General features: G+C 37.6%; 3 protein-coding genes across 4 annotated transcripts in view; 2 read left to right on the plus strand and 1 right to left on the minus strand.

Annotated features, from left to right (window-relative positions):
- Positions 1-6,599: 6,599 nt before the first annotated feature.
- Positions 6,600-37,263, minus strand: LOC103717330 (alpha-glucan water dikinase 2). 2 transcript variants are annotated; one of them, XR_005507712.1, is made up of 30 exons: positions 36,732-37,262; positions 36,526-36,635; positions 36,349-36,427; positions 36,152-36,243; positions 35,904-36,057; positions 35,398-35,730; positions 35,209-35,319; positions 34,976-35,074; positions 27,487-27,621; positions 26,851-26,939; positions 26,502-26,636; positions 23,612-23,774; positions 23,437-23,526; positions 23,173-23,358; positions 22,425-22,487; positions 22,258-22,320; positions 20,732-20,791; positions 20,503-20,655; positions 20,330-20,413; positions 18,839-19,015; positions 18,540-18,646; positions 18,217-18,430; positions 17,927-18,030; positions 17,719-17,845; positions 16,663-16,788; positions 14,353-14,463; positions 12,639-12,737; positions 8,245-8,417; positions 8,075-8,167; positions 6,600-6,654 (listed from the first exon to the last, which is right to left on the minus strand). XR_005507712.1 is itself a non-coding variant. In XM_039117694.1 (28 exons), exons 1-28 carry the CDS (start codon positions 36,810-36,812, stop codon positions 11,331-11,333), a joined length of 3,426 nt encoding a protein of 1,141 aa, XP_038973622.1. In that variant the 5' UTR covers positions 36,813-37,263; the 3' UTR covers positions 10,148-11,330. The 2 variants fall into 2 exon arrangements, 1 of the variants encoding a protein (XP_038973622.1); XM_039117694.1 differs by lacking the exons at positions 6,600-6,654; positions 8,075-8,167; positions 8,245-8,417 and adding an exon at positions 10,148-11,411 and having other exon boundaries at positions 36,732-37,263.
- Positions 29,420-33,138, plus strand: LOC113461902. Its single transcript, XM_039117695.1, has 4 exons — positions 29,420-31,424; positions 31,501-31,631; positions 31,710-31,785; positions 31,884-33,138. The coding sequence occupies exons 1-4, from the start codon at positions 29,693-29,695 to the stop codon at positions 33,125-33,127; spliced, it is 3,183 nt and encodes a 1,060-aa protein (XP_038973623.1). The 5' UTR covers positions 29,420-29,692; the 3' UTR covers positions 33,128-33,138.
- A 10,076-nt stretch (positions 37,264-47,339) lies between the features above and the next one.
- LOC103717331 (DNA repair protein RAD4) overlaps positions 47,340-56,611 on the plus strand; it is a 12,565-nt gene continuing 3,293 nt past the window's right edge. Inside the window, exons 1-9 of the mRNA XM_008805658.4 lie at positions 47,340-47,486; positions 47,586-47,642; positions 47,769-47,872; positions 48,382-48,684; positions 48,800-48,892; positions 52,717-52,809; positions 52,959-53,060; positions 54,062-54,111; positions 55,324-56,091. Coding sequence (XP_008803880.2) covers positions 47,444-47,486; positions 47,586-47,642; positions 47,769-47,872; positions 48,382-48,684; positions 48,800-48,892; positions 52,717-52,809; positions 52,959-53,060; positions 54,062-54,111; positions 55,324-56,091 — 1,613 coding nt within the window. The 5' untranslated portion in view covers positions 47,340-47,443. The remainder of the gene's footprint in view (positions 47,487-47,585; positions 47,643-47,768; positions 47,873-48,381; positions 48,685-48,799; positions 48,893-52,716; positions 52,810-52,958; positions 53,061-54,061; positions 54,112-55,323; positions 56,092-56,611) is intronic.

Consider the following 56,611-nt stretch of genomic DNA (forward strand, 5'->3'; position numbering starts at 1 on the left):
GCAACCCATGCCACTGGGTTACGTGGCCGTAGCCTATTATGTTGAGATTCTGGTATCAGAGTTTTTTTTAAAAAAATGATAATAAGTTTTGAAAATAGTAAAATGATGTTATTTATGATTTATTCCGGACATTATCCTGTATTTTGATCTGATATGCTCTGACCCCACTTTGGGGTATTTTGTTGCTTACTGGGCTAGTGTAGCTCATTATTTTATTTTCTTTGTTTTTCAGATCCAGAGGCTTGATCGCACGGGATTGGGGAGTGCGTTAGATTTTTCGATGATTTTTCAGTTGTTGGCATTTTAGTTAGTTTAGTTTGGTCATTTGACTTACGTAAGCATTTGTTATTTGAAATTTTGTAAAACCGCTTTTGAACAATTTAAATAATTATGTCAGTTTTGAATATTTGTATCTGCTTTGATATGATCTGCTGCCTTGCGCGCCCGTGCGGCCCGCCGTGCGGCGTGCGGCGTCTGCCGCGCCTCGGGCTCGGGGCATGACAGCCCGGCCCCCTTCTGGCGCCATCAGCCTCACGGAATGAGAAAATAGAAGAAAAGAAAGAAAAAAGAAGAAAAGGAAAGAAAAAAGAAGAAGAAAAGAAAAGAAAAAGAAGAAAATTAAAAAATAAAAAGAAAAAAAGAAAGAAAAGAAAAATAAATACATATATATGTGATGAACGAATAAATAAATAAATAAATAATATATTGTAATAAAATAATAAATAAATAAATAAATTGGCTGCGGCCGGGCCCCCTCCCGCTGCCGCCATGGCACAGCCCCCTTTTGGCGTCGTCGGCCTCACGAGAGGAGAAAGTAAAAAAAAGAAAAAAGAAAGAAAAAACGAAAAAAGAAAAAAACAAAAGAAAAAAAAAGAAGAAAAAAGAAGATTTAAATGTGTGTAGAAAAGACTTAATTGTGTACAGAGAACACTTAACTGTATGATGCACACAATTAAATATTCTCTATATACAATTATGTCTTTTCTGTACATACTTAACTGTGTGATGCAGAAAATACTTAACTCTGTGCAGAGAAGGAAAGAAAAAGAAAAAGAAAGAAAAAGAAGAGAAGGAAAGAAAAAGAAAAAAAAAATAAAAAAGAAGAAAAGGAAAAAAAAGAAAAAAGAAAAAAAAGAAGAATAAAAAGGAAAGAAAAAGAAAAAGAAAGAAAAAGAAGAGAAGGAAAGAAAAGAAAAAAAGAAAGAAAAAGAAGAAAAGGAAAAAAAGAAAAAAGAAAAGAAAAAAGAAGAAGAAAAGGAAAGGAAAAAAATACTTAACTGTGTGATGCATAGAACAGTTAAGTGTGTGTAGAGAAGATTTAAGTGTGTGTGCAGAGAATACTTAATTGTGTACAGAGAATATTTAACTTAACTGTGATGTATATAACACTTAAGTGTGTGCAGAGAAAATTTAAATATGTGCAGAAGATTTAATTGTGTATAGAGAACACCTAACCGTGTGATGCACACAATTAAATGTTCTCTGTACAAAATTAAGTCTTCTCTGCACACACTTAATTGTGTGATGCAGAGAACACTTAACTGTGTATAAAGAAGATTTAAGTGTGTGTAGAGAAGATTTAATTGTGTACAGAGAACATTTAATTGTGTGCATCACACAGTTAGATGTTCTCTATACACAATTAAATCTTCTCTGCACATATTTAAATTTTCTCTGCACACACTTAAGTGTTATATACATCACATAGTTAAGTTAAATATTCTCTGTACACAATTAAGTATTCTCTGCACACACTTAAATCTTCTCTACACACAATTAACTTTTCTATGCATCACACAATTAAGTATTTTTTCCTTTCCTTTTCTTCTTCTTTTTTTCTTTTTTTTTTCTTTTTTTCTTTTCTTTTTTTCTTTTTTTCCTTTTCTTCTTTTTCTTTCATTTTTTTTCTTTTTCTTTCCTTCTCTTCTTTTTCTTTCTTTTTCTTTTTCTTTCCTTTTTATTCTTCTTTTTTTTTTCTTTTTTCTTTTTTTCCTTTTCTTCTTTTTTGTTCCTTTTTTTCTTTTTCTTTCCTTCTCTTCTTTTTCTTTCTTTTTCTTTTTCTTTCCTTCTCTGCACAGAGTTAAGTATTTTCTGCATCACACATTTAAGTATGTACAGAAAAAACTTAATTGTATATAGAGAATACTTAATTGTGTGCATCATACAGTGAAGTGTTCTCTGTATACAATTAAATCTTCTCTGCACACACTTAATTGTGTGATGCAGAGAACACTTAACTGTGTATAAAGAAGATTTAAGTGTGTGCAGAGAAAATTTAATTGTGTATAGAGAAAACCTAATTGTGTGATGCACACAGTTAAATATTCTCTGTACACACTTAACTGTGTGATGTAGAGAATACTTAACTGTGTGCAGAGAAGATTTAATTCTGTACAGAGAATACTTAATTGTGTGATGCACACGGTTAAGTGCTATCTGTACGCAGTTAAGTATTCTTTATATACAATTAAGTCTGTATTCAGGAAAGACTTAATTGTGCACATAGAATACTTAATGGTCTTCTTTTTTCTTTCCTTTTACTTTTTTTTTTCTTTTTCTTTTTCTTTCCTTCTCTTCTTTTTTCTTTCCTTTTCTTCATTTTTCTTTTCTTCTCTTCTTTTACTTTCCTTTTCCTTTTTCTTCTTTTTTTTCTTTTCTTTTTTTTCTTTTCTTTTTCTTCTTTTTTTTTGTCTTTTCTTCCACTATATCTACCAATATCAAAAAAAGAAAAGAAAAATGGAAGAAAAGGAAAGAAAAAGAATAAAAAGAAAATAAAAAGAAGAGAAGGAAAGAAAAAGAAGAGAAAAAAGAAAAGAAAGAAAAGAAGAAAAAAGAAAATATTAGGTGAGTGGCAATTAGGTTAGTAAGCTTGGTATACAAGTAATATAGCATGGTTAACTTAACTGTATGCAGAGAAACTATACCTATGTGCATGAAATAGTAACCTGTGTGCACAGAACAGAAAACTATATTTCGAGGTTAATTAAGTACGTACCATAGTTAGTTAAGTGTGTTTCAAGTTTAATCGACTATGCGCCATGCTAAGGTAAGACTTGGCTCACAAGAAAACCTATATTAAGTATCTACCACATCATTATAATTGATTCGAAATATTTTACCAAAATCAGATAGCTTAACTAAACTGTGTGTACAAAAACTATATCTATGTGCAGGAAACGGTAAACTGTGTGCATAAAACAGAAAACTGTGTCAGGCTATATTAAGTGAAAACATTGATTAATTGTGTGCCAAGCTTACTTAAACGTGTGCTATACTATTGATGTGGGGTCGGAACTCCGACACCAGCCCGCACACCGGCCGAGCAGGGAAAGCATCCGCGTCCCTTCCAGAGGTATTGTCCGCTTTGGGGATCGGGTGAACCGGCCCAGCGGCTGCCGCCACCCTCACGGTTTTGTCCTTTTTTGGGGATCGGGTGAACCGGCCCAGCGGCTGCCGCCACCCCAAAAGGGCCCTCTGGAGGAAAGGTTTGCACCTCCTCATTATAAGGCACAGACCTTTCCGCTGATTAGCCGATGTGGGACTATCTGGGAACCCATCCCACAACACAGCCCCCCAGTGGAAAGGTCTGTGCGTGGCCGGGGCCCTTCCTCTAGCGCCATCTGATGTGGGGTCGGAACCCGACACCAGCCCGCACACCGGCCGAGCAGGGAAAGCATCCGCGTCCCTTCCAGAGGTATTGTCCGCTTTGGGGATCGGGTGAACCGGCCCAGCGGCTGCCGCCACCCCTCACGGTTTTGTCCTTTTTTGGGATCGGGTGAACCGGCCCAGCGGCTGCCGCCACCCCAAAAGGGCCCTCTGGAGGAAAGGTTTGCACCTCCTCATTATAAGGCACAGACCTTTCCGCTGATTAGCCGATGTGGGACTATCTGGGAACCCATCCCACAACAACTATATTACCTGTGTATCAAGCTTACTAACCTAACTGCCACTCACTCATTATTTTTCTTTTTTTTTTTTTTCGTTTCTTCTTTTTCTTTCCTTTCTTTCTTTTTTTTCTTTTTCTTTCCTTTTTCTTCTCCTTTTTTTTTCTTTTCTTTTTTTCTTCTTCTTTTTCTTTCCTTCTCTTCCTTTTCTTTCCTTTTCTTTTCTTCTTTTTCTTTCCTTCTATTCTTTTTCTTTCCTTTTTCTTCTCCTTTTTTTTTTTTTTTTTTTTTTTTTTTTTTTTTTTTTTTTTTTTTTTTTTTTTTTTTTTTTTTTTTTTTTTTTTTTTTTTTTTTTTTTTTTTTTTTTTTTTTTTTTTTTTTTTTTTTTTCTTTTTTTTTTTTTTTTTCTTTCTTTTTCTTTCTTTTCTTCTTTTCTTCTTATATATATATATATATATATATTATATATATATTATTTATTTTTTTTTATCTTTCTTTTTCTTTCTTTTCTTTTCTTTTCTTTTTTCTTTCTTCTCTTTTTTTTTCTTTTCTTTTTTTCTTCATCTTCGTTCATTCATATATATATAATATATATATATATATATTATATATATATATATAATATTATATATATATTAATATATGCATGCATTTATTTATTTATTTCCCTTTCTTTCTTTTTTTCTTTTCTTTTTTTTTCTTTTTTCCTTTTCTTCTTTTTTTCTTTTCTTTTCTTTTTTTTCTTCTCTTCCTCTTCCTTCTTTCTTCTTTCTTCTCTTCTCCCACAACGTCGCCAGCGTCGGAAGAGGGCCGGGCCATGGCGGATACAGGACGGGGCCACGGAAGGGGCCGGGCCGCTGCCGCCGCGGCGCCGTAGATGGCCCGCGGAGAATTCTCTCCTCTCGTGAGGCCGTCGGCATCGAAAAGGGGCTGGGCCGCCGTGAGGGGTCGGGCCGTGGCCGGCGCCGGCCGTGGCGGGCCCGACCCCTTTTTTTTCTCTTCTCCGGTGGATGGAAGAAAAGCAATAGGAATTAAATATTCTTTGAGGTATTTTCGTCTCATAATAAAGTATTGAAATATGGCTGGATGATTGTTAAACAACCAGTCAACAGGAATTAAACGTTAGAGACCGGTCAATAAATGTACTGGTGATTAATTACCCCTTTTTTTTTCATAAAAATTTGGCATGTACAATGCAAGTGTCTAATAATAAAGGGATATTATTAAATTTAAGAAAATAAAAAAATAGTTTTTAAATTTAAGAAGTATGAAAAATAAAAAATAATTTTTAAATTTAAGAAGTACGAAAAATAAAAAAAATATTTTTTAAATTTAAGAAGAGAAAAGGAAGGATATTATGGTGGGAGGAGGCTATATGTTATAATCCCTACCAATTAGGTTTCTTCTCATCTTTCTTTGTAATTAAATGTAGTTGCTTAACTAGCCACCTTCCTTTCAGAAGAAAATGCAATTAAGAAAGAAAGAACCTTGGAAGTCAAAATGGCAGGTCCTATTTTCGGTCCATTGCTGGGCAGTTATCACCAGATGGTTTGATAGTAGCACATTAAGATAGAGAGAGATCAAGTAAACACTTGTTCAAACTAGAATTTATCTCAGTAGATGCATTTTTTAACCAATAAGATAATTGATTGGAGAGGTGCCATTGATAAATATTTAAATTTGCAGACCAGTTGGAATCCAGTTTTGACAGCTCCAATCAAAGAGTCAGATCTGATGAAATGAGGAGCTTCCTTACAAATGGAAACTATTCTTCCTTGTATCCTTACAAATGGAAACTATTATTCCCAATGAACTTTAGGAGGTTCCCAAGACTACGCAGGTGATGATCTCCAGGCAGCTACTTTGTGATCATAATCTTATACAAACTGCAAAATGATTTCCATGATTTCAATAGAATGTAATATTCATTGAGGATCCACCCCAGATTCGATTTCTCATGTCCCATTTCTGAACTCACTAACCTAGAATTTTTCCCCATCCATCCATCACAAGAAGGTTGAATTTTAAGAGACAAACATGTTAATCATAATACTTTCTCAAATCGGAGATCCATAAATCGGTTTTTCAGATGCACATAAATATAATAAATTAATTCACAAGTTCAAAAATTTCCTGTAATATTATGGAAATTTTGTTCCCCTGGGAGATCTTTTAATTTATTCAGCAAATGGCATGATATATCAAACTACATTGTTAAGGTGGCACAGGTAGCTGGATACAAAATCCAAGGGTCTATATAGCTCTACTACAAATCTTATATTTGAGGCCTTGTCTGAACTGTATATAAATCTCCCATCCTTCACCACACCTTCTATGTCCTGGGCAGAACCAAAATGTGGTTCAACTATCTTTTCCAGCCTCTGCAATTCTCTGAATATTGACCGTTGGTAGGATTTATCCCAGATAAGTGGATCAAATGAGTATCCGAACAACCTTCTCCATTTTATTGATGGTTACGCTGCACGAGTGAAAATATAAAACATGAAGAACATGGCATTCTAACTCAAGGACTAAAAGTAAGATATTTTGTAAATGAAATTTCTATTTCTATTTGCTTATAGTTTATCCTTTGCGCAAACTCATGGAAGAAGTTAACAGAAAACAAGAAGAAAATGGCTGTAAAAGATTTGATGAACCTGTCGTAAAGTCCTGCACCAGCATATCCTTCCAAGTCTTCCCCTTGGAGTCTGATCTGATATTAGTGATTTTTTGATAACATGCCTACAGTTTTGCTAGGATAACTGATGATCTGGAAGGAAGATGCTTGTTAAAACAGATATTAATTTGCATCATAGCAAGTCGTAGATACATAACCTCTCAAACATTCAAAATTCTAGAATAGTTTAATCTGATTTTTTTTTCAATTCCAGCAATAATAGGTGGCCAACATGCATGCACTATGGAGAACTATCTGATTCAAGAATGATTTTCATGGCTGCGATGTCTATAAATTTAATAACATCTATCCAAAATGCGATAGAACATAAATTGGGTTGCCGTGAGCTGCCACCATATGTGTATCTTATTATTCATGCAGGCCAATTTAATAGAAACTCCAATACAGTAGTAAAGAAAGTAAGAGAGACAAAGTCAGTACACAGATTGTAAAGGTTGTGATCCTGCAATTCAAGGTTTTGAAGTCACCATAATCCTTCCATGAAGGTCAATTTTGGCACTGCTAACCCATTGATGAGATGTCTCCCTTGATTCTTAGAAGTTGCTAAGGAAAGAATGAAAGAAAGCAAGAAGCAAGATAGGTGGAGACCCCTGCTTCCCCATCTCCAAGTTCTGGGATACCTTCATCCACAAAATGATCTCTGAATCCTGAAAATTTTGGGATTGTGGGATGTATGGACCGCCACAGCCCTTGGATCTTGTTGTCCATTCATGTCATCTCTTCATGCCTTATTTGTCAAATGGGGAATACGAGGTATCACATGGATGAAGACTGCAAGGAATGCAGAATCTCATATATGAATGAGTCTAACTACAACTCAACTATCTTCACCACTTCAGCATATCAATTCAATTGTTTCTCCTGTTCATTATGTAAATCCAATACCTAAATGGGAATCAAAAACACCCTCCTGTTCCAATTTTGCGATAAAAAATAACTTTAGATAATTTATGCATCAGTTATACTAGTCATGGTATAAATGGAAATTCACCATGGATCTATAACTTGACCACACCAAAAGCAGTATTCTGTCTACACTCCACTTCAGAATTTTAGTTGGAAATTTAAGTTAAATGGACATTCCTCCGCAAAACATGATGCATTCACTTTTCATTTATCTAGCTAAAGTGGCCTACTTGTCTACTCAGAGCCTTGATTATTGTATTGAACTGTAGGATGATATATAACAATCTTGCTTTGATACTTTCCCCACAAATGCTTGATGTGCATTAGTATCATCATGTCAGGTTTTCTGAGAAGATTCTTTTGAAGGCTTGACACCAGATAGACCATAAGTTATGGGATGACAAATTCCATATTTGATAATTTTGAGAATCTTCTTTTTCATTAGGATATTTGAAAGTTGAGAATACCACTTCATCAAACAAGTCAAAAGAAAATCTACAATGTCATAATAAGGTCTGGTTTTGTTTGCCTATCCATAAAGTATGAGAGCATTAGCTGATAGAGCATGTAAATGTTGTTATCTTACATTCGGAGATTGTAGTGCAGACTTCTTGGTAATAAAGCTCATAGCCCGTCCTGGATATGCACCCACCAATGTTTCTCCCAAGCCCTTTACAATCTTTTTTTTCAACAAAAGAGTAAATAATTAAACGTCCATTTGCAAAGAATATTTTGACGAGTTCTTTACATGCTTACCTCCGTATAGATCTCTGAGGGGTTTCCAGAAATGGGATTTCTTGTATGGCTTACGAAAGCATAATCAGCATTCACTACTTCTTGAACCAATACAGCCATACAGAGGTCATCATGTTTCAATTTAGCTTTCTGCAACTAACATATGCTCTTTCATTCCACTTTGAGGCCCAAACCTGAAAAGTGCCATGAAAGTAATTAATCATATCTATTGCATTTTGATAATGCCTGTAAAGCTTATTTGCTAAATTCACTTTCAATCCAACTTTGGGAAGTAAAGTACATTCACAAAGTGGAAACTAATGATTTTTTGAAAATTAAAAAGGAACATCTATTTTCGTATCATGAGTGACTTCAAATTCTTGTAGAAGACTGCTATAATATATATGAGACAGACCACAACAGAAATTTTCATTGATATGTATTCCAATGAAAACCCTTGCTTAAGACCAAAACCTTAACAGTTTGGAACAATCACATAAGCAATTTTATGGATAATATGATATCTTGTGTGCACACAAGTGGTTTTGAAATCCATGAAATTCTACAATGCATACATAAGTAGGAGAATGTTTAATTCATGACTTGTAATCAGTTATCGATCATTCTTCTCCTTTTTGATGACAACGGAGACATAACATCCATTACATACCCTATGGTTGCAACTTTAATGACTCACTGGGTGGAAATTGAGTAAACTAGAGATGGCATAGAAGTTGGATAAATTAAGAACAAAGTGACGAAGGATCATTAGAGATAGTAGTAACATCACAGTTAGCCCTTAATAGAAACTACTGATGAATAAGTCCTCAAATCCAAACAGCTGGGACAAGAGTTGCTGAATATTGTTATTATGATTATGGTACCTTTGAGTGGATCATGTCTGAGGTCACGTGCAGTAGTAGAATTAAACACTGAATCTGATGCTCACATACAGAAAGTACATGAACCATTAAAATTGTGTGACAGAGCAAGATTAAGTTAAGAATTAGAGAAGGCACAATATGAACTCAATTATTCAGACACCAGAGAAAGCATACTAGAGAGGGTTGAGAAAGGCACGGGCTAATAAAAATGGAAGAGAATGTATTATTTTGTGTCTCTGATGTGCAATGGATATCCATTATGAGTCAGCTTGCATAAAAAATGTAGATTCACTTAGTTTTTCCTCATTAATTTGTATTTCTAAATTTGTGAGCTCTGCTAAAAGTCTTTGCAGTTTCTTTCTTTAGGTCTTTTGTAGGTTTTACAATAAATTGAAAGATAAATTGTAAAGATCTTTGAACACATTCCTACATTTTGTCCCTTTCTTTTCTTTCTTTTTCAGTACATGCTTTTTTCCCTTCTCTATTTCTTTTGTTATGTTGCTGTTATCATCATTATCAACATATAATTGCATCCAAGAAAAAAGTGTCCTTTGACATGTCATTTACTAAAATGGAATATATCCTCTCCTTCAAAAGTCAGAAAATATTGTCCCCCATGAAATAACAAAACAACCATTTGATTAGAAGGGCCAGCAAATAGAAAAAGAGGAAGAAGTCTTCTACAAAAAAAATTATGCAAAAGTTATTCAAAGGCTGGAAAAAGTTATTACCTATGGAGCTATCATTTTATCTACCATTGTTGGATTTGACTATTGGACCTGCAAATCCTTCTTTGTCAAGCCCAAAGAACTACTTTGACAAGAGAAAGAATGGTGCATATAGAATTTAGCTAGGTAAAGGTTTTTGACTGTAGATTCATGATTGAGGCCAGAGAACCTGATCCTGCAGGATTCTCGTTATTTTCTTTTTTTGACTTGAAAACATATAGGAAAGATAGATCTGAAATATTCAAGGAACTAGATAGATTGATTTGTTACTATTTCATGATTCTCAGGGTGCAATATCTCTAACCTACAATAGGTATTTTGCATCAATCTGTCATTAAATTCCTGTTGAATAAATGTATACAAGAGATTAATGCTCTGATACAGCTAAAGCTAATGGCCATATTAATGATGCTTCAAGAAGTGCAAACATAGAGGCTAGACAGCATTGGTAGCTCTTATGGATGCTCACGAAATGGTTGGTATCATCAAGCATGGAAAGGACCGAACATTGGTTCCATACAAGTGTCATCCCATTGGATCCTATTCTTCCATGTATCTAATGATGTGGAGGTTCAGTAAGTGAAAATAACTTATAGTCAAACCACTGGCTGGTTGGTGAAAGAGAGTAGAACTACAGGTTTATACACATTTTTAAAAAATAAACTTTATTAAAAATAAACACATAGAAATGATTTAAAGTTCTCATTTGTACATATCTTACCTAACTACTATGCCAAGAGGTCACCAGCATGGTACAGGCATGTGTACCCATGTACCACCTGTTCCAGTCTGTATTCTTATGCATCAGCTTTGATTGATCTGTATCAAAGAGATATGCACCGGAATGGACGAGTGCTCATAACATATACAGCCTACTTTCACATTTGAAACCCATGCCTAACCATCTTATATATGTTATGCACTACTTTCTTAGTAACTCTATAAAATTCCTTCAGCATAGTCTCCACTCTCCACCCTTTATTTTCATGAAAATTGCTGAAATCTATTGATGGTAGAAGAAACCTGCAAATGCAAGACAGATTTCCGAATGCAGATCCCCTAGAAAACATTTCATAAGCCTTTGCCCTATTCATAAAACCCAAGAACCTATTTTCGGTCACCTGTTAATAAACCAAGACCCAATAACTCCCTCTTTTCTCTCATCTACCAAGGAACTTCAATCTATCAAGATTTCTATTATTTAGCAGCAAATTCTAAAATCCTTCTTAAAACACTAAACCGTTCGACTTAAGGTCCAATATTGCACATATGCATCCCTAGACCCTAGGGTCTTCCATCAAATCTAAATAACAATTTAACTTTCAATGATATTACTACAAGATGTGCTTCCCATAGTACAAGAAGTACATGTACAAGAACTATATGTAAGGCACCTAGAAGGAATTGAAAATGCTTAAATATAGTAACATGTCACCTATAATTTTTAATATAATTTTGAGCTCCTTCATGTGAAATATAAATGCGTATTGTTAGCTTATTGAGGACCAGTACTAAGTGGTACTGACTGGCACCTGCCGATACCACTCCAGGACAGTGTTGATGTAGGACAAGCTTCCTGCAAGTTTGAGCATTGACGAAATAAGAGGGAATCAAGTCAGGCTCAAACATGGAACAAGCATGAATGACATAGTAGGCATGTATGTACAACATTTCCAAACATTACTAGTGTAAATGTCACAGTCCTAATTTGTCTTTGTTGGTGTGAGTCGATGTGGCTATTTGAAGCCTTGTAGGAGGCCCAAGCTAAGAGCAGGGATGGAACTTTCTCTATCATCGGACAAGGCTGGAATCTAGAAATCATAAATGGAGTAGAATTGGTCGCTGTAGCTTGCGCAAGCCCTTTTAAAGAAGTCAAAGCTTTAGTTATGTAGGAAGCTAGGCTCTCTATTATTTTGGAAAGGTTGGAGTTCTCTTTGTAATCTAGTAGGAGTAGGAATTCAAAAGTTATAAAAGGAGAGCAAGGCTATCACCATGTAACTGAATTTTTCTATAATCAACATATTATTCCTTCTCTTGTGAATCCAAGAGACTGCAAGCTTGGTTTGTGAGCTACTTTGCAACTTGAGAGGATGGTGCTTTTCTTGAGTTCATCTCATTTGTGCTGTGTCAGGTTTGGACCAGCATTGATGGGTACCAAGGGAAAAAGGGTGGAAGACCCATTTTTCATTTTCTTCTATTCCTGATCCTACCCCCTCTGTATAGTACTATACTTGACCGGACCAAATCAATACAGATCCCTGTATTGAGATTTTCAACCTTGGTGCAGATCCTAGGAAAAGATATATGTTGCTTATATACAAGGTAAGGCTCATAGTCATGCACCATAGACATAGCTTGCGACCCACCACAATCATCATCATCATCAGAATGGTTTTTAACCAGATGAACCTTTTTCTTATTTTGGGTGCTATTAGCTTTTGTTTAAAAAGCAAGGCAAGCAATTGCAAATATTGTGGAGATGGTCTTAGAACATTCAATTTTTAATTGTACTTAAAGAAATGCTATACTTAGAACACTCAATATTGAATGGTTTTTAAAGATATACTATATTTATATATCACACATAACTTCCTTTATTAGCCAAATAACCAAGGGACAACAAAAGAGTAGAAACTTTATTGGAGATTTCTTGTTTCACTATGGAATGAAAGACCTATTTGATAAATCAAGGAAAGGATGCAAAGAGAACATACTAGTATCAACTAAATGTAAAATGGATCAAACTATGATAAACTTAAACATTATCATAAATAAAAGCTACTGATGCATTGTCAAAGGAGACCTTCTTTATGGCTTGCCATGCTTGGTTCCACCTTTCTTCACCCTCATCACCAGGCCAACACAATTTTGAACTTCTCATTTTGTATTTAAGTTCACTCATCTGCCATGAATGTCAGATAAATCATTTAGAAAAGCAAGATATATGTCCTCCATATGAAACTCATTTGGTAAATCATATATGATGTTAACACATAACAGTCCGCCAAAATTTAATCACTTTACCAACTTATGAAAACCAACTGTAACACAGCTTTCTATTCCAAAGTTACTGAAATAAATGGTGACATCAAGCACATTACATCCATCAAGAATTAAAATTTGAGAAGTTTGCAGCTTATATGTAGAACTGATTAATAGCCATCCTCATGGAGATAATTTTGCACTCATCATATTTAATAAAGATATTGCAATTAGATGATTATTTGATGAATTAGACAGGAATTTATCATCAAAATAGAGGCTGCATGACGTTTTTTGGAGATAATATAAAAGCACTTGTTACAAAATCATGGTTCAAGAGATGTCATATGGTAATTCAAGAATTATTTGCAATTATATGTCATCATTATAACTCAGAAAGAAGTTCAGCGGCGCCTATGCAGTTCCTCCCGCTCTGATAAAATTAGAAAAAAAATGGAGATTTTAATTATTTGGAGAATATAAAATGTAGGTCATAAGACGTGTTATTATACATGTAAATGACTAGTTACTGCAGCAGACATTTTCCTCAATTCTTCATCCAAAACTAACATGTGTTGCCATGTCTCAAAGGCTAAGGCTTCTCAATGTATGGTTATGTTTCATTTGCTAGCACAAGACGATGAAAAAAATGATGATGTTACTGTTTTATCAGTTATTATCTGCTATCACACCTAGTATGGTACCCATTTCATTTAGAACATCATTGTTAGATATCTATAATGATGTCATACTATAATATTAAAAAAATAAAATACTTAAAGATTTTTTGAGAATTTGCAAAATATCAGATTCAACAGAATGTTCCTGATAGGAAGGGTGAATGCTTTGTTATGATATAGAACATTAGCATGGTAGTTGTTTCATGTGTTAGAAAGGTAAACCATACATTATACAAGATGATGCTGTGTCCAAAACCAAATTAGTTTTTCAACATAATGCACAATGTTGGCATGCAGATGCATTCTCATGCATATGCCTTACATGTGTGTACTAAAAAAACAACTTCATTGTCATAAGGTATATATGTAAAATTAGCGCGCTCCTTGTTTTTTCACATCTTTTACTTTTTTCAGGTTTACTCTTTTTATTTGAATATGATCAAAGCAATTGCTTTCAAGTTTTGAGAAGAAACAAGATATTCTCTAGCTACTAAAAAGATTCTCTAAAATTGAACTCCTCCCCATATGTATAACATCATGTACAAACATGCAAAGGATGAGGAATACGTATAAAAACCTGCAAAGTGATCCTAAAAATGAAATAAAAAATTCATTTGAATATTAACTAGAACTAATACTTTAGTAATTAGTATCAACTGATTTTAGTCTATTTAAAGTAAGGCCATTTCTAGCTTTCTAAAACTATGAAATCCCAAGATATTAATGAGAAGCATTATCAGTTCAGCTAAGACTGAGATTTAGTTCTTACTTCTTAGATAAGAAGCTTCATGTCAACTTCAACGATTATTGACTATTAAAAACACAAGCATACAATCACAGCTATATGAAAGTTACCAACTGAAAAGGAGCTTTCATTTCTAATATAGCATCTTGTATCATTTGAAGTTTTGCAATGTCTCCTCCATTTACTAATCCATTGAAGAAAGAAACTTTCTTTGCCAAATCCTGTAAGAAAATAACACAATAGCCTAATTGGAGCAAGTGAAAAATATGTTGGGGAATATCATTGTGGCAACATGAATACTCAAGTTCTGAAAAAACCTAGATGATTGAGTGTCATCATATGTATAGAACTTTCTTACAAAAAAAATCATTATACTGACAAGTGCCAACTAACATACTTTACAAATATTTGTAGTTCTACGAAATGCTTATGTTCTCAGATGGAGTAAGTTTTCTCAACAGTCAACAATTTACCTTCCAAACTCTTTCATTTACAATATAGTTCTATAATACTTTCATGATATGAAAAGTTCATCTAATTCTATCCGGGTCTTCCATAAACAAAATCCTGTTTCTAGACAGGTAGCATATTGTGTGTCATAAATATCACGGTATGCGAATGTCATTGAAATATAATAGTAAGTTCTGTGTTTTGTGCTGTTTATGTGCATGTTTTTGTATCTGTGCACCATGGTATGTCAAAATATTCAGTATGTAATATTAAGTAAAGAAGCAGGTTATGTGTATGTATTAGTTTTTGCCAGTGAACCTACACAAACATAGCGTGTCTTGATTTTATGAAACAAAAGTAGAAAAGAGATAATACAAATAGCTCATGTTTGCTAAAGTTGTTTATAATAGGTGTAAAAACGTTTAGGGTGAGTCAACCACCTCGATACATGGATAATCAAGTGATCTTCGCAAAGGAGCCTTAGACAATGGAGTAATATCTGCAAACTACAGTGCACATCTGTTTTGGTTCAAGAGCATATTTTGGGCTACAATAATCTGCACTATGTTTTGAACCTAGCAAATTTTTATTGCGCTCCAGTTTGCAGGCTTCATTACTGAAGGTTTCATGCTCATCTTCCTCAGTCTACTCCTATACATCTCCTCATGATTTGTAAATTTAGATGTGGAAGTTTGTTATGTTATGCAATATTTACTTATTACTATCTGCAGGAAACTGCTAAATCAGGAGCCAATGTTGACCCAACCAAATACTAACATATATCAATTCCGAACAGGAAGAAAAAGCCCATTAAAATTCTATCATAGAAAATCACTAAATTGAAATGATCCCCCTTCTCTCTCTGTTTCTCTCTATAATGCTTTGTTCCTTGAAGTTATGATATGAAGAATAAAAAGGCATCCCAGTGCACGAGGTTGGGGAGGGTCATATGTACATAGCCTTACCCCTGCATGCAAAGAGGCTCTTTATAAGTCATAATGGAGCAACCTGTTGTGCCAAGGCCCACCCTCACTATGATTTAAAGAATGTGAGGGAAAAAAAGTCATGAGAGAGAGGGTTTGTGCATAGCTGCCAGTCGATCCTGCTCTGCAACCCTTACCTTCCACTCAAAATATGGGATAAGTTTTTTTTTTCCTTATTCTTAATGCACAACAATCAAATGGGAGAGACACCAAAATGAAATTTTGGATAGGATGATAAGGAAGGAGGAGGATGCCAATCCTGGATTCATCCCATCATCCACCATCCCCCCACCCTCCAAAAAAAAGAAAAAGAAAAAAATCTAGGCTCCACCACTGGTCAATGGCCACATAGCTACCTTCCTCGAAATATCTTTTCATCAAGGATGCTTGAGCTTAGATACAAGACTATAGCAGAAGTTTTGATGGCGCTTCATTCAAAAAAAGGTGATCTACTAAATTTGGATGTGGACGTACCTTCAAATGATGCTGAAAGTAACAATGTGTACGATAATAACCTGTTTTATGTAAATACAGAAATTTCTAGATTTTCCTTCTTGAAACTACAGGATGTCCATCCTTTCAAGGAAAACATGCATCTAATGTTGATAACCAAGTAACTGCAATTATAGGAAAAGCTGAAAGTTATTGTCATCATTATGATGTCTGCTACCATAGCTTCAGACCTCCCCATGGCACTTGATGGATACAAAATACGTAAAGAGTAGTTTAAACTTTAAGCAGTGTATACCAAATGGGTTCCTGTCTCAAATCTGAAAAATACTCAGACTATAGTCTATATAAAGAATAGGACAGTTTTTCCTCATAAAGTTATATCTCATTGCATCAAGAAAAATTAGCAGTTTTTCAAAGAAATATTACATTTATTGGGCCATTGTAAACTATGAAATAAGAGCTAAAAATGTATGATTTCTCAAGCATTGAACAGTAAACATTTTCTGTTTCCGGATATTGAAGCTAGGCAGTTACCTTGTTAACCTCTGCTGAAATGGAAGCTTCAAACGCTCCAAAAGGAAGAGCAACCGAAATTGGAACTTTTATCCATGATGGGACTCTACCTCTAAGATATTCAATGTTGTTGGATTTAGCACCAACCTACACATTTGATATTCACTGTGAACAAACTGTCATCATAAATCATATTATTGAATATTTATACTCGTCCCTAGTGGTGCAATTAGTGCCACAAAACTTGCCAATAACTCTCTTTCTTTCCAATCTCCAGATTCCAGAAAATAATTCTATTTGGTTAATAGAATTTTTGGGACCAGGAAACATGATATGCTTCACGTCAATTCTTCATGACATCATAACAAATGAAAAAACAATAAGAAAAAATACAGTGAGATATGAACAATGAATAGATAATGGCCAAGAAAGAAATACGCCCATATGTTTGAAAGAAACTTAGAGCAACTGTATATATAATATGAGTGAGGCCATAGCACACCATCATGCAAATATATCTTTATCATTTTGAGTTCTATGTCTTGACCTTGTATATACTTGATGCAGGACAAGCCCAGGGAACATAATAACTGATGTCACACAAATATGATAAAGCCTAACACAAAATGATGCAAAACCTATGTATGCAAAATTAATAAATGATGCATTCTAAGGCTAACTAAGAATCTGAAATTAAAATCCTGATCTAATTATATGCAGAAATTCAGCTAATAAACATTCCTGACCACATGATTAATGCATGAGAAAGTAATCTATGCATGCATGTGCTGAATTATTCGATGAAAAGCAGATGAGAACAATTAAAATACAAATTAGAGCAAATGAAAACATCAAAGCTACGAAAATTCTGTTGAAAGACAACAAGTGATGGGTCTGAGTTCGCTAGTACTCAAAGGCTGTTGTTGGCTGACGCTATATTTAGGACCAACCTCCCGTAATCACTTATGCCCACAGCAAAGGGAGATACTCTATATTCTATAAGTAGTTTTCATATCTTTATTGACTTTACAAAAGCTAATAAATATTAGGTATATAGGAAGTTAGGAATTAAAATACCATTTCACTGGAGAACTCCTGAGCTGAGATAGCAAATCTGCCACTGAAAGTCTTCTTCTTTAACATCACTCCTTTTGGAGAGAAAGATGCTTTTTGCGGGTAAAAAGAACAAACTGACTTGACTTCACTGCACTAAAAAATAATAGCTTAGACATCAAAAAATAACAAAGTTTCTAGAAAAGATGCAGCAATAACCAAAGCAGCTTGCCTGTATGCTAGGCCCGATGGTGTTGGTCTTACTGAAATTTTCATGCCCTTCTTCAGTTGGAGATCTTGAAGAATATTTTGATCAAAGCATGAAGCAAAACACACCTATAGTATGCAGAACATCATATCTTCTAATCAAGCAATCATACTAGGACATTATCTCTTTTAGTACATACATAAAAATAAAATATAAAAAATATTAGATCTGTATCTCAACCCTCAAGTCAAAATAAAGGTCCTTGCATCCCTCGGCTGATGATACTTAATAGTCACATATTTCTAGTATGATACCTTATTATTTCTAGCTCTTATAGAAACATGAGATAGAACATCAGGCATATCTGATGTCAGCACCCCAACAACTCCATCCGGGATCTCTTCCTCACCGGTCACTTTATTTGATATTATAATCGTCGGTCTGTTGAAGACTTTGCTCTGAACATCTATAAGTTTGTTCACACAGTCTATGAAACCACATACTTCCACTGGACTGATAACCTGCCAGCTGCCACAAATATGTAACAATATATTATTGAAGTTTATAAAAGTACATACTGAATAGGAATTATTATTATTAAATATCTAAGAGATAGTTCATCCATCAGACCTTTTACCTTCCCAGGTTTGCTATATTTCGAATTATGGGATTTAGACGATTAACAAGTATTGAGAGAGTTGCTCCAGACCCTGCTCTGATTAACTCCTCTGTGAAATTGACAACCTAAAATACAGAGAGCTCAACTATTCAAATTTCAAAACAATAATGAATCATCAGATCATGGACCCAGATCTGGAAACCAGATATACGAATTTCTTAACGACCTAGCAGTAACAATCAAAACTGTTAACCTTTATCCTAAACATATGGATAGGTAACTAAAGAACATATATCAGAATTAAATTGAAAACTTACAGCCCAAGATTCCACTCTAAGCAATTTGCCTAGATATTCTGCACTTGGTTGCATCATTTTCAGGTAATATTGAGCCTTATCAGCAAGTGTCAGCTGTATACGGTCAAGAACAGCTTTTGTATGCAAGGACCACTGCTGATCATGAGGTTTATATGAATCACAGGCACGGTACCAGTCCTTCAATGAAAAAAATTCATACCAACAATAGGGAAAATTGGTAAGTTTTTGTGAATAGTTTTGAATAGAAAACCATGAACCATGAAGCATGTAGAAATGATACAAAGCATAGTAAGCACTGCAGTGTAGAAAACAGATGGTATAACAATTTAAGCAAAGATATTCTAAGATAATGAAGAACTACATGAATAACATGACATACCATATCAAAGTTAAGTTAAAGATATCTGGCACAAACTAAATGGATATCATAGACATGTTGTGATCGATCAACATCCTTTTGCCGCATAACAGTATTTTCTTTTTGTGCATCTAAAAGGACTGGAATTCAATGTTCTAATGATATATAAGCAGTGTTACCTAGACATAGGTGTGGAACAGTGGAAGTGTCATGATGGCAGAATGCTGGAAAGAATAATGTCTACTCTATATATAAAAGGTAAAAGGACCCTAACATCTAAAAGTAATAATATTAATAAGTAGGGGAAAAAATCCAATTCCAGCTTTGTGACATCCCAACCCCCCTACCTGCAACAGCAGGTCACCTTTATATGTTTGTTATCTGGATTCTTGTCTTGTCAATGACCAGAAATCAAGGTAGAATTGCATCATTTGTGGGAGACAGCTCACAATGTAAGGAACTAGAGTGTCCTTACTCTTGACCAACGAGGTTAATGTACAACTCAAGGATCCAAAAGCTGGAGAATAAGCCACCAAGAAGAGGTTCTGTGGGTGGTTCCTCTGGTTAATTGATGTCAAATGAAGATAAGAAACTAAAATTGCTGCCAAGTAATAATAAATTCAGCAATCTCAAAATGAAAGTCTTTCAGGTGTCACTCATCGTGTGTGCAGATGGTAATTAAACCCATGAACTAATTATTTGCACTTACAAGTTGAAAATCCATAAAAAGAATGACATCGCACACTACATGGTAGTGTGAGGATTTTTGTGAGGACCAGTGCGGGCATGTTGCAGCAGTGCATCATGCACAAATGTATGACAAACCTTAGTCCCTCACATGCTATACAAAAGAACTAAATGATTATCATTTTTACATGCATGATACAAATTTCTAAACCCATATATAGTCCCTATATCTAGCATAATTAGAGGTAGTGAATATTGAATTAGGTCTAAAATGTTATAGTAGATTCATTTGCATGTTATCTTTCATTTGAATAAATTCCAGGATTTTGTGTTAATCACTTAATTGTCCTTCTAATTGCAAACAAAAAATTCATATGATAATTAAAATGACAAATTAAATGAAATGAAACAAATATCTAATGCTATATAAAGATGGCCTCCATTACCTTGGTGATATAAATGAGGTCTTCATTGTTGACTGTTGAAAGGCACAAGTTTTCAAGCATCAAAGATACCAAAGACATAAGTTCCTGCCCAGTCAATCAGTTTCGTAGTTTGTAATTTTAGAATATGGAAGATCAAAAATAAAAAGTCTATTCAAGATACATAAAAGCATTACCTGCAAATGTGCATTGCTCAGTACAGTGAAGCTCTTCTCTATGGATGTTTTAACGGCTGAGTCCAAAGCAAGGTCAAGGTATATAAAATCTTTCAACCTCCCACTAGCCCCAAAAAGAATTGGATGAAGTTCAATGCGTGATTCTAGTAATTTCTGGAAACATATAATGGAAAATTAAAATTTCATTTGAGATATTAAGAAAATATTTGGCATGATCTCATTTGACAACCTCCAGCAGAGGACCAAAGTTCTTTTCTCCTGCATGTGCTTGGATGAAGTTTAGCGATTCCTGCCATCACAAATCAGAGTAACTATCTGCTTCTTGCTATGAATTTCAATCACAAACTGAATAATATAACAGTTTCCTAGAAATAAATTTGGCAGCATTCGCTTTAAATCATCAGAAATTCAAAGAAATCAGCCTTGCTGCACCCACCATCTCTAAAACGATTCCTTCGTCCATCGAGGTATCAAAGCACATCTTTCTTCCTCATGATGGAGTACAGTACTAGGTGTCTAATTCATTGTTGCCTTAAGAAACAAGAGGGATCACTGGAATATTTTTTTTGCATTCTTGGTGTAAGAGCCTCTTTGATGTATACTTTGCCAGAAAAGCAAATTGTGGTTGATGGAACCTACACTACCTTTTACCCATAGCTCTGAGTTCAACACCCAGGATTTGAAGGAGCTGCCATAGTTTGCTGTTAATAGATGCCACACTGGACTATGTCTAATGGTCTAATGTTCTAATGTTAAGGCAACAGATGCCACAGTGGACTGCGTCTAATATTCTAAATTTTTAATGGTAATGGGGTTGAGGGCGTAGGGTAGTTGTACAAGAAAAAGACCAATAGAGAGCGAGAGGGTGCGGACACTGTGACATTGCCTTTGTCCACCTCGTTGATGGTGACCCCTGCTTGTCCAGCAAGTATTTTACATGGTAATTCTTGCCTTTGTCTACCTTCCTCAGGTTATCCCATTCACAGAGCCACATAATTTCCCATGGAGGACCTCGGAACCCATCAAAGTAGTAGACAATCATGCTGACCCATCAATAGAACTGGGAACAGAGTAGGCCTCAGGCCTTGGTATTGAACTTAAAGTACCAAGTGCTAGAAGAAAGAAAGTTGATAAAAGAACTAAGGTCCTCAATAACATTGGTGAAAATCTCAGGAGCAGAAAGCAAAGGACTAGAAGAAATGGAGATTGGAGACAAGGAAGACAATAAAGAACAAGAGTATAAAGAGAGATGCAGACATGACAAGTGTTAGGATCCCTCTGTAGGAATGGGTGTCATAATATATTCTTGGAAGAGGTCATAGGAAAAAGAGAGTCTGGTGGTTGGGGATTTGGTCGTTGAATTACTGATGAGCAAATAGGTCTTCGGACTGAGGTTGACAGAGTTGGTTCTGCACCAACACTAGGAAACTTATTACCCATGGAGTAGGCATGGAGGAGTTTGGTTGATGATGGGATGGAAGGATAGGGGACAAAAGCACAAATACTTTCCTCATACTCTTGAAAATGAGAAAAGACTCCAAATTATTCTTTAAAGGCCAAAATAATCATTAAACTAATTAACAGATGGATTTAAATTGTCACTGGATGACAATTAACCAGAATGGTGCATATGCAGGTTTACCAATATCTGTAGGGTTATATGTGTAACTTTAAATTTGACGGGGAAATATGTGCAAATAGGCAGCTTTCTATAGATACATGTGCAAAAATCCTTCTGTGAAATATATTAAGTACCTGTAGCTTTGGTGATAAACAATTGGCATGATGACTTTTTCCCATGTTCATAGAGTCATAACCCTGTAATTAACATTAAGAAACAATATAAGCAATTACTTAAGCTGCAAAGACGCGAGAAGATGAGGGAAGTAATGACATTTCAATCTAAAAACTGTCGAACTAACCTTGCATGTGTAGCCCAAGAAAGTGGCAATTGCAGATTCAAGATCAGCACCTGAATGAACAGCCTATGCAAAGCATGCAAAGAGTGAAAGGTCTCAGATGTTGCTCTAAGAAATTAAACTTATTAGGCACCAGATGATGTTAATAACAGAAGGCTGACACTACATAATTCGGTTGCTATTTGAAACTAGATGTTGGAAATAGGTGCACCAGATCCCAACTGAGATACTATTGCAAGTTATACTTAAGCCTTTTGAGTGCCAAAAAATTTGTTTGATTCTGATTTATATTGGTAAGCAAAATTTGTATGATGCATATCACCAAATAAGACCCCCCAATTAACCATAAGGCTTCAAAAAAAGCCTACAGCACAAAGAATCAGGCTGTTTGAGACTTTGAGTACTAAAGGGGTGTTCAGGCTAGGCTTTGACAAGCAATCTTGGCTCATGGCATTTGAGTGAGATAATGTCTGAGAGGAGCCCCTGAAATACTTGTTCAACTTTTCATTTCAGCTTGTTTACAAGGTAGGCCTCTTCAGCTCAGCTAGCCTGAACAAGCAGATTTCTATGCTAATTCCTAGCTTTTCATGAATAGTTCAGCTTGCAGCCTAGTTACCATAACACAGAAGGAACCAATGAATGGAATAGAAAAATGAGGAGAATGCTTAGACAGATCCTCATTTCAATGTGCAGGTGAAAAGACACTAGGAGTCAGTTATATATTTCCATGTAAGAAGCATTTTAAACAAACCTTAAGCGTCTTCAGGTATGCTGCAAGATCGTGAATAAGTCCTTCTTTAGCTTCCGCAGGGAATTGAGGTTCTGAAACAATGGGTCGGTCATAGCTTGCAAGTATGCGTTTTGTCAGACCATTTGAATTCAATGTTCTCCAGTAAACATTTATATCAAAATTACTTTTAGCATAATCCAATAGAGCCTGATACAAATCAAAGATAACAATTGCTTCAAATTTATTGGAAGTTTCTAAAGAATTAAATAGTATTTAGAGGCTTGCCTGGCATATGATAACATCATCCGGGCTGCTGTTATTATGCAATTTTTGGTGCCACTCCTCCATCATACCACTTTTGCAGTGATTATTCCTCTAAATTAGTAACATAAAATTAAAATTAGATTGCAGATTAAAATTGAGAGACAACCAATCAATGTGGGTACATAAAGAACCAAACCTGAAGCACTAGTATTTCATCTCGAATTCGTTGCCCAAGGTCACCCTGACCTCCACGGCCTACAGTTGCCAAAATTAATCTCAAGATTTCTCTATGATCTTGTTGTTCAGTATATATTCTTTCCAACAAATCAGTGAACTTATCTTGAACCGCACTAATTTCTCTGCAGCAAAACCACCCATTTTACATTTCAACAACAAGGGCCCATGACTATTGTCATATGAAATTTTCCCCATTAATGCAGAAATGTACATGCATACATAGATACATTTATATATACATATTCATACACATATTATATAACATGTATATATATGCTTATTAAAATAGAATATTATCATTTGTAAGAGAAGAAGATGAATTTTGGGGTAAAAATTGTGCATATTGGAAATTCAAATTGTAAGATAAATAAGAATTTTGAGAGACATTAAATAGCATACATGTTGAAATCAATAATTTATTAAGGCTTGTTCTAATAGCTAATCAAGATGCTAAATAACTTCTATGGAAGAGACAAATAATAGTCAGCATAATAAAATATTAAAGCTGACATGTAGAAGAGAGAAGACCAAAAAAAAGTTGGAGGAATGAAGAGGAAAAAGATGAAAAGCGGGGTTCTGTTTTAGTGATAGGGGTGGCCATTTCATCCTCTCTATATTACAGTAATGAGGCCTGGACATGTTTGGAAAGTCATAAAATTTGTAAGCATGACATTGATCATTTGAATACACCATAATAGATGAAAACAAGGTCTACCGAACCAGGTCGTACCGCCCGGTTCAGGCGGTACTGAACCGATCCGGTGTGAAACCGGGTCAATTCGCTCTATAAAAATGGATGCTACATATATTTTTTTAGGCCCTCGAGGATGTATCATATTATTTCTCAATTTTTTCAAATTTAGGCCTAAGCTATTGTGCGCATGATCGCATCAAAACCAGAATCGATAATTTTTGGGCCGGAACCAGCCAGAGGAGGCAGGGGAGAGAGTGAACGGAAGAGAGCGAATAGGAGAACCCAATAATGGATCCATTTAGAACCCAACAATGGATGCTACATATATTTTTCTACGCCCTCGAGGCTCGAGGATGCATCAAATGCTACTTATTTCTCAATTTTTTTTCAAATTTAGGCCTAGGCTACTGTGTGCATGATCGCATCAAAACTTGAATGAATGGACACCAAAAAATTATCCATTTTTAATCCAAATATATATTTTAATTTTTAAATATTATATATAATCCAAAAATTAAAAAAAATTATGTTAGCATATACATCGTCCATAGATCTATAACATATAAAAAAATCAAGCCCAAATCGAAAAATTTGAAATAATCTTTTCTTATTTTGCAATTTTTGAGCTATTTTTTCAAGCTCCCCAAAAAAAAGAAAGGAGATAGGAGAGAAGAAGCGCATCTTATTTAGCCTTGGCTCTTCCTTCTGATAGCCTGAATTGGTGTTTGTGGATTTTTCGGAAAGAAAAAGCCTTGGCTCTGTGTGGACTGACCGTTGGAAAGGCCTTCTCGGGCCTTCCCCCTTCAGTGCCATTGGGCTTTTAAAGCCAGCGCCCACACTGTGGCAATAATGCCACGATGCACCTTGACTTGGTGCAAACTGATCGGTTCGCACCAAGTCCGCATCGAACCGGATGGAACCATCCAGTTCAGTCTGGTTCCGGCCTAAAAATGACCGATTTCGGCCAATGCAAGTGATGCATTGGCCCGATTTCACACCAGGTCGATTCCGTACTACCTGAATTGAGCAGTACAACCCGATTCGGCAGACTTTGATCATCAGAAAAACATATGTTTGCGAATTTATCTATCTATGAAGTCTTGCATAAAAAAAGTTAATAGGATTTAATGCATCTCTTCTTTTTACAAGGAAAATGAAGGAAATCTTAACTTTGTAGAAACAAACCCCTTAAACATGAATAAAAGTAGTGGCAGGTAAATCACCTTTTTAATTAATTTACAGATTTATGCAAGTGATGCAAGTTATTTTTCGAACATATGAATGAACTTTAAATGAAATACATCAACAAAAAAATGTTTTTCATCCCAGCTGTGTGTGCTTGCATGTTATTTTTCTTTTCTATGGTTTGCCCACTTTGGGGCAATCATTTTGGTAAGTCGTCTTTTGTCAAGGAGTTGGGCAACATGAGTTTTGGTGTTCGACAGTCATTCTGTCCCAAGTCCCAACTGTGTGTGCTTGCATATTATTTTTTTCTTATCTATGATTTGCTCACACTTACATGCCAGAAGGAAAAGGTTTCTATTTTAAATTCATATCACAAAAGACACTGTTAATAACTTTGTTTCTTTACCATAAAAACCTACAGCAATGTTCCATTTCTAATAGACTTTGGAACTACAAGAGAAAGTTTATGCAACCCTTTGTAAAATCAAGCATTTCTATTTTCACAAGCACCAAAAAGATAGTTCTGTAGTTTATGTGAGAGAACATTGTAAGGAATTAAGGATAGGATCATGGACCTTGAGCACCTTGCTGAAGCCTAAAGATGACATATTTTACTTGTCAGTCTTTAGGGGAAGGCCCAAGGGAAATTAATAAAAAAAATAGTTAAACCTGTTAGACACGAGAAAACATATATAATTGATGCACTGTTGCTTGACAATTGACATATAATAGTGTCGGTTTATGTTGTTGAGTGTTGACATTTCAAATACTTTCTTCACGCTCAGTTGGCTCTTTTAGCTAGCTCAGGTTAATTTTTATGTTAGATTCAATTTACAACAAGGCTTCCAGCTAGATACAACACAGTTAGACAATATAACATACGTAGAAACTGCAAATACTTCATCAAGATTTACAAATATAAATAAATTATGAAAGTTTGAGAGCTAAAGAGAAAAATGCATTGAACTACCGTGGTTTCACATTGTAGTTCTTATTCCAACAAAGTTGTCTGCATGCCATGAACCGCAACCATACCAATATACCAATGAGACCCAACTCCCCTTCATTTTTACATCGTTCTGTCAAATCTTTTGCAATGCTGAATCTGCATAAAGTATCATTACACCATGCATCATCTTTCTGAATTCAATAAATTTAAGTTGTAACACCTTTCACAAGATCTAATGCAAAGATGCACTATCTCAGCTACATTTTTTCTCTGCAACACTTGTCTTCTCGAACAAGTTTTAAATAAGTCTGAAAATTCATAGAAAGACCATGGAGATTGGACAGCCACAAGAACAATCTACTGCAGATACCTGTGCATTAATGATCTTTCAGCATCCTTTTCTCTCTCAGATATTTCATCAAGCAACCACTTGCAAATTTTTGTTCCATCCCCTTCACCCTGCATAAAACAAAGAACTGCAATATCAGATCTGATGGCCTGAGATAAACTCTTAGCCATAATTTACCTGTTTTCAACTGAGGCAACAAGAATGAATTCAAGAACTGAAGTACTCTGTGTTTGCGGTGCGCCGGCCTGGTATTGGCAGAGTATTTCTTAAGTCTTGTCATTCTGTGCCAGTGCTTGGCATGCTTGGCACATACTGGTACAGCAGTAAGCCAAGTACTGACATGTCGCAGGTATTGTGCCAATGCCACATGCTTGTTAGAAATGGGCATGGCACATATCACACTACTGAACAACACTTAAATACGTGATGAAATTCAATACACTGATGATGGTGGTGATTATAAAAGCACTTGACAGAAAGTAGTTGATTCTTCAGCAGTTAAAAGATTAAAAAACCTATGATATATAGACCATGAGGTGGTGATGTAGAAGAAAAGAATGTATTTTAATAATTATTACTATGACTTGCAAGTAAACAATAAGAACATAATTTTTAAAGAAATAAGAAGGATATCCTTGTGGGTAGTATGTAGAAGACCTTTCCAGGTGTCAGTTTCACTGATTTCAGGCTTATATAGAAATTTGAACCATTGTTCTTCAACCAAAACCCACCAGACCACAGCACAAATTGCACTCCCATAAGATTGCTTCTCTTGAGGTTGATGTCCACAAACTGCATACGAGACAAATTAAAAGGTTTACTCGTGAAATACACAATATGGTTAAGTACGATGCTGCTAGTTCTTTTTGTTCTATGTGAATAGAATATATAACCTATATTATATTCTGCAAAAGGTAACATTTATAAATTATCTCTAATTACATGATATTCTCAAGTTCAATTTATTTATGGAACCCGAGGAGCAAGTGTATACTAGAGTCAATATCCTACTAGAGCACGTCATTAAGTTAAAACTTGTAACAACATAGGGATGACCATTTCATTCTTTTTTGGTCACCATCATGGTTGGCCATACCGCACCGAACTGCCCAGTTCAGAGCATAACGAACCAAACCGGCAGGGAATTGGGATGGCTTGCCTTGTCATCTTAATAAATAGGCTGAACCCAATTAAAATGGCCCCCTAGTTTGAGAGAAGCCTTCGATTAAATAGCCCTTCCACCCCTTGCCCCCTAAGACACGATCGTCCAACCCCCCTTACCTCTGCCTTGTGTCCCTCGAAACCTATCCATCGTTGCCCCATCGTGGATCCCCCCTCCTCCGCCCCCCTTCTCTCTCTCTTTCTGTGCAGACCCTTTGAAATTCTCACCTCTCCCACCTCCACTTGCCGCCGTTGACACCCTCCTCCTCCGTCTGTCCTTTCTCCTACTCTTTGTCTTTCTCCGGCTATGGATGTCAAACCAAGGAGACCAACTAGTGCTAGTATGTCGGTGGACCTGTGCCTCTAGGCATCTCTTCAGCCTCTCTACAAATCTATTTGTGCCTCCAGGTGAGTCCCCGCTCCCTCCCTCTCCTTTTTCCTCTCTTCCCTCTCCCTCTCCCTTCCTCTCCTTCTTCCTCTCTGGTCCTCTCACTCTCCCTCCTTGTGGTTCTGATTCACCACGGTTCAATACAATACAGACCAATACCGTATTGTACCAGTCGTTGGCCGGCATACTTGTCGTTATGGGTTCTCCCATCCTTGGTCAGAATTATATAGTACTCAGATAATACTAATACATACTTCCCTCTCTATTGCAACCAGGGTCTGCTGAACCGACCTGTACCGGTCGGTTCAGCCCGAACCGGACCGGTACCGACTGGAACCGGTCCGGTTCCAGTGTGTAAATCGGTTCCGACCCAATATGGGTCGGAACCGATGGTTTCGAGCACCATACTGGTGCGAACCGAGGCGGTTCGCACCGGTACATGCTCGAACCGGTGCGAACCGCTCGGTTCGCACCGGTACATGATCGAACCGGTGCGAACCGAGCCGAGCCGGTTCGCACCGGTTCGGTGCTGGCAATGAGGTGCCAGCGCTGTGGCACTATGATAGTGCCACAGCGCTGGTTCAAAGTGCCTCTGGCAGAGGCACTTTGAAAGTGCCATAGTGGCACTTTCAAAGTGCCGTTTTGTGCGGCACTTTGAGCTTTCAAAGTGCCGTTTTATGCGGCACTTTGAAAGCGGGAGGTTTAAATTGCCGCTTTGTGCGGCAATGCGACCGAAAGTGCCGCTTTGTGCGGCACTTCGCGCGGCACTTCGAAAGTGCCGCGCTGTGGCTCACAGTGGCACTTTTCAAAGTGACACAGTGACCCAACGGTTGGCTATAAAAGCCAACCGAATGCTGAAGGCTGAAGCCACAAGTGCATCAGCTTAAGTGAAGGAAAGGCAAAGAGAAAGGAGGAGGAAAAGAAGAGAAAGGAAAAGACAAAGGCATGAAAAAAAATTAGAAAGGTCGGAGAGCGTCGTTTTTCTTGAAGAAAAATCCAGCAAAAACAAAATAAGGTAAAATTCCCCTACATTGTTTTTTTAATATTTCATTTAAATTGCTTAAAAAAATTAAGTCAAAAATTGCCAAAAATTAGGAAATGATTCAATGATTCCATTTCGTTTTGAAATTTTTATATGTTGTTGATATATAATTTAATTTAATTGCCAAAAATTAGGAAATGATTCAATGATTCAATGACATTAACTGTTTTTTTTACAGAATTTATATAATTTATAATTTAATTAATAAATTTAAAAATTAATTTTTAATTACAAAAAAATAAAAATTGAAAAAAATTAATGTGGTCGTAGGAATGGAGCCATCAAGGAGAGGGCAACCCCAAGAGCGTAATATTGGCTGGGAGCATGGGAAGATGCTCGGTGAACGTCACCAGTTTCAGTGCAATTATTGCCACAAATGCTTCAAAGGAGGAGGAGTAACCAGATTAAAGCAGCACTTAGCCGGTAATTCTCATGAGATATCTGCATGCTCGGAGTGCCCACCGACCATCCGTCAGCTGATGAGGAAAAACCTCGCTGAGATCAAAGCAGCCAAGGAGAGGGCTGCCAAGCAGAAAGCGGAGGTGGAACGCCAAGCTGCAGAAGCACCTTCCTATCACTTGATGGAGTCACAGGAGGCCGAGGGTCCAGATGAGGAGGAGACACAGATCCAGGCTGCCATGCGGGCGAGTCTGGATGATCGATGGCAGCAGGAGGAGGTGGCGAGGCATCGGGCTCGATTTGGGCCCTCGTTTTTTGAGTCGGGCGCCGGTTCTGGTGGAAGCAGACAAGATCCAGAGTTTCAAAGGACAACATCAGTCAGGGAGGGCAAGGGCAGAGGACGTAGCCGGATTGCATCTATCCTGGGTGGTTTTGGTAGCCGAAAGAAGTCTTCCGGAGGGATTCCACCAGGTGCGTCAATCCATGATGTAGATCCGCATGCCTTCCCCAGAAGAGATTCGAAGCAGCAAAGAGTAGACACAATGTGGAAGAAGAAGAAGAAGAAGGATATGTGGCGAGCTATTGGATCCTGGTTCCACTTCAGCCACATTCCAGCAAATGCTGCAGACGATACATACTACAAGTCTGCCATTTCTGTCATACAGACTGCCGGTCCCGGTGTTGATCCTTCAGGTCCGAGGGACATCTACGGTGAGCTTCTTGACAACAATAAGGAAGAGCTAGAGAATTGGATTGGTTCATATAAAAGCAAGTGGCCCATATATGGGCTCACTCTGATGTGTGATGGTTGGACCGGTCCGACAAAGCGGGCCATCATCAACTTTCTGACATACTGTGATACGAAGACCTTCTTCCACAAGTCAGTTGATGCTTCGGATAAGGTGCACAACGCCTCATACATCCTCAGACTTATGGAGGAGGTGATTGATCAGATTGGAGAGGAGAATATCGTGCAGGTCGTCACTGATAACGGACCGCAATATAAGTTGGCCGGGCAGGTCTTGATGGAGCGGCGACCACAAATTTTCTGGACCCCATGTGCTGCACATTGCATCGACCTCATCCTGATGGATGTTGGAAAGATCCGTAGGGTGCAACATACGGTGGAGATAGCCCAACGCATCACCAGGTATATTTATAGCCATACTTGGGTTCTTTCATTAATGAGAAGGTATGCAGGGGGAGAAATTCTTAGACCAGGAGTCACACAATTTGCTACGAATTACATTGCACTTGATAGCCTTATCGAGAAGAAAGGAGCCCTACGTCAGATGTTTGTTAGTCCCGAGTGGCAGGAAAGTAGATATGCCCAGGCCGGCACTGAAGGAAGCAGGATGGAAGACTTGGTAAGCAGGCAGTCATTCTGGCAGCGGGCCAATGCGATAGTCAAGGCTATCAAACCATTATATGAATTGCTGCGGGCCGTGGATAGCGAGAGGTATCCCCAGATGGGCTTTTTGTATCACATGATGGAGAAGGCAAAGGCTCAGATCATGGAGGCAGATGTAGCCCATGCCCAGGAGTACATCGACATCATTGAGCGGCGGTGGGGAGCCCAAATGGGTAGGAAATTGCATCTAGCAGGTAAGCGATAATATTGATAATTATACTGATTGATATATTTGTATAGTTATACTAAGATGGTGTCATCTATGTGCAGCATACTATCTGAATCCCCGGTTTCAGTACGAGAGTGGAATTGGTATGGATGATGAACTTCTTCATGCTCTGCGTAATGTTATTTATAAGATGGAGCCTGATCCAGAAGTCGCCGCGTTATGTATAGAAGAGGTAACTATGATTTAGTAACATATGTAAATATATCAGATCTTATATTATTGACATACTACAACAAGCTTCTTTCCACAGACCAAATTATTTAGAGAGGGTAGCCACAGCTTTGGACAGCGACCAGCTGTCGTGAGCAAGACAACTATGAATCCAGGTACAATACAAATCTGCAAGACATTTTTGCATCTGAATTATCTTCAACTATGAGGCCATCATATATATAGAATGTAATTATCTTCAATATTTTTGCAGCTGAATGGTGGATTCATTTTGGCGGATCCGCAAAAAATCTTAAGCGGATAGCTATCCGGATTCTCTCCCAAACGGTCTCCTCGACTGGCTGTGAGCGCAACTGGTCCACCTTCGGCCTCATCCACAGCAAACAAAGGAACCGTTTGATACAAAAGCACCTCAACGACTTAGTTTATGTGCACTACAATCTACGGTTGAGGCTAAAATGCATTCAAGAGGAAGTGGAGCTCAAGTATGCAGATCCCATCTATAGAACTTTTACAGATGATGATGATAATCCTATGCTCGACTGGCTTGCGGCCCAGCAGCAGGAGCCCGAGCTTGATGAGCCGGGATCACCTCGACGACCAGCCAGTATCATAGCCACCGAGGCTATGGTCGATCCACAGCAATGGGCTGAGCGCAACATTCCACGCACTCCTACAGCTGATATGACGTGGCTAGAGGGGAGCCAGTCACCGCATGGCTGGTCCGATGCTCCCGTTCAGAGAGATGATCCTCTCATGCAAGGACGAGGACGAGGACGCTCTACTACCCAGTCGACTCGATCAGGAGGGCGTCAATCCCAACAAACAAGAAAAGGAAAGGAAAGGGCCCCAATGGAGAGTGTCGAGGAGGAGACTTGGACCAGCAGCGATGAAGATTCTGGTGGTGATGGATCTACTAGCCATGGAGGAAGTGGAGGACAGTATGGTACTAGTTATGAGACACAGCCGGAGGGAAGTTTTCGATACACCGGTGAGTCTCAGTTTACACATGCTACACAAGATACGGACTACGGTAGGCCGTCTGATATAGGCCGGTCAGATACCATTGCATATCGAAGAAGAGCTCCTCGAGGTCGTTCAAGAGGCCAGAATGCAGCTGCAGATGACCTTCCATATGGAGTCGAATCCATTGATGTATCAAGTTCCGAGTCTTCCTATTATCAGCGGCCTCAGCCAGCCTATGGATATGGTGCATCAGAGTCATCTTCCGGTAGCTACTATCCTGCGCAGCCCGGAGGATCTTACGGATCGGATTTTAGTGCCGGCATATTCGGATGGGCCCCTTATCAAGACACCTCTCAGAGCCAGAGCTTCAGCGAGAGATCCGAGAGTTCTTATGATCCAACGCGCATTCCTCGAGGATTGAGCATACAAGACTACAATGCCGCTTGGTTAGAGGGATGGGTTGATCTGCCTCCATATTATGCTGATGATCCAGATATTGACGAGAAGCATCGCCATTCGACCCGATTTTAGATATTCGAGAGTGATTTAGACGTATGTAATTGATTGTATCTTAATTTGAAATTTTTTTATGTTCTTCATCTCACTATTTGAATCATTTGGAAGTAATAAGTTGCATCATCTAGTTTTAACCTTAAACCTAAACATAAAAACATCCAAAAAACTCCAAAAAAAAAAAAAACGACGATGGGTCGCTAAATGTACCCTATCGGTACGGTATCGGTTCGGCTCGGTTCGGCAACGGTACCGTACCGATACCGGAGCCGACCGGTACGTCGGTACGATCGGTACCGCGAACCTTGATTGCAACCTTTTATTTTTTCACCGCAATGTCAGATCCATATCAATTTACTATTTATCTCTGCCCCTCCTCTTCCTTTGATGTTGTGATGCTAGACAATCTTATGACTAGCTTTTGGTTAGTTATTGACCATTATCTTTTATTTTGGTGCCTTCTATTTTTTGATTCGTGAATGTTAATGTTTTATCCTACCAGCTTAGTTCCCAAAGTTGGGTAAAGGTCATAGAAATTGACATTTTAGAAATTCTCAGAGTAAGAAAGTGCTTAAGAAGCAGGTGCACATTCTAGTTCATGAAGCATGCCCATACCTTGTGTAGAAGGTTCCTACAACTAAGGCTGGTTACGATTTTCCTTGCTAGGTTTTACAATCTTCAGTAAAAAAAAATTGTGGGCAGAGTTAGATTATTTGGTATACCAAAATCCATCATAATTAAGAAATTGGACTTCTGTTTGTAGGATACAGACCATCTAAGCTATCCTAAAAATCTTTTCCAAGTGTCATGCCAATGTTCATCAAGCATTCAAATCTAAAGGCCTCCTAACTATTTTTAAACTAAATAGATTAGAGAAAGGTACCATACAAGTACAAGTCGTAGCTGGTAACAAAGTTGTTATTGAAGCATTCTAGATAGAATTTCTTCCCTTTACATCTTGAGTGTGGTGCCCCTGATTCATGGTTCATTAAAACAGTCTACAAACTTGAAATTAGTTGGCTTTTTGACCTGATGATCTCAGATTCTCAGCAGATGCTGAAACTAGTATTTACTTCTGCCTATTTCGTAAGAAATTGCTTAGGTATAAATAAGACTACAAAATGTCATTAGAAATACAAATAAGAAGTTAATAACAAACATTATTGGTCATTGTCCATGATTTCAGATTCTTATAATATAGCTACAAAATTTTAGTTTCAGTTATGATAATGTATGTGGCCCAACTTATTTACTATCATCACATTATGACAAAATTGATTACCAATTTATAGCGTACATTATTATGTAAGAAATATAGCATTAAATACTATAAGTTATAACTTTTAACCATTTTTTCTTAAACAAAAAATTCATTAGCTTCATGCCCATTTTAATCCAAAATGATCCAAAGCAAAGAAAGATACCACAACATTTTGTCCTCATGGCAGATAACAAGATGTTCCAAAATAAAATAAATAGATAAATAATAAATAAATAAGTTGCCAATATGCGGTTATGATTTCTCCATGGGTGCCACCAGGACTGCATTTGCCTCTTGATATAGTTCCTCGTCATTCCACCCTTCTTTTGATTAGAGCAAACTATACTAGTTGAATATTATATCACAAAATATATTGCAACGTGTTAATAATAGCATGCATGCATAAAAGTAGAAATGTAGAATCAAAATTCAGATGGTGCTGTGTTTTCATCCATTTCAAGAGCAGACTGATTTAGAGATTACTGCTGCACAAATCTGGAACCAATTGAGTCAAACATGACAAAGCATTTTGACAAAAGCTCGATGTTTTAAGATAATAATATGATAACTTGAAAACAAATTTAAGAACTAGTAAAGAATATTGCCTGAAATGATTCATGTCCACTTGATATTTCTCTGAAATAAGTTTGGCATGCTCCATCTAGCAGCTTTGATCTCTCCGGTAATATCTCTGATGGAGGGACCTTCATCAAGAAGCATCAGAATATTTGTAAAATGAGTGAAAGCAAGTTCATGTTACTAACTAATGACTGTAAAAATTGTAGCTTAAGCCTTTCTCCTTCACATGTGCTAAAATGGATGAAAAGTCCATTCTTACCAACCATTCTCCTGCTGACATCTTTGATACTCCCCAGTGAAGCACTGTAGCCCCTTTCAGATTGACAGCAAGAATGATGTGGCACTCCCCTCTGCCACTTTTCAAGAGGACCTGAAAGTGCGAGGCTGTATGAAAACTGTACTGCACAGCAGGAAAGTAAAAAACAGTGAATGGGTCATTAGTGCTTACCACTAATTCATTACTTCCAATATTATATGATTGTCTCAGGTTGGCATTGTCTCCTCCTCCCATTGTTTTCTCAACAAGATTTAAGAAAGTTGATGGATGAAAATAATCACTTTTGTTGTTATGTAAAGATTTTTTGGTCAACCACTGGCTCACATCATGCTTTTTGTGATAAAAAGATGACAATGAATTTTTTGAAGCCATAGGTGTTTCTTTATAATCGAAGGCCCTCTTGACAGGACTTTCTTTTAAACATTGACTACTCCTAATTTCATCAAGGGAAAGGCCCTTTGATAATTGTCCTTGTATATCTTCAAAAGCAGCATCATAGTCTGCCTGCATGGTTAAATATAATTTCATTGTCAGTGCATCAACAGCTGGAAATTAATTCATAATTCTTGTAGCATCAATTTTAACAAAATTTCACACAAAACCATCCTCTTTCTTTTTATCAATGAAGACGGAACTTTTAAAGTGAAAAGCTAAGTGTTTCTTTATGAATAATGAACCTTCTTTTCTTGAAGTGAGCTCTTAGGTCTGCCTCTACTCTCCCATATTAAATATGCTTTATGTTCTACCAGATCCTTTGGTATTGACGAATGTGAATCACATGCCTCGACCTTGGGTATATCAATTCGGAAGTTTCCTTGGCTCAGTTTAAACCTAGGAAAAATCAGGTAGTAAAACATTATATAACTTCCAAAGATGAGTCATATAATCTTTATAATGTGAGCAATTAAGTGTTAAAGAAACCAACCACCGATGCTGTCTTTCGTCCTTCAGAACAAATTCAATGGCATCAATCTTGGGATCCCGCAACTCAATTGTAATCAAGTAGATGTCTCCTCTCTGAAATTCAAATTCAAACCATACCGCTAGAACGACATACTCTTTGATGCTCAACTGTAAGCATAAGAAATCTACTCATAACAAGCTGTAATATAAAATCAGAACCTTTGAAAATGGTGTCTGCAGAGCACTTCTCTTGTATATTTTGGTCCCCGTAGGATAATTATTGGGAAGAAGCCAGTTTCTATTACGAGATGTAAAATAATTAAATTGCTCATTTTAAATACCATATCCCAATTCCAATCCAATAACTAAAGAAGATTTTTGCAGGTAAAAACTCACATCTGTCCACTATAGACGCATCCCCAGTGAAGAATCAAGGACCTTGAGCAGTTTATAAGTTGAATCTCAATAACCGAACTACAGCCATCCAAAGCTCTAGATACATTAACCTGTAACATGGACGCAGAGAGATCAAAATGGCATTGAAACTCCAAGAATACCAACTTCTTCATTTGAATAACTCATACATCAAAGAGTCTGTATACCTTGAGCTGCATTCCTTCCCCGAGCTCAAAACGATGAACAGCAGGTGTCTGCTGACGGTTGGTGGTGCTCAAAGATGACATTTTTATCCCTCGTCTCTAACAAGTAACACTAAAAGTATATAAAAGAAGTAATTTTTATATATTAGTAGTAGTCAGAACAATACAATTACGGAGAATAAGAGGGAGCAGAGGTAGTCCTAGGAAATTCTCTCCTCTGACGAAGAAAAAAGACAGGATGGAAATCGAAATCACATGTTCCTCTTATATAAAGCCTCGAGGGATTAAAAGAAGCACGGCAGGGGATCAGATGCTTCATTCCACGGCCATAAAGAGGTGAAGAAAAGGAAAAGTAAAGCGACGATAAAAGAGCTGGAGGAATCCATTGCCGCCTTAGGTATTCAACGGACGAGAGGAGAGTTCTGCATATTGGAGAATCTGGTTCTGTGATGAGCCGTGGTGAAATTGAGTAGAAGGAGCCGGAGATGGATCCAGACGGAGAAAGTAGGAAAGGGACGTTAGGGTTTGGGTTAGGGTTTATTTGGGCTTTGGAAAAGACGAGGGAGCGGTGACAGTTAAATCGGTTGGATGACCGCGGGTGATTTATTAGGTTTGATCAAGCGGGTAGAATCACATAGGATTAAAAAAATAATAATAATTTAGTATATGATACCCAACATAATAACTTTCAATTTAATGAACTAAAACTACCAATGATAATGACCCCTAATATTTTAAAAATATGAGGATCAAAAACATAAATAGTAACATGTTATATAATAGTATTAATGATATAAACGACAATCTAATAACAACAAAATATAAACAGTTTCTTTAGTTTAGTAATCGAAATAAATAATTTTAAATATTATTAATGATCGATAGGTTAGATATTTAATTTCCATCTATAATTTAGAGAGAATAACATAAAGAAGATCTTGAGGAACTTAACAAAATATTCACAAAAATTGTCTAACTAGTGGCTTTTTATTAGGGATATAATTTCCATTAATTGACACTTTTATAGATTATAGCCCATAATTGTTAACCACCTAAAATATTAAGATTATAATTAACAAACCACGAAGTCTTATATTTAACAAATTGAGATGGCGGTATATATGAGAGGGGTCCCCAAATTGCTCTTGCATATCTATGATATAATGATAAATTAATGTTTAACATAATTACTATTCTTTCATAGGAATGAGTTCTTTGAATCATGCTGCCAGAAAATATCAAAGAAAATAGAACAAAAACATATCAAATACCAAAGGGCTGAAACTTATTAGATACAATATGCAGCATGTTTGAGAGAAACACATGCAATCATCTCTGCTAGTTAGAGAGAAGGAGATCATTTGGGGAATTTGATGCTACATATATGACATGTCTAAGAAAAGCCAATGTAACTTCTCTGCATGTTATAAAAAGAACAAAAAGCCACAATCCAATGCCATACACAAGAGATGAGGCTAAGTTGGACTCCTTCACACACAGATATATTACAAACATATGAGTTGTCAGGAAAGGGGGAGATGGGAATCAAAGAGATGGGATAAACATTGCTCTGGTGGTCCCTTGATAAACATCAATCTAAGATCTCAAATTCATTTGGAACTAATCTATCTTATTCATATGCCATAGATCACAAACATTTGTCAAAACCACACATTGGTTGCTTCTTTGGGAAAAAAGTCACATTCAAAAAGATCTAGTAGAAGATCTAACAGATGTTTGGAGGTGGTGTGGGCTCTGTACTTCTAAGAAATTGTATGTGGAAGTCCATGGCATTATAGATAGGAATTGTAAAGTGGATTAAACTTTTGATCAACATATGGATTAAGGGCGATGGCACTAGAATCCCATATTACTTGGATTTGGCAAAGTGGTTTTGAAGGCAAGGTCCCATGACAAGTGGCTAGGCAAATAGAGGGGATCCAAAGAATAAAAATATTGTGGTAGATTTTTGGAGTCTCTACTATGTACTTTAGAGTTGAGAAAGGAAATAAATACCTATTGGTTTTCTACTATATATTTTTGAGGTAAGAAAAAATAATAAATACATTGGAAGTCCTAATGACTAACTGAGAATCCTAGTGTTATTTTGATGCTTACAAAGTCATTAAGGCCATATGGAAGTGCTAATGCCATTAACTAAATTGATCAACTATATAAACACCCAAGGAAGAAAGAAGCGATATATACTCAATACATTCTTGATACACTTTTTGTGCGTTTAAAACAACTCTAAAGAATTCATCTAAGGATAAATTTATTAGAAGAACTCGAGGAAAAACCTAAATCTCAATTTGACAAAGTTAAGAGTGAAGTTTCATTGTTAAGGGGCAATTCTATCTTTTTACTAGTCAAAGAGATGATTTTTTTTTTTTAATGTGCCAAGCATTCAAAATCAATTGCAATATTTTTATTGGTCTCCTGTGCTAAACTAACCTTAAGATGCAAAAAATCAGAGTTAGAGCCGACCCCAGAAGAATTGGGGTCGACCCTGGCACAATCTGTTAGATTTTTTGTTAAATAATGATTAAAAGTTTTCATACTTAAAACATATATATTATGTATATGGGTTAAGAAGGGAGTATGGCGTGGATGGTTGGTGTGTTGGTTTGAGGTGGATGAGGTTGTTGGTTCGACTCTCTCTTCCCTCCTTTTTATCGAGGTTCTTTGCGCATGTGCCTGTGCTCGCTCGGCCCTGCTCGTCCGAGGTTCCTTGCGCCTGCGCTCGTCCGACCCACCTCGTACGCGTACTCGTCCGAAGCGTGAAGAGCCGAGGTCGTATCTCGCCCGTGCTCCTCCAAGAGGAGCCGAGGCCGAGGTCGGACCATAGGTGTGATGAGCCCAGAAGAGCCGAGGTCGGACCACAGGTGCAATGAGCCAAGAGGTGTGTGGGCTTGCCTCGCACCCAAGACGCGAAGAGCCACGTCGCTTCCTCACTTGCACCTCTTCGCAACCGACCTCGCATCTGCTGGCCCTACTCCCAGTGTTTTTTCAAACTTTCTTACCAGTTTTGACCGTTGGATCGGTTTTGGGTCGCGTCTGTCCCGAAGAAGTCTATAAATAGACCTCTTCGGATTAGACAGAGGACACAATCGAAAGCAGAGAACTTCTATTCTCCCTTTCTGCTATTTTTCTTTCAATCAACGGGCTTGCTGCATACTGATTCTGGGTTCGAAGGCTTCTTTGATCCGTGCAAATCATTGAGGCAGAAGGAACAGTGCAAGAGGCTGTTGTATCTCAGGAGTAGAATGCCATCCAAGCCTAGTGCACTGTAAGACGGCGAAATCTACTTCAAGAAAAGTAACCAATATACCACGCCTCAGCATCTCAGGTTTCATTTTTCCACTTTTTCTATTTATTTTCTCTAAGCCTATTTCTGCCTATTATTTGTTGAAGTAGAATATGTTAGATTTTACTAATTCTGGGACAGTTTATTCCCAACATTCTTGAAGTAGATTCCATACGTATAATAAGCTAGTACTTAGAGTTACCCCAATGGCCAATGCAAGTGACCCGGTTCCTCCTGAAAAATTTAATGGAAATAACTTTAAGCGTTGGAGACAGAATATGGAAATCTTTTTAACCACACTTAGGTTATTTTCCATAATTTTTGACTCTCCTCCAAATGAGGAAGAAAATGACCGGCTAGAACTTGTAATTTGGAGGAATTTAAGAAGAAAGACTACCTGTGTAGGGGAAGGATTCTGTCCTATTTTACTGATCCCCTTTTTGATGTCTACTGCACTTTTAAAACCTCCAAAGAGATTTGGGATGATCTTAATAAGAAATATGGTATCCAAGATGCCGGAATGGACAAGTATACTGCTAGTCAATTCCTGTCTTATAAGATGGTTGACACCAAGCCTGTAGTTGACCATGCTCATGAGTTAACAGTGATTTATTATGAATTAGATTTAAGGAAAATGGGTATAGCTGAGAGCCTTCAAGTTGCTTGTACTATTGACAAGCTCCCACCTTCTTGGAAAGACTTTGGGTTATCCCTAAAACATAAAACCGAGGATATGACAATGAAAACTCTATTGTCTGCCTTCCTTCATGGTGATTTAGAGAAAGAGATCTATATGGATCAGCTAGAGGGATATGTGGCTCAAGGACAGAAAAGAAAAGTTTGTAAGTTAGTCAAATCCCTCTATGGTTTAAAATAAGCTCCTAAGCAATGGCATAGAAAATTTAATAAAATAATTGTTTCTTATGGCTTTAAAGCAAATGAATCAGATAAGTGCTTATATTCTAAGTTAGAAAATGATTCATGTATTATCTTGTGTTTATATGTTGATGATATTTTAATTTTTGGTACTGATATGAATATGGTGACTGATATCAAAATTTTCTTGTCTAATAATTAGGTCAGGCAGAGGTAATTCTTGGTAACAGGATTACCAGAATACCTGATGGTATAATTTTTGATCAATCATAATATATTGAGAAAATATTGAAGAAATTTAATAAGTACAACTGTAAACCAGTGAGTACACCTTATGAGCATGGTTCGAACTTGAAGTGCAATAAAGGTGATCCAGTGGCCCAAGAGAAATATGCTCAAATTATTGGGACACTGATGTATGTTGCAAATACAAGAAGACCAGACATTTCTTATGCTAAAAGCTCAGTAGGTTTAATAGTTGCCCTAGTCTTAGTCACTGGGAAGCACTGGATAATGTACTTAGATACTTGAGAGGTACAATATATTATGGTTTACATTACTCAAGATTTTCCACTGTACTTGAAGGATACAGTGATGCTAGTTGGATCACTGATTCATGAATCGAAAAGGAACTAGTAAAAACATATTAATGTTGGGTGGTGCAGCTGTTGCTTGGAGATCATCCAAACAAACTGTGATCACAAGATCCACTATGAAGGCTGAGATTGTAGCCTTAGATTCTGCAAGTCAGGAAGCAGAATGGTTTAAGAATCTTATGTCTGAAATACCTATGATGGAAAAGCTTGTACCTGCTATCTCTTTGTTATGTGATAATGAAGCTGCAATTAATACTTATAGAAATACTGAGTATAACAAGAGAAACAGAAGATACATTAGTGTGAGACATAAGACTATTAGATACCTAATTAAAAATGATATCCTAACTTTGGAATTTGTTGGATCTAAAGATAACCTAGCAGATCCTTTAACTAAAGGACTGGCTAGAAGCAAAGTCATAGAAACATCAAAGGGGATGAGACTGAAACCCATAAGGAATCATTGACAATGGCAACCCAACCTATTCTGGCTGGAGATTCCAAGACGAAAGGTTCAACCGGAAAAATAAGTTGTTTAATAATTAGTTAGCACTATTATAAAATGACTTTATGTCATTTGGTCTCTTCCTATGATGTGAGTGCTAAATACAGCAGAGGTATACGAAAGAGTTTAAAACTCTGAATGAGTCCGAGTCTATGGCAAGGTGCTGTGCTGCGAGCACCCTTAGAGGACTCACCTATGTGAGTGTGATTGTGTGGCCGCAGTCTATGGGGATAAGGGTTTAACCCCTAGAGCACTCATGAAACTGAGATATTGGTGCATGAGGCCCGAAAAAAAAAGAGCACCACCTATGATGAACCCAGTATTTGCATTTGTTATGGGTACAGTATATAGAAATCTGAACCAAAGGATTTGGTTCAAAGCTTTTAGCTACCACTATACCTTTCAGATGAAAATATACTTTCGCTAAGTAAAGGTTCAAAGCCGCAAGCTACCTTTATTGAAGTCGTGACATAAACAAGCCCGGACTATTTTTGATTTTATAAAGTTTTGAAAACATTTTAATCAGGTGGGGGAATGTTAGATTTTTTGTTAAATAATGATTAAAAGTTTTCATACTTAAAACGTATATATTATGTATATAGGTTAAGAAGGGAGTATGGTGTGGATGGTTGGTGTGTTGGTTTGAGGTGGATGCGGTTGTTGGTTCGACTCTCTCTTCCCTCCTTTTTATATTCTCATATGGATGATTTATTTACGTGAAGGAGAGGCAGCTTGGTTATATTGCTCGGTCGTATCTCGCTCGTGCTCGTCCAAGAGGAGCCAGAAGAGCCGAGGTTGGACCACAGGTGCGATGAGCCCAGAAGAGCCGAGGTCGGACCATAGGTGCAATGAGCCAAGAGGTGTGTGGGCTGTGCCTCGCACCCAAGGCGCGAAGAGCCATGTTGCTTCCTCACTTGCACCTCTTCGCAACCGACCTCACATCCGCTGGCCCTACTTCCAGTGTTTTTTCAAACTTTCTTACCAGTTTTGACCGTTGGATCGGTTTTGGGTCGCGTCTGTCCCGAAGAAGTCTATAAATAGACCTCTTCGGATTAGACAAAGGACACAATCGAAAGCAGAGAACTTCTATTCTCCCTTTCTGCTATTTTTCTTTCAATCAACGGGCTTGCTGCATACTGATTCTGGGTTCGAAGGCTTCTTTGATCCGTGCAAATCATTGAGGCAGAAGGAACAGTGCAAGAGGCTATTGTATTTAGGGCTGTTAACGAGCCGAGCCGAGCCCGAGCCTCCGCAGGCTCGGCTCGGCTCGTTTCACCAACTCCCCGGCTCGGGCTCGGGCTCGGGCGGCACAGCTCAGGCTCGGGCTTGGGCTCGTGAAGCTCGTTTGCCCGAGCCCGAGCCCGAGCGGCGAGCCCGAGCCCGAGCCCGAGCCCGCCCCATCCTCATCCTCGTTCCTGTCTCCGTCGACCGTCGGAGAGAAGAACGAGCAGCCGCCAGCCGAGCTCGGTTCCGACGGTTCGTCGGAGAAGAATGAAGGAAGGAAAGAAAGAAAAGAAGAAGAAGAGAAGAAAGAAGGATAGAAAGAAAGAAATAATAAAAAAAAAGAGAAGAATGACTCACCTCGTCGCGTGCGGCAGCCGCCGGCTTCGGCCGCGAGCACCGCCGGCACGGGCTTCTGCCGCAGGCACAGCCAAGGACGCCACGGGCGCCGCGGGCTCGGCCGCGGGCGTCGCCGGCCGCGGCCCGACCATCCCGTGCGAGGGACTCCCCTCCTCTGTCGCAGTCTCGCCACCGTCGCCGGTGGAGGAGTTGGCAAAGAGGGGAAAAGAGAGAGGGAGAAACGGAGAAGAAAGAGGGGGAGGGACAACCCTATGCAGTCTCCGATCGAAACCTCCGGAACCGAGCTCGGCATCGGCGGCGGAGGGAGGTAGCGAGGCATCGGCGGTGGAGGAGGAAGGCGAGAGGGGAGGGGAGGGACACCCGGAGGGGAGGAGGGGAGGGACATCCGGAAGAGGGGAGGGGAGGGACACCGGACACCCGGACGCTTCTGGAGAAACCCAGAAGAAAGGTCCGAAAGGAGAAGAGAAAAAAAAAAAAGAAAGAGGAGGTGGGACCGTGGGACTGTGGGAGGGAAGGATTAAGTGATTAACGGATTGGGTTTGGGTTAACGGGCTAAGTCCGAACCCAAACCAATCCAATTCAATTTTGGAGCCCTCTTTTGGGCTTGTTTGGGCTCGCGAGCTGCTCGGGCTCGAGCTCGGGCTCGAGCTCAGATTTAAACGGGCCTCATTTTGGGCTCGGGCTCGGGCTCGTTTGACTAACGAGCCGAGCTCGAGCCGGGCTTTTACCGAGCCGGGCCCGAGCCGAGCCCGAGCAGCTCGGCCCGTTGACAGCCCTAATTGTATTTCAGGAGTAAAACGCCATCCAAGCCTAGTGCACTGTAAGGCGGCGAAATCTACTTCAAGGAAAATGACCAACATACCACGCCTTAGCATCTCGGGTTCCATTTTTTCACTTTCTCTATTTATTTTCTCTAAGCCTATTTCTGCCTATTATTTGTTGAAGTAGAATATTTTGGATTTTACTAATTCTGGGACAGTTTATTCCCAACACAATCTGATATATTTGGCACACTTTGGCATGCTTGGCACAGGGCTCGGGTCGATCCCAGAAAAACAGGCACAGTACTCGGGCCGACCCTACTCTCTTTGGAGGTTGGAGAAGTATTTAAGGGCTAATAAATTGCTTGAAGCATTTCTCTTTTCAAAGTTTTTGACCCTTAATAAGGTTAGTTACAAGGACAAAAAGTTATAACCATGAACGTTATGACTTCGGTTATAATTGTCTCGAGGCCTTCCAGTTTGATGTATAGGTTAATGTAAGTAATAGATCATTATAATAACAATTGATGGGGCTATTACTTTATTGATTGCCCATCCACCTTTCTGATATCCAAATTTGAACTAAAGCTTTTACTAATCCTAAAATTCAAAAGTTAATTAAATCATGTCTTAGATCTTTTCCATCTTTGCTCCTAATCCAATCTTTTTTCATAATGGATCCACTCCTCCTTCTTTCATATGTACTTCACAAGTCACATTTTACTAAATCAATATGTTGCATGATAGGAGTCATCAAGTTCATTCTGAGAGACATATGAATCATGGATACATTGGAAGGAGATCCAGGAGAAGTTCCAGTAAAATGGGCTATACCGGGCCGGATTGGGCCTAGGCCTGAAGATAGCCCAAGGTTTCTCCCTAGGCTCGGGCTCTATCAATTCAATATTTTTTGGTGCTGGGGGTCTGGCCCGTAAAATTGATTGGGCCTTAATTTCCAGGCCCTACCTTCCCATTTTTTTGGGTTGGATCGTCGGGCTGTTGAGATCGGCCTAGCCCATTAACAACCCTAGAATGTGGGTTAAGAGGAGTTTGTAGAAATGATAGACTTGGGGAAAAAATTATCCTATAAAAGTTTACTATTATTTTGGGCATCCTTGAAGGAGTTTGAACAAATTTGAGTAGAAAAATGAGAATCAATTGACAAATAATAACTCTCACAATCATAATCCTTAGGTATTCATTACCATAGCCTTTGAATAATAACCCTTATTTAGCCATTAATACCAACTTTATTTATATTTAATAATTAATAGGAAAAAGTTTCCATAATTGGCTTGCTAAATTTGTCATCCAAATACCTTTCTAGCCAAGCTCAAAAAAGAATATGTTTGTTTCTCCTAAGCAACTCCTAGGATTTACCACCATTTCCTCTAAATACACCAATCCAAGTGATTTCCAATTTTTTGCCTAAATATTTATCTTCAACGGCTCCTTTAGTGATAAGGAATCTCACAAATTGGATGGAAATAAAAAGTATGGCCCACGATCTCTATTTTCTACATAAGCATGAGATCCATTTGATACCAAGTAGCTCTTATTCACATGACTTTTTAAGAGTTAAAGTTCTTTAATTATAGGCTACTCTATGGGCCCTAAGAAAGTCCCAACCTAACTTTCTAGCTAAGGAATATACAAGATGAGTAAGGCCAATCGAGTTCAGATTTAGGCTAAAAGTTTCTACTTCTAACTTGATTATGGTTCAAGATATAAGAAAAGCATTTAAAATATTGAAGTAAAGAAGAAAACAATGAGAGGGAGAAAGGAGAAGGATGGATATAACACTTGATGTGGCTTGGATCACCACTTTCTCTCCTTGTCCCCTTAGCATCAAGTCTCTACTTATGGAGACTAAGATTGATGTGAGATGGAGACTTCTTACGGAGAGAAGATGAGGGGATTGAGGGGCTATAAGATTAGAATTGAGAGAATATGTTTGTTGTATTTCTTTGAAAGGCTATGATAAAATTATTTAGTTTAAGGATTATGATTGAGCTATTTTAGACCCACGACTAGGGTTGCTATGAGGCTAGAGGCTTCTTATTGGCCATAGGGAAAAAGAAGAGAATCGATAAGGTGCAGAGTTAGGATCAGGGAGAGTGTATTTGTTGTATTTCTTTGAATTTCAAAGGCTAGAATGAAAGGATTAGGATGAAGGGCTAAGATAAAAGGAGAGATTACAAACTACGGACAGAAAAGAGTTCTAAATTTATAAAAAGGATCGGCTAATTCTATCCTCTCTCGTGTAAGTGATGTGGATAAGGTATGAGACACTAGAATCTTGTAAGAGAATAGGAATTAGATCTAAAAAATAAGAGATAAATGACATTGATATGATTAATTCTAGCTCGAAGAAATGTTTTGAGGTTAATAAGATTATTACGAAATGATATGAAGGCCAAACATGAAAAATATGCAAACTTAGTCGATGTATGTCACTAATTTTGCCGTTAGGGGGGATAAAGGTTGTCGTGGAGAAGATATATACTTTGATCTTATTAGACCTTGGGATTTATCCAAGGGTGATTTTATGGAAGATTATGCTTAAAAGGATATCTGGCCCACAAAGAAAGGATAAAAGATCAAGTGCCCCTTGTCATGCCCAAAGACAATATCCTAAGGGAGAAGTGGATGGAGGCTAAGGAAGGATGATTTTAGCCCGGTACACCATCCGATGTATTAAAATATTCTTCGCCGATAGTAAGGAAAAGGGATTTGAGGGTGTAAATATGTTTATAGGAAATGTGGCTCAATAATGGTTTGAATGTGTTGATTGGAAATACTTGTAGATGGGTAGATCCCATAAACTACCAATCCGGTTCTTTAATACCCGTTCATACTATTTTAACTGATATCTCATAATTTATTAATTTATATCAGCAGAGACGATAATATTACTGAATTTTTTTTTTCCGAATCTCAGCGTGCATCGCAGATTCGCAGGAGACCGAAGTGGTTGCAAAGAATGGCAGTTCTATATATCCCCGTCGGGGCTCCCGCGCGGTGAACCCTCGAAACCCTCTCCCCTGCTCCCCTGTTCTCGTCGACAAGAAGAAAGGCGAAGAGAAGACATGCGAACCAGAAGCCAATCCAAACGTAAAGAAAGCCCGCCGGGTTCGTTCTCCCTAACTCTTTCTCTTTAGTCGCTTTCTCTTCCATTGATCCAAACAGAATCCTAAAAAATCGACGCTCTTCTGTGTTTCTTCCCAAAAGCTCCGCGCAATTCAGAGCCCCAGACCAGTCTTGCTCATGGATCAGGTCATGGAAAAGGTCTGTATTGATTTCTAGTTCGCATCCTCTTCAATTCATAATTTTTGATTTTCACGGAAGAAGCCTTGTTTCTGATTCCTTTGGGTTGGTTTTGACGTTTCGGGGGTGTCCTCGCGGCCATCTCAGGGGAGGCCTCTGTCAAGAAGTCGAAACGGGCTGCCTCTCGCAAAGCTTCCGGTGGGAAACGGCGGCAAGAAAGCCCCAGCTTGCTCGAGGGAACCGAAGTCGAGGTTTGTCCAGTTCTTGGCCTCTCTGTTCTCAAATGAAGAGAAAGGTGTCACCTTTATTCTTTTTGAGGTCAAGGCCCGGTTGCTGGATGCTTCCGGTTATTTGACTGCCCATGACGGGGAATTTGTTAGTATTTTAGCCTTTGGAGTTTGGTTGCTGGGATGTGGGATGGTGAGCGATTAGGATAAAAAAAAAAAGTGCTTATTTTTGTAAGCTTAGGCCTCCTTCAATATGGAAAGTAGAACCCATGTGTTAAAGCCTGGACTAGTTTCTAAGCGCTTCTGGTTATTTTTATGCTTCTTTCTATCTAAGCTAATTGGCCTAGATGTGGAATTTGCTAGTTTTTGTTTGATGTTTGTAATTAGATTACCAGGAGGGCTGAAGGAAAATGAAGATACATGTTTTGATAAGATTAGGCTGCCCATGATATGGGACATGGATTAAAGTTTTGAAGAGTTCAGATGTGCACTTATATTATTTCTCTGACGGCCTCTAATGCTGTTTTTCTCAGGTAGAGGTACCAGGGGAAAACAGTGGTCAAGTGCGTGTTAAGGAAGTGCTTCTTTGTGATTTAGGTCTGAAGGGATGTAGTAGTCAGAAAATGGAAGGAAGCACATCAAGTAGAGGGAAAGATGTAGGAGGGAAAGTTCATCTGGATGTGAATGAAATGGATTGGGAAGAGGGTACTATTTCTGTTTCGGAAGGCAGGGAAGGCTACTCCCATGATCTTGGGAGGGTGGTGACTGTTGAATTCACTGATTCACCATCTACTGCTCAGAGGAGGGCTTCTCGCAGGGCTTCTGCAGAAGACAAGGTAAATCACATAAATTAATAAGTGGTGATAGTTAAGGATCTTACAATATGCTTCATTCATTTTGGATTTATGCTACTGATGTTTTGAACTTAACCTGGGGTTGCCACGTTTCTAGGTGCTAGCCGAACTTGTGCACAAGGTCCATTTGCTTTGTCTACTAGCACGGGGTAGGTTAGTCGACAGTGTCTGCAATGATCCCCTCATTCAGGTTCTTTCTATACTGATCCATGTTGTAACCGTATCTGTTTCATACCTTGTCTTTTTTGTCCTCTAAGGTCTATCTCTAGATACTCAGCTAGAAATGAAAAATTGGGACTAATCAATAGGCCACCTTTACTAAGTTTTTTTGCATCTACCTTTTTGTTGTTTGATTTGTACATTTGGACATCTTATCCATTTAGTAGCAAATATACTATATGGATGCACAATTTGATCTATATGCTTTTTGTTTAAGCAAGATACGCTGCTCATACATTTGAATGAGGTAACATAAACAATCTGACATGCATGACATTTTTCCCTGATTTGATGGAGTATGACCGTCTTCATGGTTTTGGATTGGCTTTAAGGCATTAGTTTATGGTCATACTCATATTTTTGGATTCTCCATGGGTTATCACAAGGAAAATGGTCGTTTGATCCAGTTTATACTTTTTATGATATGGAGATCTTTTGGCTTTGTCATCTTATGGGCAGCATGGTCATTAGTACATTTACTGCACATAGTTCTTTATATTGTGATAAGCCATATTCAATGTACATAGCTTGCTATATTATTTTTTTTTAATTAGCAGGCAAAACATGGTAAGATCACCTTCCACTTTGTTCAATACTTTATCTTGTTGTATCCCTTTTGTACATCTAATCTCTTAAGCACCATAAGGGCTATGTCATTGAGGTTAATACTTCTCTGCATTTTTTCTTATCTTAACACAAATATGTTAACTCTTTCATTTAGAGAGGGAAGCAGAGTACATCAAGAAGGAAGGGAGATTACATAAAAGTGGGGGGCCAAGAACGAGAAGGGGGGGGGGGGGGGGGGTGAAGAACTTGAAGGGGTCAGTATCTCTAAGCAAGCTCAGGGTTTGAACAAGTTCAGGACCCTTCAAGGGATCTATCCTGAAAACTGCACCTGAATTGTGTTTGAAAATTTCTGATGGAACATAACTTGCCTTTCAGGACCCTAGCATTTCTTTCTAGCCACAGGTTCCATAGCAAGGCCATTGTGAGTATCTTCCAAAGTGGGTGCAACATTAAAGGGATATGCAGAGTCATCTGTGATGTCCACAGTTCGTTGAGATATTTAAACAAGTTTTTAACCTAAAAGGTGGGAGCACTTGCTTCCATAAACTTCTGGAAAGTCTACACATTAGGAAAAGGTGGATGACATTCTCAGATTGCAAGTCGCAACATGTATAATCCACTGGTAACCCTTTCTTAATTAAATTGACTGAAATAAGGACCAGGTTCCTTGATACAGACCAATCAAATGAACTTCAAGATTAGTTTGAACTTTCTAAATAGTCTTGATGTAGCTGCAGCAACAGTCGCCTTTATCCAGGTTTTAGAATCTTGTATGCTGAGTGAATGCGAGAGTGCCATCTCCAGACACAATTGACTCTGCCATCTACTAGATGAAAGTCGGTTAAATGATTGGTCAAAGACGAGGCATCAAGATATCTAGTGGTCTTCTAGCTGATGTCTGAAACTGCTCTGCCACCCACTGTTGTTACTTGAAATCAGCCAGAAATTGGAAATGAAAATATTAGGATCATATGCTAGATGGAAAAGCCTGCTGAACAACTCTTCCAAGGTGGTCTCCCTTGTCCATCTATCTCCCTGAAATTGAAAAGAATACTGTGCCCAACAAATCTGAAACTAGTTAGGATGAAATTTTTACCTTCAGAAGATTTTTCCGAAACATAGAAGCTCTATTGAACCTTAGATGAAAATAATCAGGCAGAGGTCTATCCCTTGCATATCATTCTATTAAAGTCTCTCTCCATAGACCTTCATATCTGTTAGTAACCTCCACCCCACATTTGCATAGAAGTGCTATATTGAAGTCTCTGAGGGGAGGAGAAGAAGATCTTTTCCTGGGGGGAGGGGAGTGGTTGGGCTGGGAGTTTTGATCCATACATACATATATATATAGTTTAATGTGGTTTGTACATATGTAATATTTGATACCAACATCATATGGATAGTCAACAATCTATTGAATTGTATATATTCTTGAGTTCTTCCCTTATTGGTTGATTCTATTGCAACTCATGCAGTGCCTTGAACCCTGGCATATTGAGTTATAGATTCTTTCAGTGCTTCCTTTAGTTTTCTGTTTCTTCCAACTGTTGGTTTTCCATATGGTAAAATCCTTATTTGACACCTTAACTTACAAAAATCTGTATCAGTTTCCTTTCAGAAAAACCTTTACCTGTTCCTCTTTGGTTTGAAAAAGTTCTTATTAATGGGGGATGTAGCCCTTAATAGAAATTGATGTTAAAGAGATTCTTAAAACTGGTAACGAATAGTTCAATAAGGCTTGCTGATTATGGTTATTGCTAATGCCATTATATAATCTCATCATCTTTAACAAAATCTTTATATTATTTTAATTTTTGTGCTCGTTGTTCCAACAGGTAGAATCAAGGTCTGTTTCTTTATGTATCATGATTCAAGTCTGAATGTTGTTGTAGAATCTGAAATTGGCTCTGGTTCCCATAATAAACAAATGATCTGATACCTCATCATCCAATTTCATTAATTTTCAGGTTTGGTTCAGGTTTGGGGTCTCTTGTTGAGTGAGATAGATGCAGAGGGAGAACAAATTTAGGAGGAGGGGGGGGGGATCTAAGAAACTGTCCATAGACACTTGCTAACTCTTTTCCCACATCTATGTCATTCAAATGCCATAGAAACACATAATATTTTCCTTCCCCTTGTTGAAACAATCGACGCCTGATCATTTTTTGAGTGATTCTTCTTTTGTCTTGTTCTTGGCTGCTGCTTCAGCTCCACCAAGCTGCTGTCTCATTACACTGGATAAGGGTATGGATGAGTCTGGCATTGTAAAGGGAGATGGGAAGAGGATGAGGATGAGAAATGCAGACAATAGAGGGTTGGTTTTTTGATAATGACGGGAAATGGGGTTGTGTTTGGGGTTTGGGGACAGAGACAGTAGAGGCGTGAAGATTGGAAGGAGCAAGGGAAGACAGTTGGGATTGGGGATTCATGGGAGGGCTTTTGGGGATTAGGAAAGGAAAACAGGGGTGGGGAACTTGGGATTATATTAGACCAGATCAGAAATAGAACCCATAAACACTGGGCTTTATTTTAGGATGCAAATCCCATCTAATAAATTGTTGGATCTAATTTGCTGACAAGCCACAGAAATTTGGTTGGATTCCAATAAAATTATTAGACTGTTGACCTCCCATGCAACCTCTAGTGTTGCGGAGTCAAATTCATATTTAAGGTGTAGAACAAAGAGATGTGGGTTGATTAGTAAAGTTTTGATTGAAATTTTGCTTTCAATATTTTTAAATATTTATAAATAGGTGGTACAATCCTTGCTGTTTAGCACTCTAAACATTGTTGATTCATTTTGTTTTATTGGTGTGGCAATCTAATATGGGCCACTTTTTTCAAAAACGTGTTTAGTAAGATTATTAAATAAGAAAATCATCTGGACTGGCAAGCACAGAATATCTGAATCTGCTATTGAAGATCAACTTAAGATTCAGCTCTGGTTGAAAGTGCTCTGATTTTATGGTCATTCATGTAGTCATGTCCTTATTCTCAACTCTCCTTGAAGTTTTGTTACTTCGTTGGCAATTCTACCTGTTCATTACGTGGTCTATTTATGCTGCTCATTCAATTAATATATCAGTTCTAAACAATTATTATGCAAGCTAGCATATTTCTAAATTTTGTTCACATAGTTGATTATTATTAGCTTTTTAATTTGTCATCTTGTGTCTTACATCAAGGATGTAAAATTTAGAAGTATTGAGAGGACTCATGTTATTACAGGCTTCCTTGGTTTCACTTTTACCATCAAACTTACTGAAGATAGTGGAGGTTCCAAAACTGACAGCTAGTACGTTGAACTCCCTCGTCAATTGGGTACTGGATACTATTGTAAATTTTAAGTTTTCATTGCTAATGAGTATTCTTATAATTTGTATTGTTTGGCTGTATATTTATTTTCTAATATATTAGATGGTCAAGTCTATTTTGATCGGTTCACTGATTATTATTACTTCTTTCTGCAGTTTCATAATAATTTCCATGTACGAAATCACAATATAGAGAGGGGATCCTTTAAGTCAAATCTTTCCTTTGCTCTTGAAACTCGTGAAGGGACAGCGGAGGAGGTAATTTACATTTTCTCTGCCATTGTTTACAAATTCTTTTCTTCCAGAAACTCAGTTTTTTGCCATGGACAATTAATTGTTAGAATGAAATAATGCATTTCAAATTTATATTCAATTAATTGCTTGCAGTTAATAGTGGACTTGTTCATTCTGGTCTAATTTGAATTCACTGGCACCTGCTACAAAATTTGTGGAATGAAATGTAGCACCCATTTTACAAGCTTAAAACTTGCGCAAGCAATTGAACGTCCCTTTATTTTTTAATCTTTAATGCATTTTGTTGAGGTAAATTTGTGAAGCTATATTTCTAAAGGACTTGAATTAAAATGTATCGATTTCTGGTATCCTTGAAAGAAGCATGAACATGACATTCTCTCTTGTTCATGCTTGAGATTGACATTCTGTGATCCGGTTTGACGATTGATTACATTGGGCTTCGTTGCTTCGTTTTGGACATGGATGTCAAGTATTCTACCATGCACTTCTTTACAATAGTGACGGAGTGCTACAGAAATCTGTTTTTCCAGTCAGATAGGATTGATTTTCTAATCACCACTTCCATATGCTTGGTATGGTTGATTGTAAGTACTTCATTATGTATTGTGTAAATTCATGCTTTATTATGCAAATTCTTGGTCTATGAACCACCATGAGTTTGCGATAAAGGTGGTATTGGAGATGTTGACTGCATATGATTGTCTCCTGCATGCACACTTACAGTGTTCTTATATGTGTTGCAGTCTATCTACTTGTGGATATTTGCATTTTTTCCCATTATTCCATTGCTTTCTTGCCATCTTAAACTCATACACCATATGCTTATGTGGTAACATTGAGTATATATCAGGAGTTCTTTCCCCACTCAAGTTTCACAATATTTGACGACTATATGTTTTTGTAATTTGTGAGATGTTTTCACCCATAATCTTAGCTAGGCTGCTGCATGGTCCTTCTTCCAGAAAAAAGGAAGAATAAATATCCTAATTTAACATTTGATGCAGGTTGTTGCATTGTCGGTGGCCTTATTTAGAGCTCTCAATTTAACAACTCGGTAAGTATGTTGTTAATCAGCCAGAGTTATTATTTTATATGGCTCCATACATTCTTATATATGAAAAATACTTTTTCTTTTTGAAGTTATTTCATCTTTCATTTTGTTGTTGGAGGATTTTGCTAGCATATATGCGGTTTAACATGTTGATGATCATTGCATTTGTTTAAGGTATTTGCTCCATTTGAGTCTTGCTAGTAATAGAAAGGTTTAGTGATTTGGTGATAAAAGGTTGTTGAAATGAACTGCAATTAGGTGTATAGAGATGTTGAGGGAGCCTAGAATGGTCTAGGGCCTACTGATTTAAAATTATTTACAATGATCCTGCTTTTGAACATTCTTGGATTGTATCAAGGGGTAAGTGATAGTTCTATTCATATGGTGTCTAGCATATTGGTATTTAAGAACAATCTAATATTATCAAAGGAATCATTCTTTTGCATAAATATCACAAAGATCCTTTCTCTTTTCCCCTTTCATACATCTTGGTGGATCACTCCCTTACGTTTATATTAATGTTTTTATCTTGGTATACATATATATTTTTTTTGATGCATTTAGTTTATGCTTGATAAATACTGAATTTGAACATAAAGAATTTTTCTGGAGATTTGATTAAAAGAAATTTGCTCTTTTACCCCAATAATGCCATGCAGTGTTGTTAAGATTGGAACCATATTGTAAATCCTAGAGGGGGTTTGATCAGATTGTACATTGTAAGATTCCTTTGAATTTATTTGAACATTAAGAAATTAAAACTGTATTAAAATTAAGAAGCATGATTAAAATGTAATTTGAATGAATAATGAGAAAGAAATCTTACGAGGATATGGGAATTTTACTTTCCAACAGCCATAAGCTCATACATATCATGTGTAAGAAACAAGACAATGTTTAATTATTCCATATAGCTATACAGAATATCTTAATCTTACTTGATATAAATCTATGTATTTATGTATTGTCACCATCATCATTACAAACTTAAAAGCCCATAGGATGCATGGGCACATGATAAAAAAGGGTAATGGCTTCTTTATGATTTCACAAGTTTCAGTTCCTAGGAAAGATGTTCTAATCAAGGAAATGGGCAATGTCTAGCTCTATTAAGCACAAAACTTGTACATTATTGTAAGAAAAATCAAATTGTTTAAGAAAAGTCTATGGGATGCTTATATGCATACCAGATATTAAATCATGTGTTTCTTTTAGGTTTGTGGCTGTTCTAGATGTGGCCTCTCTCAAGCCAGATGCTGACATACCTGGGGGCTCAAGCCAAGATGCAGAAAGGTTGGACACGAGGATATTCTCTTCTAGTACTGTGGCAAGTCCTTATCAGGTTAACGCTCCATATCCTGCTGTTTCAATGGATGATGCCAACAAATACATGGCTGATAAAGTTTGCCAAAGAGAAAAGCATCACAAAAAAGAGAACAGTTCAACCTGCAAGAAGAATTTGCTTAAAGGTATAGGTGCTGCTTGTAATTCAGATGATGGAACCAGTGATGCATCAGCCAGCAAAGCATGCAGTGACAACTTGAATTCTTGTGTCATCAGTTGTGCTGAAAAATCAAAAAGGAAAGGGGATCTAGAGTTTGAATTGCAGTTGGACATGGCTCTTTCAGCCACTTTAGCAGGAATTCGAGAAAATGTAGGTTTGGATACGATTGATATCCCTAGCACTGCATCATCTATCGCTTCCCCTTTAAAAAAAATGAGGAAAATCAAAAGTGAAGAATCTCCAATTCTGACTCATGGTAGTTCTAGTGCAGTTTGGTCAAGAAGAACAGGACCTCCCTTGTACTGGGCAGAAGTCTATTGCAGTGGGGAGACCTTAACTGAAAGATGGGTGCATGTTGATGCAGCAAATGGTATAGTTGATGGTGAAGAGAAAGTAGAAGCTGCTGTTGCTGCTTTCAGGAGACCATTGAAATATGTTATTGCTTTTGCTGGAAATGGTGCTAAAGAAGTGACTCGCAGGTTTACCCCTTGACTTTGTTTTTCCCTCCTTATATCACTGTATATAATAAAGTTGATCCTACATCTTGAAACCTATTTGGTATGGTTAGCACAACTTAAGACAAATAAAGAATTTGACACTGATTACTTCATAGATAAGTGCTAATTTACTTTCTCGTGTGCAAAACTTCTTCCTTTTATTTTTTCCCTTCCATCTGCAATTCCATTGAACAAGGGAGTCCATAAATATTATGCTGTCAGTGAAATATTGAATAGGTAATTCTCAACAACTACAGTGTATATGCAGCAGATTAGGGCTGTGAAAGGCCAGGTTAAAACCTAGCCAATCGTCCTTTCAGAAAGGCCTGATTTGAATTCATTCAATTTCCAATTCCAATACCTGGTCCGTTAACACCTTTATGCTTGGTACACCTGCAGCATGTCCAGCAGATTTAAGATTCAACAAGAGTTGTCAGCTCTTCAAATTGTCATTATTATTGATACTTGAGGCACAAAGTTAGAGGAATTGCAGTAGTAATTA

The sequence above is a fragment of the Phoenix dactylifera genome, unplaced genomic scaffold (genome assembly GCF_009389715.1).
Source record: "Phoenix dactylifera cultivar Barhee BC4 unplaced genomic scaffold, palm_55x_up_171113_PBpolish2nd_filt_p 000261F, whole genome shotgun sequence".
In the NCBI taxonomy this organism is placed as follows: Eukaryota; Viridiplantae; Streptophyta; class Magnoliopsida; order Arecales; family Arecaceae; genus Phoenix; species Phoenix dactylifera.

Bases quoted from the DNA above. Each gene is read 5' to 3' on its own strand.
- LOC113461902 (XM_039117695.1), top strand. From the start codon at position 29,693: ATGGAGCCATCAAGGAGAGGGCAACCCCAAGAGCGTAATATTGGCTGG. The intron at 31,632-31,709 runs GTAACTATGATT...TTCTTTCCACAG, and splicing joins CCGCGTTATGTATAGAAGAG to ACCAAATTATTTAGAGAGGG. The intron at 31,786-31,883 runs GTACAATACAAA...ATATTTTTGCAG, and splicing joins CAAGACAACTATGAATCCAG to CTGAATGGTGGATTCATTTT.
- LOC103717330 (XM_039117694.1), bottom strand. From the start codon at position 36,812: ATGTCATCTTTGAGCACCACCAACCGTCAGCAGACACCTGCTGTTCAT. The intron at 23,527-23,611 runs GTTTGGTTCTTT...TTACTAATTTAG, and splicing joins ATGAAATACTAGTGCTTCAG to AGGAATAATCACTGCAAAAG. The intron at 23,359-23,436 runs GCAAGCCTCTAA...GATTTGTATCAG, and splicing joins ATGATGTTATCATATGCCAG to GCTCTATTGGATTATGCTAA.